The 60,948-nt window shown below is 38.5% G+C and overlaps 2 protein-coding genes across 3 annotated transcripts; both read left to right on the top strand.

The window, feature by feature from the left end:
- Positions 1-4,573: 4,573 nt before the first annotated feature.
- Positions 4,574-10,450, top strand: LOC135466997 (EH domain-binding protein 1-like). Its single transcript, XM_064744750.1, has 6 exons — positions 4,574-4,598; positions 5,475-5,533; positions 6,098-6,247; positions 6,990-7,171; positions 7,561-7,778; positions 10,258-10,450. The coding sequence occupies exons 1-6, from the start codon at positions 4,574-4,576 to the stop codon at positions 10,317-10,319; spliced, it is 696 nt and encodes a 231-aa protein (XP_064600820.1). The 3' UTR covers positions 10,320-10,450.
- A 1,936-nt stretch (positions 10,451-12,386) lies between these two features.
- Positions 12,387-46,259, top strand: LOC135466364 (EH domain-binding protein 1-like). Of its 2 annotated transcripts, XM_064743799.1 has the most exons (15): positions 12,387-12,551; positions 12,951-12,999; positions 13,309-13,898; positions 14,174-14,264; positions 15,038-15,088; positions 15,709-15,843; positions 18,200-18,317; positions 19,421-19,548; positions 20,484-20,610; positions 21,400-21,482; positions 22,340-22,457; positions 22,778-22,874; positions 30,053-30,126; positions 33,312-33,426; positions 42,080-46,259. In XM_064743799.1, the coding sequence occupies exons 1-15, from the start codon at positions 12,508-12,510 to the stop codon at positions 42,159-42,161; spliced, it is 1,902 nt and encodes a 633-aa protein (XP_064599869.1). In that variant the 5' UTR covers positions 12,387-12,507; the 3' UTR covers positions 42,162-46,259. The 2 variants fall into 2 exon arrangements, with proteins under 2 accessions (XP_064599869.1, XP_064599870.1); XM_064743800.1 differs by lacking the exon at positions 15,709-15,843.
- Positions 46,260-60,948: the final 14,689 nt, after the last annotated feature.

The following is a 60,948-nucleotide window of genomic DNA, read 5'->3' as shown; positions in this document are numbered from 1 at the left end:
AAGGGTATAAATTGTCGTATACCGGGATTCGTTTGTTATGATGCCATAAGTACACACATATATACTTATATCAGGAAATGATATGAGGACAACTTGTATTATCACAAGTTTACTTTCATGACTTAACCCAGGAATTTCTCATGAGGAGAGCTCTGTATGTGTACAGGTATTGTACAGTATGTATACCTGTGGTGTATACTATACCTGACAATAACCTGCACTTGTTACCTGCTGTGATATGTTGACCAGTATCTGAATCCACCTGTCCTGTGTGGTATTCTGATGTTGGTTGTTTCTCTTACAGAGTTAAGTGCTGTGATAGGTTGACCAGTATCTGAATCCACCTGTCCTGTGTGGTATTCTGATGTTGGTTGTTCCTCTTACAGAGTTACCTGTTGTGATATGTTGACCAGTATCTGAATCTACCTGTCCTGTGTGGTATTCTGATGTTGGTTGTTCCTCTTACAGAGTTACCTGTTGTGATATGTTGACCAGTATCTGAATCCACCTGTCCTGTGTGGTATTCTGATGTTGGTTGTTCTTCTTACAGAGTTACCTGTTGTGGTATGTTGACCATTATCTGAATCCACCTGTCCTGTGTGGTATTTTGATGTTGGTCGTTCCTCTTACAGAGTTACCTGCTGTGATATGTTGACCATTATCTGAATCTACCTGTCCTGTGTGGTATTTTGATGTTGGTTGTTCCTCTTACAGAGTTACCTGTTGTGATATGTTGACCAGTATCTGAATCCACCTGTCCTGTGTGGTATTCTGATGTTGGTTGTTCCTCTTACAGAGTTATCTGCTGTGATATGTTGACCAGTATCTGAATCCACCTGTCCTGTGTGGTATTCTGATGTTGGTTGTTTCTCTTACAGAGTTAAGTGCTGTGATATGTTGACCAGTATCTGAATCCACCTGTCCTGTGTGGTATTCTGATGTTGGTTGTTTCTCTTACAGAGTTAAGTGCTGTGATATGTTGACCAGTATCTGAATCCACCTGTCCTGTGTGGTATTCTGATGTTGGTTGTTCCTCTTACAGCGTTACCTGCTGTGATATGTTGACCAGTGTCTGAATCCACCTGTCCTGTGTGTTATTCTGATGTTGGTTGTTCCTCTTACAGAGTTACCTGTTGTGATATGTTGACCAGTATCTGAATCCACCTGTCCTGTGTGGTATTTTGATGTTGGTTGTTCCTCTTACAGAGTTACCTGTTGTGATATGTTGACCATTATCTGAATCCACCTGTCCTGTGTGGTATTCTGATGTTGGTTGTTCCTCTTAAAGAGTTACCTGTTGTGATATGTTGACCATTATCTGAAACCACCTATCCTGTGTGTTATTCTGATGTTGGTTGTTCCTCTTACAGAGTTACCTGTTGTGATATGTTGACCAGTATCTGAAACCACCTGTCCATGATAACAAAATGAGCGTGTGGAAGAGATTACAGAGAGTGGGGAAATCAGCCTCTAAATTCCAGTTTACAGCTTCCTATTCTGAGGCGGTTGTAGAATGTACCAAAAAGTGGTGAGTAATCAATTCTAGATGTTTTTTGTTTGATTTATATAATACATGTATATATATATATATATATATATATATATATATATATGTCTGGTTGTATGTATATATTCTTTTAAGTAGTACAGTTGGCTGTTACTTGTAGTTTAAGAGCCTATACTTCAATGAATTTCTTTTATTTGCTGTGTTTTCCAAAAAAATTGCCCTCAAAAGTACAATTTTTAAAGCAAATTCATGTACATGTATGCTACATGTAAATGTCGTGAAAGAGTTGGTGCTGACACTTACATTTTTCGGGTACAATATTGTCCTACCTTCCATGTAATTCTCAAAACGCTTCTCTTAGGTCAATGGAATTGCCAGAATCACACAAAATGAGTGACTTATTAATCGTGTGCAAAATTTTAGGAGAAATACAGTAGTCTTTGCTATAACCTTGACATATTAATGGACAATAGTAGAGCCCAGGGGTTGATTTTAAGAAAAAAACGTACATGCTAACTGTACACCTGAATTTTGATCCTACATATATGTGCACAGGTAATTTTTTTACATACACTGGTGTTTTGTCAATTAAAAGTGTTTAGAAAATAAGAATCTAATTTACACAATGACTTGACCTTCTTGAAAATGTCCAACCAAATTAAAGATATCATATTTGATATTTAACTTCTCCTAAAGAAAAAGCAAAAGAAAAGTCCCTTGAATTCACGTTTGGCATTATGGGCTCAGTTGTGGCGACCAGTTTGATGATTTGCAGAGTGTAGAACCACATGGTCATCGGTGATTAGACAATGACATGAAGTCCATGGGCACTGTGTATTTGTATACATACACATGTAAGTGTTCTCATTACACTACTGCCTATGTACATGTATGCCTACATGAGTCTGAAGATTGTCGATGGACGTTGCCATGGAGTTGCACATGTTGGTCTGCAGATTTCCGAGACATCGAATTGTACAGCAAGATACTGCAGTCTGTCCCACGATTTATAGCATGTTTGTTTAGAATTGACTAAACGTTTTTGAATAATGAAATATCAGAAAAAATGGATTGATTTGATCTTTTGTACCTGTACACGGTGCATGTATGCACCTTTTTCCAACCCTGGAGCCAAATGAATCATACTCACAGCTGCTTTGTCATGATGTTCACAAGGTGTTAGACTTTTGAAGTCATGGAAGTTTCAGTGTAATTTATTGTTTATTTTTATCATTTTAAAGTGACTAAGAACATTACTGGTGTCCTATCCTAAGTCATATTTTGTAACACTTGATTAGTAAAAGGTTACTAAAGAAAATGAAGATTAGCGAATTTTGTAGTACTTTTTTCTATGTCAACAGTCGTCTGCCATTTGTACATGTATCGATACTACAGTATTGTACATGTATCGATAGTTCAGTATTGGACACATAGGATGCTGGTTCAAAACTGACCTTGGCTTGTAAAGCCTTAGTGAGAACAATTGGTTGACTACGCTCGTGTGACTGTTTGTGTAGTGTGACGTTCATTGAACACCACGTCTTTCATGCTCACATCTGTACATCACATGTGGGAAAGTGTGTTGTTAACTTGCCAAAGGCTAGTGGTTTCATCCACTCATAAAGCTTACTACTGTCGTAGAATTGAAAAGGTCTGTGGTGTTTCAGTACAGTCAAACTTAAATAATTTTAGAGTGTAGAATGCTCTGTGTTACTTCTTGCATATGATTCTATCTGAACTTGTTGAATTATGCCATGTTCTTAAATAGGAAAATGGGATGAAGAATTTTATTATACAGGGTGCCCCAGAAGTCGCGCACCATCCAGGTTGAGGTTGAATGCTTGAGCTACAGAGAGGTGTGTTGCCCCATCTCTTTCAAACATAAAAACCAATTCAGCTCTTTCTTGTACTGTTAGTTTATTAGCCATAATTAACTCTGAAAGAGAGAAAAAAAAAATAAAATCAGTATTAAATCTGAAGCACAGAAAAAAAATGAAAATCAGGATGGTGCACGACTTCTGGGACACCCTGTACATATTATGCATATTGTCCTATGTATAGTAGGTGTGGGGATGTTTTTGTATTGCTTTCATGTTATAGAAAATTAAAGGTATTTTTAGCAATACTAGACCAGATATTACAGTTAACATCAATTCACATTTTTATGCCTCATTTCCCACCTTAATGTTTTTGTATTGCGGGTATTTGGGACCATCTCTTGGTATATATCATATTTGCATAATAATAGTCTCAGTAAGGATGTTATGCATGTCTGTTCAATTTATATGAAAGTAAATTTGCTGTTTATATCCAAACATATGCATTTAATCTGAATTATGATAATATTTATGAATTTATTTTTAAAAAATCCCGGTTGGGCACATTTGTTAGTGAAAAGATGAAATTCTAGTGTGAATATATTTATTACAGTAGAACCTCAATGCTTGGCCTTCCAATCTCCATATAGGTAGTTTATTGTCCCCTGAATCCATTGTGATGGTTTAAAACGTCGAAAAGTGAAGAAAAACAGTAGAATTTGGTGATCAAACATTAGAAACATTAGAGCCACCATTGACTTTGTGACATCACGGTAATACAGTTGCTGGCATGCATGTGAGGCTTCTCTTGTGTACAACACAGACCACAGGAGGTAATCGCTACACTTTTACACATATTTTCAAGATTATTCCATGCCCAAGTGTGGATTGCAATTGCAGTAAGACAACGCAGGATACTGGGAAGTTGTATACATGGCCTAAAAATGCCGCAGATTGAGAAAATTTATAATGGACCACTGTAAACACCCTTTGATTACGTGGGGCCCGATCGATCGTAGTTGAACATGTATATGACTTGCTACAACGTCCATGAGGCAGGGGGGGGGGGGGGGGGGGGGGGGGTGAGCAAAAATTGAACATCGTATCGCCCAGTCGCTATGCTATTCAAGGATCTAAAACAACTCCGGTATCTTTCAAAATATTTGTTGCAAAACTGTTTGACTTATATGATTTCCAGGGTGCTAAATAAGAGGTGTACATGTAGGGGTAATTATAGATTAGTCATACGATGGCTAATTCTGGAAAATCACAGAGTGGGTGGGCCGAATACATGGCTTTGTCAATGCTTACAGAGCTTTTCAATACATAAATAAAAAATAGCTAGAACTAGCTACATAATATTTATTTAAATGTAGTTTAATAAATATTGTGTTTTAGGGAATATTTAGTGTGAAAATAAAGTCATTTGGGATCTCCTTTAAATGTATGTTACATCCTCATTTTTAACATTATTACACTAATATGTACTAAAAGGTGATCCTTTACTGAATTACCTTCCTTGTCACACAACAACAGTTATGATATAACAAGAGATTAGTTCTTGACTTGCGAAACTAGGAAATAAGGTTCATTATATTTAAGCTCATTTCAACAGGTCTCCTGTTCTTCATTAGTAGCAAGTGGTAAAAATAGTTTTATAGCATAACCTATGTACATGCTGTATTCTGGGAAATAATACCTTTTTAAGTAGTTTGAGTGTCCTTTTGGTTTCACATGTAGAAATCAGCATGTATGTAAAGCATAGAATTTATTATTATCTATGTGAAGTAAAGACAAACATTAAATCCAGCAGTTCTTTCAGCATATTTACTGGGTACCTACAAATAAGCACATCTCTGTCTGGAAAGTTCTGTCTTCAGCTTAAGCAGCGTAATTTGAAAGTCACCATTTTCTGTTACATGTAGTAACCACCTGTAACCATATTGCGGTTTTGTAACCACAATCACAGCTTTTGTATGGGAAAGGGATCCCAAAGGTGGTAATTAAGTAGAACCCTGTTATCAGAATCTCTGAACTCTATAAAGCTGGGATTTAAAATCATCAAAAAAATTAATCTTTTTTAGTTAGTCATATGAATCTTGTATTTCTAGGAAAACTTCATTCATCTGACAATGGCATTTTTTTTCCAGGCAACCAAACAAGCTTTGTGTTGTATGGACCAGAAGGAACCGACGAAAATCTAACCACAGTAAGTCGAGACAGTTTTTTCTTCTTTTTTGTCTTCATTCTTATGGATACAAAGTAAAGCAGCGTGCACCTATGTGAATTCAGTCAGGCGAAAGTAAGACATGCACTATTTCATGCGATTGTAAATTTCGTCAGATCACAGTGTCTCAATGCAGCTGATGAAATACATGTACAGCTACTTTACACATTCATTCCACTGGCCGAATTTGATGAATGCGGCTTTATGAATTTCAAATTCAAGGGTATAACATGTTAATGTTTTGTGGTCTGATCAATGGTCAATTTCAGACCTAATGGTTATAGTCCTGAATGTGCCACAGTGATAATTACTTCTTTCACATCATGCAGAGTATGATGAAGATTCTTCTGTGACTTACAAGCCAGTGAAATGTTAACAATTTTAAATTTACACCACTTAACCATTGTCACTGCTTGACCATAAGAAATGTCAACAACAGTGGCTTTGAAGAATTATGATGGAAATCAAAAGTGAAAATATTGTAAGAAATAATACCTTGTGGCATCTTTACAGTATTACATGTTTTTGTTTTTTATCTCTAATCAGGCCCAGAGCTGGGTGCCAAGTATCAAAAACCCATACTTGGGCTCGGTAAACTGGACTGTCCCAGAGAATGTAGAGATTACAGTGACACTATTTAGGGATTCCAGACAAGAGGAGTACGAGGATAAAGAATGGACTTTTGTGATAGAGGATGTGAGTATTTTACGCAGGATAGAAGATGAATTCCAGTGAATTCAAAACAATAGTTCTTTTATTACATGTTGGAGAGTGAATCACCTTATAGGTTAGAGGTTTTGAAGAAGCTTATTGTGCTTGATTCTGATTGACTTATGCGCTTTGTAGGGCCATTTAAGAGCTTTTTTCTCAAGTGTGATAACTTTATTAATATCAGAACATCTTAAAGTGAGGTAGTTGGATAAGTTGGGAAAGATATTATTTTCCCCAAGTTGTTTTGAAACGTTTGTTTGGATCTGTTTGACTGGTCTTTTCAACCATGTCACAGTTTGGAGATCTGGCTATTAATATGTAACAAAGGCAGAACACGTTTGTTTATATCCTTCATGGCAGATTGTCGACGTGTCTTGACAACAGAATTTCCCGATTTCCTGAACTTCCAGGACAGGGCAGAGCCAAAAGACCGTCTTTCACGAGAACTATCTGCTGAGCTTAAAGTCCAACTTAAGTTTTAGATCTCATCGCTATATTGTGGGATGGTCTTTGCTTGTTGTCCGTTTACGATTTGTTTAAAGTTACTAGTAATTATAAGACAAAATTAACGTAAGGCATTCAACTTAACTCAAAGGAAAACGATTGCTGTCACCAGAAATCACGACCAAACTGGTGACACTCACAGGTCGTTGTTACTCATATTTGGGGGAGTGAGGTAGATTCAAGTCCTCTGTTATGGATTTTGTTCCTTTTTGTTTGTGCTCAGCAAACTGCAAATGGAAGAAGAAAGATCCTGGCCAGCAAGTCTATAAATATGAAGAATTATGCGAGTCACATTCCTTCACAAACTAACATAAAAGTGAAACTGAAACCAGCTACAAAGAAGGTTGTATCTGCAAGCATCACACTCACTCTCTCCTGTGTCTTCCTAAGGGAAGGCAAGGCTACGTAAGTCTGGTTTTTAATATAGTTACATCAAATTCTTCACTTCACTGCATTTTATGATTTTTTTGGAAGAAAAAAGTGACGTGTAAAGAAATTTGAACACTTAGTACTTGCCGTTTACATTTACTGGTTCAGCACAAAAATCTAATGTTTAACAATTTATCAGAGCTATCAAGGAATGAACTTCAGTTTCATGCTGAGTTGAAGCGCCTTATAACACAAGCATATGTTACAGTACCATGGTTTCATACTGAGTTGAAGTGCCTTAAAACACAAGCATATGTTACAGTACCATGGTTTCATGCTGAGTTGAAGTGCCTTATAACACAAGCATATGTTACAGTTCCATGGTTTCATGCTGATGTATACTTACCATTTTGCTGTTGTTGTAGTGATGAGGACATGCAGAGTGTTGCGAGTTTGATGAGTATTGGGAAAGCTGACATCGGCAATCTTGATGATTTAGACGAAGATGAGGAGGATGATGACAATTTGTCTGCCAAAATCAATGAGATGGCGTCTCAGTATGAGTCTCATCTTAGTGACACAAGTAACTATGATAATCCCTTTGATGTGCCTGAGTTTGAGGAGGAGGAGGACGGTTTGCATGGTTTGTTTGCTTCTTTCTACTTTCAGTTTCTCTTTCACCAGGATCTGAGTCTAATTTTGATTTTAGAGGCAGTTCTAGATGTATTACCATAATATTATTGTAGGGTTGGAAATATATCTTTGGAACTTCATCTAGAAATCTGCCTTTAGTGTTAGATTTACATATCATTTTAGGAATACTGTGCATTCATCAAAATCCAGTAATGTACAGAACAAAGATCATGTTGGGTCAGCAAATGCCTGCAAATTGGATAAATGCAAACTAAACTAACTGGGACACAAAAATCCCAGTACACACACACTAATGTGTATGCATATATATATATATATATATATATATATATATATATATATATATATATATATATATATATATATACATGAAATCAAAAGGAAAACCTCTCACTTTATGACCATGAACTTTTTTGAATATCATAATTTTAATACAATACTTTTTCATTGAAACGTTCTGTTCTCAGCTCTGCTAGAGCACATTGTGCAGGAAAAGTATTCTTAGGAAAAGTACCAATCAAATGAGTAAATAAATACATGTAAGTGGTAATTACCCATCCAGCCATCACGTGAATCTCAGATCCTGGTGTTCTTTTTTATTAAGTTGCATCTTTGTTGGCTTAGCCTTTACTTTATTTTAGGTTATTGTTCCTTTTACCTGCGTAGCTCCAGAGCACTGTACCTTCCTAGTCTTTACTGTTCTTTTCTGTTCCCTGATAGATCTAAAACGTTCAAATGGGCTAGTTTGCTTTGATATGTGAAACTGTGCAATGATGTTTATTGTAAAACCATTTGTTGTTGAAATATTTTAGGCTTATTTTCTTGGTAAGGGAGTGAGCCATTTTGATAGTTGCATGTCTCTGAAATAGATTTGAACATAAAGACATAAAAGCTATAACAAGTGTGTGAAAACTGCATGCAATTCCTTTATTGTGTTTTTTTTCTCTGTGACAAGCAGCTGTATGAGAAGCTTTGTCTGCTGGTTGGTCTGTCAAATTTTTGACATCCTGATATCATGGGCCACACACTTAGCTGGGGCCTGAGTACAAGACGCCATTGACTTTTTTGTAGAATGTCGCAGCTGTTGCGAATTCGGGTTTGATTTGGTCTGTGATGTCCTTTGATTTGCAGTTTGCTCTGTTGTTCTACTTTATTTTCATAGGTAAAAGGTGCACAGGCCTTTCAGTGTGTTCAGTTTGTCATATCTTTATTTTCATTCTGTATTTTTCTGTAATTTGGGAAAATTTGAAAAAGTTGGAAGCTCTGTGTACATTGAAAACATTGTGTTTATTAAAAAGATTTATCATAGGTTAACATGCACTGTAGCAACTCACGTGCTCCTTGTTCTTTCAGTCATTTTTGCTTTTTGAATGAATATTCACTGCTGTGACTACAGTTGGCAGTTTTACAGTTTATACATAAACAGTTTTTGTAAAGGGTCTTGTTCCTTAGTTCCCTTGATTTTTCTACCAGTGAATGTCTTATCTCTGAATTGATCCAACTTTTATAGTTAGTATAAATAATTTTATCAAGTAATCATACCCACATTTAAATTTTAGCACTGAAAACTTTTAACATGATAATGCTCCAAGGTTAATTTATTTAACAGTTAGCTAAATCTAACATCCACACTTAATATCCTTCCTATCCTTGACCTCACCAGCTTACACTTTTCCGAAAATGTACATTTCTGGCCCCCTTACAATGTCTTGGTGTACCTGAACATTTGAAGTAGCACCTTGCACCTGCCTTATTCTATTGACGTTTCCCCTCATTCTGGCAGCATATAGGCTTCAGCACTGCAATGCCCATCCCCTCTGCTCTTTTGGTTCAGCTTTGTAGCGAGAGGGTCTGTTGCATTTGGTTAGATTTTCATCGTTTTGTTCACATTTTGAAGTTGCATGGTTATTCATAGTTCTTTCTGAGAATCTCACTATTATTGCATGTAAGGTTTGTTTAGATGAGAATATTTCTAAAATTCTAAAATTTTAGTCTAAAAGTGTTAGACTGTCTGTCACTTTGAGAACTGTTTCAAGGCATTGAGAATGAGATTTCCTGGAAAAGCATGTAAGTGTGGGATTGATTTTATGTCAACAAGATCAGGATGCAAGACCTGCGTTAGTGAAGGTAACTCAGTCTACTGGGTTTTGAGGCCTTTATCCAAGCAGCCACTAATTGTATATTTTTACACTTAATAGTGTTAGTACATATGTACTCAAGCTGTCTAACATTTCATATGACCGGAAATCATTCACACTGTAATTATGTATTTGTTTCTTTTGTTTTTTCTTTGATTTATGTATATAGTGATGTCACATGTAAGAAAGTTGTCATGTGTATTGTACACTTATTTTGTAGTGTATTGATGACCACGGCATAAAACTATGTACCATTGTGGTATCATTTGTAGTGTAGTGACTGAGTGTTGTGTAGTTGTTGTGTTGATTGTGAATTCTGTTATCTTCCAGCTTCACCCCCTCTCTTTGAAAAGTGTAAACCCGAGAGAAATCCAAGACACCCCCTTTCATGAATCCGTTTAATGAAGAGGAAGAATACGATAGGGATAAAAACCCTTTTGCTGACCCAGACCCCTCACTTTTGAACCAGTTTGAAGAGCCACGCCCCTCAGATAGATCTGTGTCCTCAGCTCCGTTTGAAGAGACACGCCCCTCAGATACATCCGTGTCCTCAAATCCGTTTGAAGAGCCACACCCCTCAGATACATCCATGTCCTCTAATCCATTTGAAGAGAGCAGAGCACCACGCAGCACTAACCCATTTGAAGACTCCACAGAGCTTACTGCTTCACCATCTATCCAAAACAGAAACAGCATCACAAATCCCAAGCTAAGAGAAAAATCGTTAACTCCTGATGATGAAACAGAAAGTCATAATGATAAAAAAGTTACTGTTAACACTAGTGATAAGAAATCCTCCCCTCCAAAGGGCGTCCGCAGCTCTACTCCCAAGAGAAAAGCTCCCTCTCCTCAAAGACCCATTTACAAAGGTACCCCTCCCAATACTCCTCCAGAGCAGAAGAAGAAGGTGCGCCCCATCACCCCTCCCCGGGGTCAGGAAAGACAGAGAAGCCGACGCCCAAACCTCGTAGTGCTAACGGCAAAACCAGGTAAATCTTCTATAGGGACAGACTGCACATGCAGCATTTGGCACACATATAGGAAGGCTGTTACCTGTACCACTTATCATGTTTAATATTTAAATGCACTGATACCTTGCAGTTGAAATTAATTTACAGTTTAGAATAGCATTGCATGTAGTGTTGGCATTTTGTGCAAAGAAAAAATCAGGTCATATGGCACATATCACAATTTGCATTTAAACTTACCTTCCATACATTTTGGTGATAAATTATGACTGAAAGTGAAGTATATCATTTCCTTCGTTAGATGTTGCAGTGTCATTGATAAATTGGTCATCTATTTAAGTATGAATATATATATATAACTGTAGCCCATACGTAATACATTTACAAAGTCTTTTCTATACTATTCAACCGTATAGATTGAACAGTAGTTTGTTTTCTGAAGCCAGCAACTGTCACTTTAGGTGAAGAGGGGACTTCTTCAGTTCTGACAACATGTCAGTCTCTAGTGACATTCAGTTTCAAACTGTCTCTGTCTGGATTAGCTGAGGCCTAACGTCTGTTAATTTGTCAGGCACTTTCTCAGGTCTTTTGAAGACTTGACACTTAAAAAGCTCATCACAGTTATGGTTGGGTGAATGAAGCCTTGAGAAAACAAAATGTCCTTCAATAATTTATTGGTGAACTCTCAGACCTATTTATTTGTGGTATATTTGGCATTTGTGGAAGACACATGGTCTTCTGTGAACTTATGCAAGAGCACAAATTAGAACACCACATTACTATCAATGCTCCAAGAAGGTGAATCTTGTCTGAGAGTGGAATTGAACCGATGTCTGATGAAAGGGCATGCACTACCCCCCCAACACCTTCCGCCCTCCTTTCTCCTTCTAAAAATGAGCCCAATATAATAATCCTTCTCGTAATATTTTGTTATGACAGGCCAGCTCCAGATGTTCCTGATAGTAAACCTGACCGGAGCAGTTTGGAACCTCTTGACCTGAATAAGGTAATGATGTCTACTAGACTTCCCAATGTACGTACATATAGTCACTACTTATGCTGACTGCTATCCTTACTTACACTTAAAAGGCTGTGAAGTGCTGTTGTGCTGACCTTACTTGTAACTGATAAAGTTTGACCATCTCCTGTTTGGTTTCTCCCGTGTGAAGATCTCTCGTTTTTTGTCTTGACGGTCAAAGTTTCTGTGTGGCGGTCAAGTTTACTGTGTGCTGGTCAAATTTACAATGTGGTTGTCACATTTTCCATATTATTCAGCACAGGTCTTGCTGAAGATAACTAAAACTTGCCTCCGGTTTCACTCATTCATGCTGTGCTTCAACCAGAAATACACATGAAAGGAGAGAAGCAATCTTGTAGCTCAACTACTTAAATGCAACATTTGGGTTTACATGTTCTTAAGTTTTTATTCCCATTAATGGGATTCACGTACAGTGTAATATTACATTGTTACCTGTTGATTGTGTAGGGTGAGCAGCCTTCTCCAGGGGGACAGCCCAGTGCAGTACAGGACATCCTTGAGTGGTGTAAAGAGGTTACCAAAGGTTATCGTGGGGTCAAGGTTACCAACCTGACAACGTCGTTCAGAAATGGCATGGCGTTTTGTGCAATCATCCATCACTTCAGATCTGATCTCCTGTACGTCACTATACACTGGTGTCGAACTTCAGTATAATCATTAACATCTTAATCATTACATACAATTTACATAAGAGTAGTGTGGAACTTCAGTATTCATATCTGTTGGAAGCGTATTAGTAAAATTAGAGATATTTTTTTACAGTATGTATACATGCATTATATGTATGAATCTTTCATTCCATTTTATGTGAAAGAAATGAGTTTGAAGTACTTAGGGTATTTGATGCATTTGAAATGGTATCTGTGTCTATCTTTTTGATCTTTGTGAAATAACTTGTGTAAATTTATAAAACAGTAATGTTAAGCACTCAACAACATGTTGAAAAAAAACTCTGTAGTTTGTCATCTTGCAATTTTAATAATGTAATAATACTGGAATATTTTTGCTTTTTACAGAGATTTCTCTAGTCTTTCCCCACATGACATCAAAGGAAACTGTAAGCTTGTAAGTAATTCCTTTTCTCTTCCTGCTTACAGATTGTTCAGTACTAAAAGGAATGGTGCTTGTTATGTGATTTATTATTCAATATGCTGATCGGAGAGAATAGATATATGTCAACTGTTAATTGTTATTACATTTTGGTTCTTTGTATTAGACATTTTACTTTGTTGAGCTGAAAATCTACCGCTTCATGTCTGGAGTTTTTGTATAATGCTGTACACGCTTTCCTCCAGCTGTAGCTGTTCTGTAGGTCAGATAACTCTTTGTAACCTGTCTCATATTAGATAATCAAAAAACAAATGTAAATTGTAGGCATTTGACGCCGCGGCAAAGTGTGGAATTCCCCGTGTGATAGAACCGTCTGACATGGTGCTGTTAGCCGTCCCAGATAAGCTGTCTGTGATGACTTACCTGTATCAGCTGCGTTCTTACTTCACGGGACAGACCCTGGAGGTGCAGCAGATTGGGATGAGCGCCAGTGAGAGCACCTACACCGTGGGTGAGCATGACACTGAGGATGACGCCAGAATCTCAGAAGAGATGTACGGCAAAGGTATCAAACACTCCTCCAGCAGGGAGAGCTCACCATTCAAACAAAATTCTAGTAGAGGTAGTTCCTCTGAAAGAAATCCTCCAAAGTCTCCCAGCAAAGTGTCACCTGAGAAAACAAAGCGCAAGTCCCCTAGTAAAGAGCGATCACCTTCTGTGCCTACCACACCAAAGGGTCTCTCAAAAGATGTGGCCAGTGGAATGAAGGATTCCCCTGAGAAGGACAAATTGATGACTAGAAAACAGCTACGTAATCCATTTGACTCAGACGATGAAGAAGAAACAGGGGAGAAGTCACCAGTAACAGACACCCCTGCTGAGAGAGATTCATCGGACACTTCGCAACCACTCAGGTAATATTTGTTTGTCAACCACATAGTGCAGAGATTATACAGCAGTACATTTTTAAACAAGATGCTAACTTTTGAAGTCACAGTAAATACTGCTGGTCATGTGGGAAGGTCTGCCAACTTGCAGATGGTTGATGTCATGGAAATGAAATATTCTTTAAAAAAAATAAATTATGGGTGCACCACTTACATGGAAGTGTCATTTAGATATGCGAATGCGGTAGCTTTGACATGCACTATGGGAACATGCATTGACTAACTGCGTGATTGTATTGTAGTCGTAACAACAACTGTTCAGCTGGTGATGAGCCTGTGAAGAGGAAAATTCAGGAGAGGAGAGCCGTCAAAAGTCATGTGGAGACGTCACAGGTAATCGCTGGACAAACACATGTCACATATATATTTCAGTGTCACAAAGGATGGAATGTTATTTCTTTTGTCAGCAGGATAAGACTAGATGCCTGTGAAAATGTGTCTCTTAAATCCCTTACTTCAGCATCACTATTTAGAAGCAAAATAAAAGAATTTCTTCTAGAAAATAAATGAACCCTCGTGTTTCCCTCGTTCATGTGACTAATTATGTTATTTTTAAATAATGTATTTAAATCTTTTTACGCATACCTTTGTATGTATATGTGTGTGTACAGTCTAGTACATAAACATGCATAAATTTCATATACTCTATTTTCCCTAGGATAGAACAAGCTGACTGAGCTTTAATCTTGCCAGCATGTTATATTATCCAATTCATATTTAGTATATGTAAGTGAAACTGGTGAATCAACTAGTCAAGTTTGTCTGTTTAAATGACAATGTAAGGTAAGGTAGCACTTACTAGCACTAACATTACTGCTCCAGCAAGAAAAAAATCAAAAAAAGTAAAGTTGGTTTTGGATGTAGTTTTCTGCAGTGTTTTTACTGATGCTTGCTTATTTTTGAGGCATTCTTTCACTTAGGAATTTTCATGTGAAATATTTGCTACACAGCAAAAGCCCTGACCTCATGGTTCTGAATTAACCTGCAGATTAAACCACTCGTTGTTTCCAGTGTGTGACAGGCATCACGTCCTGTACTGCCCGGATTCCTTAACTGTTCAGAAAGCTGCAAACATTTATTGTTTATTTTACTACATTATGTTATAGACAACTCCACAGCCAGAAGCTGGCTCAGAGAGACGAAGACCAACCAGCTTGGTGAGTTCAGATTGTATTGCACTGTCAAATTTCAACATTGTAGGTGTAGTGCTTGTTTGGTGTGGTGTTTTTGGGGTGTTGTCAGTGGCATTTATTATGTGTAATTGTTTTGTAAATTGTTTTTACATTTGTTGTGTATAAAGTTTGTTCTATGGGTGATGATAAATAAGTACAGGAATAGATTTTTAAAAAAATTTCTTGATATTTATGCAGTTTTGTTGACTATAGTTTTAGAGGCATTTAAAGAAGTCTTTAGTTTATACTAGTACAGCCTGATAAATGTCATTGATTTGTTTTTATACATTTGTTCGTATGAAGTGAAAGCCTATGCATGTAATCTAAGTATTCATCATTTTTTTTTTCGAAAACATTTTGTATACTTTAGAATGTTAGTAATGAAAGAGCATGGTGTATTTGTACCTTTTTGTTTTCACTGTATGTTTATTATCATACATTTGGTAAGATGGTTTTTGCATATATTCTTTTTCCACACTTTTTTTTATGTTCCTCTTTGCTGGTATTCGTGACAGTATATAAGTGGATATGCTAACATATGTTCTGTTCTGTTTTGTTTTACACGTGTGGTTTTGGTTTGGATTTGACTTCATCGTTTTGATTAGTCTACATCCCAGTGCCGACGCGAAGAGCTGAAACAACGAGCGCAGATGCTTCTGGAGCAAATGCGCCAAGAGGCAGCACAGAACCGCGCTGATAATGCTCATGGCAAGACTCAGCCTGCCAGGTCCTCACAAGAGGTAGGAGCACCTCCGGCCTCTATGGGGTGCCACTCTCACCTCCTCTGTTCGTACATTAACTGTTCATTGTTTTCTCATGTCCTGTTCATCTTCACCTCTCAGATACATGTGCTTTTACTGTAGATCTCACATTTTACGTCTCTTCAGCTTCTGCTCTTTTAATTGAGGGTTAAAAAGGAGTTCTCGTCTTTGACTTGTTTGGACACATGATGTTCTGGTTCAAAACCGTCGTTGGACAGGGGATTTGTAGATTTTCCACTCTGACTATTCTTCAAACCTTGTTGACAGGAAGTGGTTGACTGCACAAGACGAGTATGGTGTTACACAGTCTAACGTTCATTGAAGATCCCTTATCTTCCACCCGTACGGTGTTCGTATGGTTAGGGCATGTTGACCACTGTGGTTGCACAGTCTAACGTTCATTGAAGATCGCTTATCTTCCGCCCATACGGTGTTCATGTGGTTAGGGCATGTTGACCACCGTGGTTGCACAGTCTAACATTCATTGAAGATCCCTTATTTTCCGCCCATACGGTGTTCGTATGGTTAGGGCATGTTGACAACTGTGGTTGCACAGTCTGACATTCATTGAAGATCCGTTATCTTCCACCCATGCGGTGTTCATGTGGTTAGGGCATGTTGACCACTGTGGTTGCACAGTCTGACATTCATTGAAGATCCCTTATCGTCTGCCAATACGGTGTTCATGTAGTTAGGGCATGTTGACCATTGTGGTTGCACAGTCTAACGTTCATTGAAGATCCGTTATTTTCCGCCCATACGTATTCATGTGGTTAGGGCATGTTGACCACCGTGGTTGCACAGTCTAACATTCATTGAAGAACCCTTATCTTCCGCCCATGCGGTGTTCATGTGGTTAGGGCATATTGACCACTGTGGTTGCACAGTCTGACATTCATTGAAGATCCCTTATCGTCTGCCAATACGGTGTTCATGTAGTTAGGGCATATTGACCACTGTGGTTGCACAGTCTAACGTTCATTGAAGATCCCTTATCTTCCACCCATACGGTGTTCATGTGGTTAGGACATGTGAACCACTATTCTTGCTTCTGAAAATTGTGGATTATCTGATAGACCGAAGGGAATAAGAAAGCTTTTTGTTGATAAAATTGAGCTTTAGGAAATGTAAAGTGGAGTTCTGGGACTATGTATGTCAATTTTCCTTCTTAATTGCCTTTTAAACCTTCTCACACCTGCTTGTTTCTTTTGTGGTTGATACTGGTAATACTTATACTGAGCTGCAATTTTTATTGAATTTTAATTTCTTTGAATTGCATTTTAAGTGCTGCTTTATCAGTTATTTTTTTGACAAATCTTATTCTGTGGCTATTATATGGGTAGTGATGCCATTTTTCAAACAGAATATGTATATAAAACTTAACACTTAAGTCTTGCTTTCTTCATCACCATTATGCAGTTTTCTACATTGGTAATCATATCATTTTTAATGTTTTTGTGCATTAATATAATTAAACCATTGTCATCAACATGACCTTAGTTTATCATGTATATGCCTTGCAGTGTACATTTGCATGGTTCAGCTTGATTAATTCTGAATGTATAATGTGTGTGTATGCTGCTGTTTTCAACATGTGGATGTTTTTAAGAACCATTGCACTGTGCTGTGTGTTTTAGCTGTGGTTTATTAAAGTAGTTGATCTGCGTCAGATAAGTGATCAATTGAAGTATAACATCACGATTGGTGCCAATGAGTCATTCAAGTAATGTGTATATAAGGGCAATAAACAATGATTGAGAACAATGCTGGTAAAGTACCTTAGGAAAGGTAAATATATTTATAGTATGTATTTAGTTTGGTTTTGTCTACAAATTTCAAAGTTGACACATTTTTCCATTTACCTGCAAATTTGTATTGGTGTGAGAAAGTTAAGAAGTGTCATTCTAAACATAAATTACCTAGGCCAGCACTTCTTGAAAAGTCATGAACCAAAACCAGCTATATACATGAGATATCCAAGGACTGGAAAAGTGAACAAAATAGTTTTGTCCACTTGTGTAGGGAAAGGGTACTTTGTATGCCAAGGGATTTGTTTAAACGGCCTTGTTACACTGGTGGGGTAAACCATGCTCTCTGTTAAATGTTTGTGTACTTAGTGTATAACACATTGGCATTTATGTGTTCACGTATCGGATGAGTGTTTTGAAGCTGTGGCTTAGATTGATGGTGGTGAAGTTGTCAGCTTTAGTGTAAATGACAGACTGAAGAAGAAAACCGTCCTTTGTATTTGCCCTTATTATACAGTGATACAAGTTACGTGTAAGTGGCACAGGCGTTGTACATGTAATCTGGTATGATGTTGGTGTGACTTCAGACTGACAATGAGCGACAGAGGCAGTTGCGAGAGCGAGCCCGTAAGTTGATTGCTGACACGCAGGCCAGCATGAAGAGCTCTGATAATCAACCTTCAAGCCCAACACAGGATGCACCAGGTAACACTTCTAAACTCCTCCTTTCAACCCCATGTGTTTTTCTCTTCTTTACAGCTTTGTTTGTGAAGGGTAAATTTGTATGATTTACACAACGTGGTAATAATCAGAAGAAAAAAAAGTTTAAAAAAATTGCTTTGAAGTTGAATATTCAATGGGGCATGTGGATAGGCATGTGGACCGCTCTTCTTACTTTTGAAAATTGTGGATCATAAAGCCATATCTGACAGGCCGAACTGAATAAGAAAGCTTATTGTAGACAAAATTTAGCATTAGAAAATGCAGGGTGAAGTGGAGTTTGAGGGTCCAGAATTCACTGATAAAGATAGAAAACAGCTAAGGATATCAAATATCAAGTCAGTCTGGCTTCTTGTAAAAGTACTATGTAAAATACATGAAAGTGTAAATCAGTATATTCTTCACCAAATCAGACCAGCCATGAGTGAGCTTACTCTGAAGTTAAAACTTGTAAATACCAGTATGGAGTGATTTCATTTAACTGACAATGAAAAACATGACCATGGCATGTCGTATATACAAGTATATTTCACTAGGATTTTAGAGTAATTCTGACTGCACAATCAGAGTGGAAACTGCACATGCCAGTAAGCATATATATATCAGTATTGGCATTTTTAGCCAGTCAGGAAACACAAACAATGTAAAACAATGAAAACATTATGGATATTGAGACTGACGGGTTAGTAAATATGGCATGCTTTTTCATCCCCCTGTATCTCAATACCCAGATATGTTTTCATTGTTTTACCGCGTTTATGATTCTGCCTTTGTCCCTGCATTTGCTGTATTTGTTAATACCAGGTTTGTTTACATGCAGTTGCCACTGTGACGATGCAGTTAGAATTACTTGAAAGCTTAGTGAATATATATACAGTATGTTTAAAATTTCCATAGTCTCATCATTCATTGTAAGTGAAAACAGGTTCTCCCTTAACAATAGCTGCCCGTAAATTTCTATTTATTGGAAGTCTTTGAAAACCATGAATTTGCATTTGATTAAGTTTTGTTTGATATTTAAATTTTGACACCTGTGCAGGATTGCCATATTTCTCTTTGTTCATCATCTGCTTCTCTGTTGTGCCTAGGCTCTCCAACCTCCCCAGGGCAGATGTCAGAACTAAAGATCAAGAAACTCACCCTCGTCAAGCCTAACCTGGGAGCAACCTTCAACCGGTCGCGCTCCAGAGACAGTGACTCCACAGACTCATCCCAGGTAGGTGTGGCTGTCAGATACCTGGTGAACACACTCAAGTGCTGATTAACCCTTAGCTACATGTAAATGCATTTTGTATCTCCATCTCTTTGTCATTTTCCTCTCCGGGTGTATGTGGGAAAATCTGCCAACAACCTGGGGATGGTCCTGGGTTTCCCCTGGGTTTCCCCCGGGCTCTGTCCGGATTCCTCCCACCATAATGCTGGCCACCATCATATAAGTGAAATACTCTTGAATACGGCATAAAACACCAGTCAAATAAATAAATAAATCTTTGTCATTTTACATGTGTTGATATGAGCTTATGAAGCTAAGTGGGCTTATAAAACTTGGGCCAGGTGCCAATTCTACAATGCCATTTCTGACATTTCAGTCAAATTTGAGTTTATTTGTGGTACCAATAAATTACCATTTAGACCACCTCGTAAATGTCATACTTATACAAGTTTAACAAAATTTCAGTATCCAAAAAAATTTTGATTTGTTGTGAGGCATTGGCCCTTGACTCTTAAACCTTGGTTAGGATTGAAGGTCAAAAGGTTTGAAAGATTGTACTTTTAGAACAGAGTATCCACAAGATCGGAGTCAAGTAAAAACAAGAAAGAAACTCAAATTCTAGAAGTGTATGTAGTGCTTTGCATGTTGGCTTATTCAGTGTTCAGGAGTAGGTACATACGTTAATTGACCTAAGTTTTGCATGATTAAGTTGTGTGGAAGGTAGGAGGATATCTTCCTGGAAAAATGTAAGCTTAATCGCCAAAGGTAATTTTTATTACCTTTATTTCTCCTTGAAAATTCTCTTCTTTGGTGAAATGTTAGGTACATATATATTTACAGGGGTTGTAACCAATGAACCGGTGTTATTTTGGGGTAGGGGAGGGGGGCAGTATTCTTTCCCCACTGTATCATTCATTAATCCTTTCCATTTTCTTCAGAGTAAAGATAATTTATCTAATGGTATAGAAAGCAAAAGCCCCAAGTCTACAAAGCAGCGCAAACGTTTGGGATCGCCCAACTACAGTCTACAGTGTATACAGGATTTCCCTGACTCAGCGGTAAAGGGTAGGCTCAAAACTTTTCATTTAACAGTGAACAAAATCGACATGGATTGGCTAACAGTGCAATAGAGATAGGGTTTCTTGGGTTAAACACTAGGCTATGGGTATGCCTAAATAAATCTGGTATACCTAACATTCAGCTCAGGCTCTTGCCTATTGCACACCAGCAAATCAGAAATGATTGTAATTTATTTCTTTTGATAATCAGTGACTTAACTTCAATGGACTTAAAAGTAGTGCTTCCATAATATTACTGAAAGGGGGCCTGGCTGGCTAAGATAGTGGCAGTGCCGGCTCACTGGCGTATCAGGCCCTTGACCCATGAGGGCATGAGTTCAAATCTAGCTTCTGCTGCTTTGCAGCTAGGGATATTTTAAGTCAGGGTTGTCAGATACCTTGCAAAGAACGGAGGTTTACTCCACCCACAAACCTCACAGCTGTCTTGTAAGTTGAGTGAATAATTTTGGGGTACAGTGTTAAAACGCCAACCAGTCAATCAATCCATATTATTGAAAAGATGTTTCACCTGGCAGATTCCAGTTCTGAACCACTGACAGCAACGGCTAACTGAAACAAACAATGAGACTCTCTCAGTGCATATCAAATTTGCAACTTGCATTCTGCAACATTAATGTTGTGATTTTAGAGCCAAGTCATATCACAGTTTTGCTAAAGTTAATTATATAAAATACAAAGATTGAAAATATATGGTTATATAAGAGTGTTTCTGTTGCTTAATGAGGGTTAGTAAAAAAACCATACCATTATTTGGGATGTGTTGTTTTTGTTGCAGCTGATTCAGTTCCAGAAACAGAGAGAGGCAGTGATGGTGAATCGGACAGATCAGATATTGATGATTTGTTCTACAATGAAGATGTAAGTATACCTTATTGTTACGTGTCAGGCCATTGATAGGATATCATATATATATATATATATATATATATATATATATATATGTATATATATCAAACTGAAATGCAAATTGTTTTCAAGAATAAAAGAAAACAGGTGGAAATACATATTTATGTTGACAAATTGTCCTTTCTTCACACCATTCAATTTTTTTTTTTTTTTTTTTTTTTTTTTAAAAGAAGGTTTACGTTTTCTGTAGCCATGATGTAAATGAGAAGCAGGAAGAATCACAGAAAATTTAATTCCTCAATAATTTGTTTTAGTCTACAGATACTGTAATCTTCAAACATGGGCAAATTTACAATAGCTGCTACACCCCACAAATAGTCAGTGTTGTCATGGAATAATGCCGTTTATTCTATGACTGGCCCATGTTAGAAAATGGCATGTCAAAAATTGAGACACAGGCTATAGAGCTGCTTGTTAAAGCTAATCCTGAAGTGTTCCCAGTACAAACCACCAGGATAAATTAGGAAATGCACGCTGATTTGCAACAGTTTGAGACAATCAGATAAAAACTGAAGGCATGAATCCAAAATACTGACAATGGTTTTGATTCTGGTGTGCGCAAATCAGGCTCAGTCCTCTTTCTCTATCTTGTGTTTGGTAAAACCTGTTTTGGGTGGAATTGCAGAATTCATTTCCCAAATGAAGCTGAGTTGATTATGTTTGCTACTAAATATACATGTCGCACATACATGTACTTAAGAAAGACTTTCAAAGTGAAAAGATTAGCCTTCTAACTGTTATGACCTCGAGATTTTGTATTTGTTGTCGATAAACCATCCTGTTATTGTCTGTGTGTCTAATGTTGACAGTTCTGTGACACAAACCAGTATGTCAAATCTGAGATGGATGCCCTGGAAAGAGAGCAGAGTCAGGTGGATGAGAGTGCAGCTATCCTGGAGAAACAACTCAGATTAGTCATGGACAAAGGTACTGCTTTCTGCTCATAGTCATAAACTTGTACCCTTTCCGGGCTGGTGTTCACAACCTGTTTTCAAATCGGAGAATCTCTGTTGGTGAGGCCATTGAGGGGGCATAACTGGATAGAAAATGTCGATACCTAAAATTGTTCATAGATCGGAAAAGTTATCTCCCCTTAATTGTTCTTTTCAATATTTTTGAAGATAGTATTTAGAAGGTATCAAGGTCCATTATGGACCATTTATTTCATGAATTTTGTTGTGATAAATATTTGATGTAAAGCACATACAATCTAAATAAATAATCATTGCCATTTTAAACTCGTACAGGTAAAAAATCAGAAGAGGAGCAGTTGATGCAGGAATGGTTTTTGTTAGTCAACAAGAAGAATGCTCTGATCCGCAGGCAGATGCAGCTAAATATTCTGTAAGTAATTACAATTACTTGAACTGATTTTTACTTTTTACTTCCTCCATCACTTTATGCTAGTTTAAGTCATTGAGGTGTTGCCTTTTATTGGTTATGTCACCTGAGACATGAGCTTTATCCCATTCTCGAAAGGGGCATATTCAAGATTCACTGGCTTCTATTGATCTTAATTTTATTTATTTACCTGATTGATGTAATACACCATACTCAAGAATATTTCACTTACACCACATCAGTCAACATTATGGTGGGAGGAAACCGGGCAAAGGCCAGGGAAACCCATAAACATTCACTTGATCATATGGCCAGAGTTAAAACCAGCATGAACTGAACTGAACCATGCCTCAGGCTAAGATCTCAAATCTTGGAGACCATATCTGCTCTCAGGAGACTTGGTGGCGATGACTACTGAATACGGATCTAAGGGTAGTTCATGTTGCCTTACATGAAGTTTGTTGATTACTTGCCATCAGTCATTATGGTATATACTGTAAATTTTTCGACCTTTTCAACCAATAAAGCACTTTCTTTCAGTGAAATTTATTCATACAGTTATTATCAAAGTGATGCTAAAAGGATTTGTTTGTGTCTCTACACATGCAAGCTTCATAAAACTGTGCAAATTAGTTCTCTACACCCTAGAGCTCTCTCAAAATGTTTCAGAGTATTTGTTGCAGAGCCGGCTGAAATGTCGGAAGAATTAATGTAGTATAATATATCATAACTTAAATCATAGTCTATTGAAAAATGCTTCTACAGTGTATAAATACACCTAAGCAGCTATATGTAAAAGCACTATACACATGACTACATCTATAGTTTAGTCAGAGTGGCGTCTCATTTTCTTAAAATCCCCTAGTCGGGTGAAACATGAAAGATTTGGAAGATAGATTAAAAAATTGGAAATGAGACACCTCAATTTCAAACTGTGGCTAAATCTCTGACTAAAAGTCTTTTTGCAATTTAAATAAGTTTGGGCAATTTTTGCTTTTAACCTCCTGAAGATAGTCATTGAGTCACTTTTGAAGGTATCTTGTTATTTATTTATTGTGAAGTTGTGGTCCTTCCCAACTTAAATAATATTACCTAAATGTCTCATGGATCCTTATCACAATATCTAGGTTTCTTTCTTCTTTTTTTTTTTTTTGATGAAAAAAGGATCAGTTTTAGTGCTAAATAGAAATGCAGTATGTATTTTCTATATGAATTAATAACATTGAAATAAGTAGAGTGATTTGCTAACTACTGATGTTCCATGGGCATTAGATGAGAAAGTACAGAGCCCTTTTTGTAGTACAAATTACATAGTACATGTATGTGATAAGAGTTATATCATTGCTCTCCCTTGCGTAGGACGAAGATAAACAGCGGCAGTATATTTTGTGATAAAGTAACTTTTTCTGTAGTAAGAATAAATGATTGTACCTTCACGCCAATCTTCCAACCATATCATCGCGAGCTGTAGTAAGAGTACTAATCTACGTATTAGTCAAACTACCCACCAAAGTAATAATGGGTTGAAGCCACAAAAGTAGCTGTATTACAATGTTCGCTGTTTACTGCTGATCATGTCAAACACTGATGATTCACTTATTTGTATCTTTGTAATATTTATCTTGTAACATTTAAATCCAGGCTTTTAAGTGAACCACTAATGAACGATATCTGGTGTTGTATGAAAGTATCGAATTCCATTTCAAAGTGAAACATTATTCAGTGCGGCATTAATCAACAATAAGAAAGGAAAAAAGAAAACCTACAGGTAGAGCTGTATGTCGTTGTGTAAGTGTACAATTTGCTGTAGCCTGCCACCCATGAGCTGTTTAACATGTCATCTTTTGTGGAGAAGTCTGACAGCGTTGTGTGCTGATTGTAGTAGTGTTAACAATAATCTAATCTACAGGTAGTACAGGAAGTTTGAATTTTAATTTACTTAAGGGTGAAAAATGAACGACTTAAACATTTAATTCAGAGAACTTTTTTCCTTTCATGATTTTCTCCTGCTTGAAGAATGTTCGTGTCACGATATGACTTCAATATTGTTAAGCCATAAATAATATTTCATCACTTTTTATAGCAGAACTTTAAAACATTATGTGTATGATTTAATATTTTAAGTCATTAAGAAATATCCATTATATAATATTTTGTCAGAATTTGTTGCTTTCTTTATTTTTTTTGCAAACAATTTCTGGTTTATTCAAATGTGTTGTTCTAGAAATAGTGTTCAGTTCATTTTCTGATCAAGTGATTTTAGCTGTCTGTTTTACACCAAGAAAATATGAACTCCGAAATATGATACTTCCTTCTTATTCAGAAAAACCTCTTGTGCCTGTCACAGGTCTAAACTCTTGTCCCCTTGTATCGCTGCATTATTAACGCTTACGAGAAGGCCGGTGTCTTCTGAACACAGGGACTGTCACTTCAGAATGCAAGGGGTGCTGTTGTGTTTGGGGGGGAGTGGGGGTTGGGGGGGGGGGGGGGGAGGGTAAGCCGTTCATTTTACAAGCTGTATGAATCATGTCGTGGTTGTTAACAAATTAAATGGTGTTAATTCCTATTAGTTTAACAGACCTCCATCTTGTCTAATTATGTGCTGGATGGTAAATGGCACATTAGCTTTGGGCAGAAAATGACTTTCTTTTCAAAGAGCAGTAGATCTTTTGTTACATATGAAGTGTAATTTTCATTAAAAAAAAAATTAGAGAGAAGGGAAGATTTATGGTCTCTTGTTACATAATGTGAGAAACATACATGTGATTTATCCTCTCTAATCATACGTGTGAAGGTCTTCCAGCAACATATTGATGGTTGTGGGTTTAGCTCAGTTTTCTTCCCTTCCTTAACCTTATATTCCTGCCGTCATATAAGGAACATGCTATGTATGGAAATCTTCACAGTAACCAACTCAAACTGGAATGTATATATACACTGTACGTGTAGTATGCTTTTAACTTCCTTTGTTAAATCTAGACTATTTATTTATTTATTTATTTATTTGATTGATGTTTTACTCCATACTCAAGAATAGATTGTTTTTAAACTAAAAGAAAAAAAAATTGATAATGGGACTATAAAAATATAGTAAGTGTTCAGCATCTGAATGAAATGGTAAAGAAATCTAAAGGCCATTTGATTACGGCCGATTGTCAATATGAAAAAACCTGTGGAGGATGTGTGCTACAGTAAATAATCCGGCAGGAGTGCTGGGGTAGAGGATGATACTAATTCTGTGGTGATTTCAAAGCCTGGTTTTATACCCAAAACACATGGTTTGACCATTCTGGCTGTAGAGTTAGGTTTGATGGGAGAAGTTGGGGCTGTTACAGCAGATTACCATGCCAATGTTTAGTGAGGAGAAGGTATTAGATCATTGATTCCAGAGTGGGGGTCTGTGGGCTGCAGGAGGGAAGTGATGGGGTGTAGTGAGGTGCTGTGTTGACTGTAAAGATATACATTCAGTAATCTGTGGAGAAAACAGAAGTGAAACAGTGTCCAGTGAAGGGGAGGTGGGCTGAGGAGTGTTTGTCTGGGCCAGGGTTATAATCCCAGCCTAAGCTCATCTCCAAACAGTGAAGCTGTCATATTGAGGGGCCTGTCGCCTCTCACTCTCTCACCAAACACAAACACAACCATTGCTTTTTTTTCTCGCTCCTCTGTCTGCGTCTTCTCATTTTTGTGGCCTGTTGGTGAAAGGCCTGATACAATTCTCAAACAGTTCTATTGTCTGTCTGCTAATTATGAAATGACACCGAGACAGGCGTTGTATCCCTGCACTGGCTGACGAGCCCCAAACTTTTCCCACATACATCCCCTTTGACTGGGGACTCTGGGGTAAGATGGTGTAACAGAGCCATTGTCCTGGCCTGGTTACCCAATGGTTAACAAGAGAAACATGATTTTAGCAAGTAGAAGACAATGGCAAAGACAACTCTGTGAGGGAAGGCTGTGAGAGTTAATGATGCTTTCCATCTCTCCTGACCAGATGCCTGCCCCACGATCTGACCTCAACCAGCTCCAGTGGGGTCAAGGAGTTTGGGGCAACCCTGACTTCCTCTTTGATTCCATTTGAAATGGTGCGAACTCAACCACAAAACCATGCCAGCTATTGGCATGGTACACCAGACTGCTGAAGGACTGTTGTAGCAAGGTGTTGGGGACTCAAGGCTGCGCTATCAAGAAGACATTAGGGGCTGACAACGATTTCCATCCTCACATATGGACATCTTCCCAGGCTTTGTGAGAGCTTCTGGTTTGGGGCAGGCCACAAACTTCCCTTCTGTTATTCTTCACCCTGGTCTGGGCTAACCAGAGATGTGGTCATAGTTACACCCAACAATATCTCCCCTCTAAACTGAACAACTGCCATTCATGTAATCCATTTCATTCTCACAAGGCTTGATATGACCAGAAATCAGATATTGCTGTATTGGTGACCTTGTCTATTTAATAACCAAATCATATTTCAAAGGTTTCTTAGAGGAGACCATTAAGGAAATAGAATTTGGAGCAAGTCATATTCAATTAATGTTCAAACATAAAATAATATATTACTTTTAATATTGAGTAGGATGTAAAAGACAAATTCATCAAAGAAAGAAATTAGGAAGTTTTTAAATGATTCAGTATCTTTGCATTTAATCTTTTTAAAAACTTACCCTAGCAGGAAATTGAAATGTTTGTTAAGGAGAAATCATTGTTTAAAATTGTGCATAGATAAAAGAATTGCTTTGAAAATGTGTTTATTTCATTGTGGTTTAACATAAATTTCAGTGGAAACCAAGAAAGGAAAGCTATTTAAGAAAAAGCCTGTCCTATTGTTTTAACAAAGGCTTACTATTATCCTACATTCAATAGTTTCATCATACATCTTAGTCATAGAGCTGTTAAATATACATGGTGGGAAAGAAGTCTGAACCATTTTGTTGTTGCCACGAATAAGCGTCTTTAAGAAGAATGAATTAAACTTCCTGGTGTCTCATTTCCTTTTTCAACGAGGACAGATGAGAATTACATTTAGCTCTAAAGTAAGTTTGAACATGATTATCAGAGGAAGAAATGAAGGGGAATAAAAATTATGAAAAAGATGCATGTGATGGAGATGTCACAAAAAGTGTTCACAAGTGCTTTAGTGAGGAGCACATGTAAATAGGAAACTATTCATTCCAATCTGCAGTGTTTCTCTACAGTAATCTGTTACAATAATAACTAAATATCGATAGATGAGCCACACTTGTGTGATTAGCTTTATGCCATAAGGCAATGTTATCTGGCCTTACCACAGTATGAGTGCATATCTCAGACCATAGATGATATGCTTGCTGTGTTTTGCTGAGTTTGAGATTGTTTGTACTTCAGTGCAGCTTCAGATCTAAGCCACCTGTAGGTCACCTGATCACACCTGTCATCCCATTGTCCTACATTTGTCTTACACAACATACAACAATCTGGACCATGTCCAATTTTCTGAACACAAGTTGCTTTTGGCTTAGTGACTTAGGTTTTCCTGAAGTGCTGTTCCAGGAGGTGTCCTGGTGGCGTCGGTCCATGTTGGGTAGTCGGGGTTTAAGCAGTGGGTGGACTGGGGACATGTGTGCCCCTCCACAGGTGGATGCTGCCCTAATTGACGGGCGCGGATTACCTCCCTCCCCAGGGTCGTATGAAAACAGAGTGGAGTGGCTGAGATTGAAATGTTACTAGATGTGGTGGAGGTTTATGACTGGGGCCAGCGACAAGTTCTGGCCACGCCATTATCTGATGAGACAAAGTTAAAATGGCTTTGGGGTTGAGAGTGAGTAGAGATAGGCTAATCCCTTCTTAGCGGAACCGGCAGTTGCTGCGCAGAGCGAGGCTGCCAGGTTATGGTCCTGACACTTCTGCTGACAATCCTTGTCACATGGCACTTTACGCGGCCAGCATCTACCCAGGGGCAAATTAACACGGATCTCCACTCAAAATGGTACTTAGGAGACACAACTGGCTTAGCACAAACCAACTTAACAGCCAGCCTTCCCCTTCTCTTACCAAAGGTCTCCCAGTAAATTCATTTTCACTTTTCCCCTTTTTGCGTGCTTTTGATCAATTATGTGTTGAAGTTTTTCAGTTTTAATGCTTTTATGTTTGCTGTCCAGAGTTGATGGAAGCTTTTGTTTTACTTCCGCAATGATAATCTGTGATTTCTCTTAACCTCCGGCCAAATAAGCTTTTATGTATGTCTGCAGGAGACGCTGACATTTGAACAATATACATGAAACTCTAACAGATGATCTGGAGTTGACTTCTCACCTGATACATGGACCACTGGCTTTGATATCCGAGTGGTTTTGCGGTTCATCTGTTCCCTCATTTTGACCAAGCATTACTTCATCATTTGTCAGTGTTGCATTTTGGTCTGTGATTGTAGCCTGAAGATCGCCTTCTGTTCCAGAAAAAGATTTCAAAGGCACCAGGATTCACTCATCTTGTCTTTTCACTGATGATAAGTGTTTGTTTATAGCTAATAGACTTTCAGTCACCTCAACTTACCTCTGTTTGTTATGTTTTTTAATTTCCATTATATATGTTCAAAACTAGAAGATTCTTGATGTAACAAGTAACAATAATAATAATAAAAAAATGGATAGGGTGTTAAAATGGTGTGTCATTGAATGATCATTGCTCTTAACTGATTACTTCTAACCCCAACATGACTTGTCCTTTCTTGTAGTGAGGGAGTAGTAGTATTCACTGATCAGTTCGGCTAGAGAACCAGTCTGTAAGGACTAATACCCCCGTCTCAAGCTGACAATCCCACCTAAGAAGTTCCATTTCTTTGTAGTTCCGTAATTACGTGATTTGTTGGCCGTAGACAAGCGCTAGGGCTCAGGGAGCTGGAGGCCGTGGCTAGTTTAGAAACTAGATCAGCCAGTATAGAAACACTGCTCTCCCTAGTCCTCTGATCCCCTCCTCAATTGCCCTGCCCAATCCGATTGCTGGGGCTGTATTTAACTCAGATATTCCACGGAAAAAGAGCTATCAAAATTGAACCCCTATATAGCCACTTTGCTGTAAAACCTACTGACCTTAATTCTTAGACAATCTTATTTTATCACAACTTTAGCCTAAACTTATTAGAGGTGGAAATCTGTGTGTAAACTGACTTGTATAAAAGGGCTTGTTGTGTTTGTGTGTTACAGAGAGAAGGAGGAGGATTTGGAGCGGAGGTTTGAGCTTCTCAACAGAGAGCTGCGAATCATCATAACCATGGAAGGTAAGTCCTGACAATCGTCTATGTCTGAGTAGCAGTGTATACTGGACAATGTGGAGGTTCCGCAAGGGCTCCAATGGGGTTCCATGAAAACATTTTTGTACTGATTTAGTTTCTCTTTAACTTTCCATGGAAATGATTTATTGAGTTACTTATTTTTACTATGTAATAATTCTTGTATACCCATACACTATACACTTGATAGGTTTCTTCCTACCATAATGCCGGTCGCCATCGAGTAAGTAAAATATTCTTGAGCAACACGTAAACCGCCAATCAAATAAATAAGTAAATGAAAATTCCTTAAAGCCTGAGGTGCCCAGTTTTAGCACTTCATAAAATTATAAAATGTTTCACCGTGTTTAGCAAAATTTGTTCAGAATATATCAAATATTACAGTTTTAAGATATGGAATGATTTAAAACAAGGTAATCTGAGGTTGACGGACTAAAGGTCTTTTCCTCCATGGAGTTTCAGGATTTGTCATTAGAAAAATCTTTTTAAATCGTAACAAATGAATTGTGTTTATTTGAAGAAATTCCCTGATATTGGTAGGCTCTTTGCCAATGTTCATTCACTAGTTTCCTTGCCATAGTGCTTAAATATGGGGGAAAATCTGAAAAAATTAATCAGGCTATGTGGAATCCCTTGTGTCATAACAACTTCCTGGACACCCTGTTAGACACCAATATGACCTTCAATGACAGTATTAGGACACCCATCCTATACTGACTCTCGGTATTGTTTTTATTTTGGCCTCTGCTTAATGCCAGTTTGATTGTGCCTGGATGTGAGGAATATTGTGTTTATCTTTGGAAGCCATTCTTCACTAGGCACATGTTTTACAGCATTTTCCCAGATGTGTGAAAATTATTAGCATGTGAATGCCAGTTCTGAGTTTTCAAAGTCTCAGTTTACACGATACTCATCACTTTCTTTTGTGATGCAAAAACATTGATTTTTAGTTTGGTGGATATCATAGAAAATTACGATTTTCCTCAGGTTAGGTTGTGCTCATTGACAGCTGTTTCAATTTCTGCCTTAATGATGGCGATGACTGTGTACACAGGGTGAGAGTCTGTGTGAAGACTAGCCCCTTCCTGGCCACGTCTTGGGGTAGGGTGAGACTCTGCTGTTTCTGAAGGGGCAGGACGCCTGTTTACTCGCAGAGAGACGGACAGGAAGTAGCCCTTTAGTAAGTGTAACCCACACCGGCCATTGATCGAACCCTAATGTGTGGAATGGTGATACAGCTGTCTGTGCGAGACTAGATACCCAGCCCCTAGCCCAGGAAACATGGCCAAGTGTGCCGGTAAATGGATTCCACCCTGGCTCCACAGCCCTACCAAACTCGCCCACTATTAATGGCTATTGAATCAGTGGGCAAATATTTTGAAATTCTCACTGGATACTTTGTCACATTGATTAGCCAGGAACAGTTTAGCTAATGATGGAGAAAATGGCTTTCCCGTCCTGGCTGGGGACATGTTGTGTACAGATGCCGTCTGTCAGTGTGTACGCGTGGTCGACAGTGATTTGATAGTGCACTGACTTCCTCAAACATTGCCAGCATTTAAACGCCTCTGCCACAGAAAGGAAATAGGAATAGGTGACCAGTTGGACTTCACTTGAAACCTTCAGCTAAAGGATGTTGCAGGGCGAACTGTTGGTGTAGTGAGAGAGGGTCTGTCTGGGAGCTGTCACCCACCCGCTTTCTGATGGATTGTGTTTCTCTGAACATATTGACCATGCTCTTTTTGCAGCTCTCTGTAATTGCCCATTGTGGACAGGTAGAAAGGGCATGGAAAGTCAGACCCTAGCTCAGACTTGTTCAACTCCACACATCAAAGAGCTCCCATGACTGTGTACCCAATGCAGTGACAGACCAGAGTGAATAAAGATCGGTAGCAATAGACCTTGTCCTGTGGGGTGATTGATCATGGCCCACTGGGACTGAGGGGTGGTGTTGTACTTGCCACTTCCACACCCAGCCGGTTGTTAGTAACACCAAATAACATGGTATTATTGGGGCAGTGGCCTAACCTCTCACCTCTCATTCATCAACACATTTTACCTAGATCAGAAATACCTGGATCATGCGAGGGTATTGTTCAAGGGTCACTTTCACAAATGTATGCAGATATTTCTCTCCACAGTACTGTAAATGTTTTCAAACACTTTTTTCCGTGGAATCTATGCATACAAATATTTATGCCAGTAAAAAATGCAAGCTTCATAAAACTGTGCCAGTTATTTCTTTACATCACATAGTTTTCTCAGAATGTTCCATTTCATTGGATGCAGAGGAGGTTGAGAAGGTTGAAGAAGTAGGGTTACTGTATAAAGCTACAACACAGAGTATATAGAGAGGTTTTTTTCTTCTTCCATTTAGTACTTGTAGGCCTGTCTTTTGTCTATTTTTAATCCAAAATTACTAGTGCCAGATAAAGGTAGCCCAATTATTTTATTTGTTCATCTTTTTCAATCTTTCAAAATTTTCAGTAGAGGTCATATCATGGGTGAAGGAAACTGGTGTGCCTAGAATAAACAGACGACCTTTCGCAAGCCACTGACCAGCTAGAATACTTGAAGAATAATGATTAAATGCATGAAGTTTATATTGCTGGATTGAAACAAAGGAACAACAGCTGAGAAGAACAGTGAAGCGAGTTTTTAGGAAATTTAATTACTTGTATCAACAAGCTGGACAAGTGTAAACAAATACATTCATATGAAATTTGAAAGGAAATATTTGTTGGTAGCATGTGTCCATATAAGTGTGTTTGATTTACTTGATATCTGGGAAAGTTTGTTGAATTTTTTTTGCATGATATAACAAAATTTCCCAACTTATGTTGTGAAAATATTTAAAGAATTGCATAATAAATGAGGTTTTTAACAATTTTGTTTTCAAATGGAAAGTTTTTTCGGGACTGAGATTGGCTCCAAAACCAAGTATTGTTATCTTAGACAGTGCAAGTCACATTTTCTTGGCATATCTGCTCAGATTTGTATGGTGTTGGTGAAGCTGGTTAACTGTGTGAAGCCTCATAAAAAGGGGCCCTGTGACTTTTGCTGTTGAGTATTTGCCAGTTTTAGCATACTATTTAAATTTCTCAGGGCATCATCAGAGAAAGGGAAATAATTTGTATTGTCATTGATTAATCAGTGATATTCAATTTCTTCAGATTGGCAGAAGACTGAGGCGCAGAAACACAGAGAAAAACTGCTGTTGGAAGAGCTTGTGAATGTTGTTAACAAACGTGATGAGTTGGTTCAGCACCTGGATTCTCAGGAAAGAGCGTAAGTCAGATACACGCACATTTGGCTTCAGAGCTCTGATTTATCATCTGAATTGCGACTTACACTCAGATTTTATTCGCATGACAATCTCTTAAACCAGGCTCCATTAATATGATGTTGAGTTCTGAGCAAAGCATCAGACAACAGTTTGCCACACTCTTCACATCACCTTTGGTGTATTATTCTCAAATAACTTATTGGGGATTTTCACAAGGAAAATATTAAATGGGAGAAGGTTGATTGATATGTCATCAGTTGTGTTAATGGATATAAGCGGTGACGGGAACTGTTAATGTGTAATGACAAGTGAGCCTAGTGTAGGCTTGTGTGACAATGTCCAGCATAGCTGCCATTGTGTGCCCCATACACAGCCCCACTGCCCCCACTCTCTGACAGGTTTCCTTTGTTTGTTTTCCTATCAACCTGGGGTAAATTGCATTAAGTTGATTTGTACAGAGGGAATTAGACAGAGAGTGTGTATACTGCATTCTAATGGCTGTCTAAAGGCTATGAATACAGACCTGTAGAAGAGCAGTGATAAACCATTTAACTCTCCGCTCTCTCAACTACCTGCCCATTATCCACTCTCCCATATTCAACACTCTATTTGTATAAATTGTTTTTTGTGGGAGGATGTTTTTATCGGGTATTTCCTTGTGTGTGGCTGTTGCATTGTGAGTAATGATTTTTGTGTCAATACATTTTGTCTGATGCATCATTTGGAGGGAAGCAGGGAGTGAGGTAGTGTCTTCTGACAGCTGATTGCGTTCTCCTCTCAGCTGATCGCCATACTTTCTCTCTACTCTCTCTCAGCTCTGAGACGGATTCAGCACTGTCTCCCCTGGTGTAAATGCGAGGGACATTGTTGTGGCTGTAGGGATCATTAACTGGCCCCTGGGGTCTATTGATGCTGTACTGGGACAGCCTTTGTCCAACCGCCATCTCGGTGCTGTCTCCTAATTTCTCCCACATTGATCATGCCTAACAGAGGTGCACAAAAACCACACAACTTCAGCCTTTCAAAACTGTTTTTCTCTTATTGTGCTCAGATACTGTCCAAATGTGACAAAGGTATTCTGCTTCTCATGTACCTCACTGGCCTCCTCGATCGGACTGTCCATCAGTTAGGGTGTTCACAAACATTCCGTTACAGTCAGTTCTCCTTGGTGGGAAATATTTATGCCACTTGACAATAGTCAACTCCGTAGATCTTGTGCTAATTGCTGATATTAATGGAATAGTTCAACTTCTGTTTCTAACTTCCACCGTGTGTTCTGAGTGTGTTTCTGAGAAAGAGAAAAAAAGTGCAGATACTCTTTATATATAAATACCATATCTCTAATTCTAGTGGATAAAAAATTTGAAATTCATGTTTTAGATGTACATGCACATTCATCTTAATAAGGATCTCACCAATAATTACCTAAAGTTGGTTTAGTGCTGAAAAATGTATGGTTGTCCAAAACCAAAAATGGCCAAAGTGAAACTTGTAAAAAAATCATAATGTGATGTGAAATAGTATAATCACCCTTCAAGAAAGGCTTTCTGAGAGTCCAAGTCCTTCGCGGCCGGACTGGATGAATCCAACAAGTCTGTGCCTTCTTGTGACAATCGTACTTATCATTCTGTTATTGGCGAAAGCTATCGTGATGCCATGGACATCATAAAACAGTTAAACAAGTCTGACTAATGTGTGCGACATTTGGTTGACCTGTATTAGTATCACTTATGTATTGGTCAAATGTGTTGTCTTCAGCGACAGTGAAGAAAGGTCTGTAATATAGTGATGTGTTTATTTTGGTTCATGAAATGAAAAAGCAATGAAAGTACATGTACCAGTTAATGTGGTAATTAGTTAAATATATTGAAAATATATTGTCAGTTCAATATATTGAAACATTAAGACAAGTCAACTGAAATTAAATATTTCACACTGATCACAGAAAATTAAGCAAAAGTGCTTTTTCTTTTTTGGTTGCATAGCAAGCTTGATTGGCTGTTTTGCCTGGTGTTGAAGATGACTGTATTCAGATTTAATGTTGAAATTTTATAACTCTTCACTGTATAAGGGTGGGGTCCATCACCACGATATGCACACACAACCAGATGTCCTTATGAAATACACCTGACCAATTTCCCCTGACATGCCAACCTGCCTGTCTTACATGTCATGCACAAGTGCAGAGAAAGTCGGGGTTGAATTTACCTAGCTCTTCAGGGCAGTGGGTGTATAGGGAGCAGGGTAGACACCCAGTGTTAGGGCTGTCATTGGGGGAAGGGATAACAAGGATGGTGTCTACCTCAGCTACCACTAAGCACTCATCTCTGTTTACATGTCAATATTTGTACCAGCAATCTGTGCAGACATTTGTCAGGGCTATTGTCTACCTGATTAAATTTCATCAGTATTTTTTATTTTATGTTCATTTTGATGCAGTAACTTTGATATAGTTTAGAAAACTTCAGATTCAATTCATGAAAACAGGCGGGATTTTGTTTAACATACCTAGTGTATGCTGCTGTTTTAGGGGGGGAATTCTCTGGGCTAACAATTGACTGGCAGACTATTGTCTGAAAAGTAAACCCCTGGTGTTGTGAGCTTACAACTCCAGAGATGAAAAAAGTTTCCTCTTACTGTATAACCTTATGCTTTGCATGTTGAGTTTTTCAACTCCGTAAGCCTAGAAAATTTAATTATTCTCACATAACGTGTAGAAGTAGTTTTGAATGCTTGTGCATAGTCCGGCAAGTGATGTCGCCCTCCATTGCAGCCATAAAAGAGTTTCCTGATATTCAACCATCTTTTAACTATTTGAGGCTGTTATTTGTGAGACTGTCAACAAATTTGGTTTGTGGAATCCCATGCAAAAATAGCAGACATTTTTGAATACAGAAATTGTTGGTGGCGGGTATTCTTCATAACAGAAAATTTACATATGAAGTAATATTACACATGTAAGATGCATGGCTCTGTCACTGGTAAATCCATTTGTACATGTATTTTCTGTATCCTTGTTTCCTAGTCAGGGAAGGTGTTCGTCCTGTAAGGCAGGTACAAGATCAAAGTATTGCAAAGTAAATTCATCTTCATAATTTCCAGTGATTCTGCCAACTCCTTTCCCCAACCTTTTTATGTATAGTTTGAAAATACCCAGTAACACTAGTGATTCTGTCAACCAGGTAGTATAGGTCAAGAACACTCCATTCCTGAACATTTTCAGGTATATAAGTTCAACTTTTACTGTGTTATGCACTCTTTTAACATCATTTAGGAGACAGATCTGCATTGGTTGGGTTGGTCAGTTTCAGGGCTTCACAAAAAGTATAGTTTTATTAGTCTACACAGGATAATGTCTTCAGAATACACTTGAATAATCATGTTGCCCAAAGGGAGAAGGTATAAGAATTACAGCAGCTGAAAATGTCAGATAACAGAACTCCATTATCATTATTACACCTTAGATGTTCTACAAAAAAAAAAAACAATCACTGAAATATTTGTTTTGAATAGAATATCCGCAAGTGGTTCATTGTATCTTTTAAATAAAAATTGTAAATTGTGTTTATACTTAAAATTAAAAGTTAAAGTAAAGCATCTTCAGTTTAAAACTGTAAATTCATCAAATACATATTTGTATTAAGATGTGATCAAATTTGGCGCATCCCTCGGACATTGACATTGTTAAACGTTTACATTAATTTGATTTTCAAAAGAATAATGGTATTCAATAAAATCCCATCATTTAAGCATGAGAAGTGATATTCATAGGTTCGAGTGTGGGCTACTTCAGTAGTGGTATTTCCTGATAAGGCTTTGATTGAAGTTAGGTGATTAGGCGTTCAGATCATTGACAGTGGCTAGAGATGCTAAAGACGTTTGTTGTATGTGTGAAGTGAACTTCAAGAACTATTCTGATGCTAAGGGCCTTGTGATTAACCTTCCACCCTCAGCAGCAAATCCCATCCTTTGTTTTTGAAACGAGGAGAAATTAATCAAAATTGCATGTGTGTGTTGGCTGCCAATGGCAGGGCTCTGGCCTTGGGCAGGCTTACTGGGGCCAGGGAATTCCCTTGCCACTGATTTGGACACATTATTTGTTGTGAGGTTTAAGCTGTAGAATGGAACAAATCCCCTAACCGGAGCCAGCCTAATGAAATGGTTGTAATTATCTGTAATCTGATTAACAGCTCTCTACTCAATTATTGGCGGTGCTTTACCTGACGGCTTGTCATCAGCCAGGTAGAACTAAGGTATGTCTAAAGGACAGAGATAAACCTTTTGGAAGCGCGTTGAACCAGTAGGACGAGGCTTGATACACTCTTCACAGGGATTGGGTCAGATGACAATAGGGGACATATCTCTTCACAAAACTGCGTTGTCTGTCTGTTTAATTTTCCTGCCTAGAGCTGACTTATTGGTATAAGTTATAGTTGAGTGGTTGATTTAATTACTATGCATGTAGATCAATGACTTGTGCAGGCTGACTGATTCAGACTGGCCCTCCCTGGACCGCTGGAGGCCAGATCTCCCTGGTGTCCTTCTGTACATGTAATCTGGTCTCAGCCTCTGTTACATCACTATAACCCAGCCAGCTTTACGTAGTCCTCAGAACTCACCTTCTGTAATACACATCTACTGCTTCATCAACATCAAACAAAATACAAACACTTCACCCAGGGCTCCTTGTCGCCATACCCCTTTGAAAAATCCCATTTCTAAGTCTGGTTTTGTGAAGATGAATATAATTTTTTTATGCCTTTGCTCTGTCCAATGCTCTAGATCAGCCAGTATTTGACTCCCAAATTTGTCCAGTTGTGTTGTATCTTTCAGAACTTAATTTTTTTTTTCATATTGAAGGTGTAGAGAGAAAACATGACAATTGCTTTTGGATGAATTCCTTTTTTTATTTTATTTTTTATTTTATTTCATTTTATATTAATTAATTTATTTTTTTTGATTTTAATTTATTTATTATTAATTTATTTATTTACCAGATTTTAAATCATAATAATGTTTGTATAGACTTTATGTGAGTCTTTTATGTTCTTGCATTATAGCCTGTCGGTAAGTTATCAGGCAACAATGTAAACTTCTATTAGATGAAACCAAAGATAAAAACTTGTTGATAAATAACCTCAATTTCAGAAAGGGAAACTGATCTAGATGGTTTTGCAAGCAAAGATTATAAATGGATGTAATCTGATTAATTTGTTAATTTTTTTTTGTTTGGACATACTGTGTATAGGATATAGTTACTTAATCTGAAATTATAAGAGGTAAAGACATAATGCTGAAGTCGACATTTGCCCATAGGTCTGCTGTTTGTTTGGCTGTGATGTAGTAACATGGTTGTCCTCCATCACAGAGAAAGCAGACCAGGCAATGTTGTGTAAGCTAAGGTGGAGATATTCCCAGACCAACCCTTGAGTGGATCATAAAAAAGAAAACCCAGAAAGAAAACAAAATTAATGTTTTCATTAAAGACTTTATGGTGCAGAAGGGAAGGGAAAAAGGGTATTTGAATAGAGGAATATGGGAAGAGGATTAGTGCCTTTCTGATCCATTGCTCATCGCTCTTTTTTCTGTGTTACACTTGAAAGTTTTCTCTTGTGTCCCCCGAGAGATAATTAACAGGGGATTAGGGGCAGTCATTGGCTGGCCATGTGTGGCATAACTAGGCCCCATGGATCAATAGTCAATTCTGGAGCGCATGGATGACGGGGCAGTGATAGGAGGCAGCTTATGCTCAGCCCCGCTCCCCCAATTACCCCCAACATAGCTACACTGATGGCCTCTACAACTGTTATCTACTCATGAAATTACCGCTTCAAATTAACCCCAGCCACACAGCAGCTCTCTTCAAAGCCATGCTTTTCATTTCAAGAGCCATTTTGCTCTACTTAGAATAATTAGATTGGAGAAATTAGTTTTGTACACAACCTTGTGGTGCTTCCCTGCCTCAGACATTGTTACACTGAAGAGCTCTAAAGGGGGAACTACCCTGCTTTCTTCTTGTAAAACTTTCACACTACTGGCCAGTCTGTTTGTCTTTCTCAAACTAATCAATAGACAATTATGATCTTTTATTGTTATCACATTTCCTATCAACACCTCTGACCAACAGTTTGATGTTTTCTCAGAAATCTTTTTTATGGATTCACGATCATGTTTTTATAAGACTGACCAGTTGTGAACAGGAAGGACACACCAGACATTTGCTTGACCACTACCAGCTGGCTTTTTCCTGGCTGAAGACAAACACTCCACGTTGGCTTTAAGCTGTCCTCATAAATGTGGATCAAGATTGTCATATTAAAGGCTAAGCACACCCTTTCCACACTTGTCACACAACATTACTGATCCTTTTAGAAAAGGAAAATAAATGATAGTATCAGTTTACTTTGGTAGTCTTATCTTGTAATCTTAGATAATATTAAGTGCTTTGTTGAATAGCTTGTTGAATGACTAGCCTGACTTGCTGTGATTGCTGTGTTGTTGGTGTGGGGTTAATCTAAATCCCAGCAATCCCCTGGTCCAGGTGGTTGGCCTTAATCAGACAGGTTCTCAATAATCTTGTCGCTGTCCCTATGATACCTGAGGCACATGCACTACGCAACCTCCGATTACAATGGAAATCGACATGCTGTGTGTATCCTGTATGGTTTGTCAGCAAATTACCTGCCAAGGTGTATCAGGGTTTGGCTGGAGATTTAACCTAGAAACCTGCTGTCCAATTTTTTTCCCTTGAAAATCTGATACATTTATTTTCATGCATATCATATTTTTCACGCATATCATATTTTTTACTTGCAGTCAGAATTAATCTTAATTACATTTACAAATTTGTGGATAATCCACGGTGTAACTATTTACCATTAGTCTGCCAATGGTGATACTTTATCACTTCAGTCACCAGGGAATGTGTCTCTACTTTGGCATATTCTTTGATTTAAAGTAACACAACATTAAGTAAACCTCAGCAGAGACAACTGAAACCATATTCAAAACTGTGTGAATCTGTCCTTTTTTGGGGTACAAATTTTCATTCAGTTATTAAAAGAAATCAGCATGGTGCATGCTTAAGCAACGTGCAGATGGTCGTGGGTTTCCCCCGGGCTGTGCCAGGTTTCCTCCCACCATAATGCTGGCCGCTGTCGTATAAGTGAAATATTCTTGAGTACGGCGTAAATCACCAATCAAATAAATAAACAAATAATTAAAACAATTTTAATTGCAAAAATATGAAATGTGTTAGATTTTCAAGGTTAAGATGCTAGCTATTGATGAACAGCTTCTTCTATTTTATTGATAATAGAAAAGTTCAGATGGAATTCCCAGATACATGGCAGTGCAGTGTCTAATTAAAATAGCAGGGCTTAGTCTTTTTCGAATTCATTCATTTTACAGTGTAGTAAATCTAAGAATGAAACCATCCTTCTTATCTGTCATTGACCTGATTGCCCTTTCTAGATCTTCCTCCCTTATTTTCAGTCATCTATACCTTCTTAAAATTTGGTAGCATTGTCTCATTGTGTAATGTTTGCCCTTCATATGACAAACAGTTGCAGTTGGTGAAAAGAACCCCTCTGGCACAGATTTCCCCAGAGAATAGCCTAGAAGAGATACACTGTTGTCACAGCTTGTAGCCAGGTTATCTCTTATTCAAGGCATTCTCGCTTGTTTTCTGTGCACAGGTAACAGATTTCTGATGTGTCTCAACCATTGTCTAGCTCCTTTTGTTCAGGCATGTCACCAAGGTCAAGTATGAGCGAAGTAAATCACAAGTCAACAGCTGCTCATCTTTAACCCCTCATTTCTTTCATAGTGTAACTCACCTTTCTGTGGGCATTGACAGCATTTTAGATGTGATTCACTTTACATAAAGGAACCAACTGCTTCCAGCTCAGAGCATATATGTACTATTGAAAAGCAAAAAAATCAACTTCTATTAACTTTAACACAGTTAATAGTTTAAACAACCAAAACATCCAGTTACAGCATTTGGGGGAATTGAATGTTTTGTGATTGGAACTGTTGTGGTATCACACCATTCAGTTACAAGATTATCATTGTTATGAAAATTGTGGACAATTGTCATCAAATAGGTTTGTGTCTGAAAGGACTACAACATTAGCGGATGCGATGGCATTGAGGTTTTTGAAACCTGTGAATACGAAGGAGGGCTTAGAGCAGACTCTGGTTTGTCTACCGTGCACAATGCTATCTCATCCAAACTTCTGTGTACTTGTGTAGTGAGTTTTTCTGGGTTAATCCTAATCCACAACAGCCACTTAAACATGGGGTAGTTGTCCTAAGGCCTGCCCTTGTCTTTGTTTCTGGTAGCATTTTTGTAGTCATTTGTATTTGGGGGAATAGAGTCATGTGTAAGAGTATGGCCTCTGAGGGATTAAAACCTGGGCGTGGTGCTCTCAGCCGCCGTCTCAAACAGTCAGATTAAGCTAGACATCAATCATACACTCTCCTGCCTTGGTCAATTTGCTCTATCAATTTGCTGATGAAAGCTTGCCATGTTCTAATGTTATCAGGCAATAGATAAGGATTCCCTAATCTGTTCACTAATTCCCAGATCGATCTCAGCAAGTTTTATTGAATTTTCTATTATGAAGTTTTTCTTGTGTTTTTCCTCGGCAGGATTGAAGAAGAAGAAAGACTGACCCAGCGGATCAGTGAAGGCAAACTGCTGAAGGAGGAGAAGTCCTGTACGATACAGTGACAGAGTCGGCCACTTGACAGGGATTACCACACTACCCTGACATTCACTCTCTAGTCAACTGATCAAAGTCGGTCTTATCGCTGGATTATGTCCCTTGCCTGAGTGCTGTGTGACCCTCCCGAGCCTGCTAACTCCCCACCAGCCTCCTGTCACTTCCAACGCAGCTCCAATCAACCTCTGGTCAGATTGGGTGCTAGTTGTGATAACCTCAAACCATTTGCGGCTTCCCTGTCACTCGTCTATGGAAGCGTCTTGGTCTCCAGAGAGAGGCGACCTGCCAGTGTCGAGCCCACCCCTCGTCATCCTCCTCTCCACTCATACATCACCGTCTACCTCCAGATCGCCCCCCTGCACCCGTCACCCTCTCCCACCAGCAGCAGCAGTACCGCTATCTGACAGCACACTCAGTGAAATTCATTACGGTGCCCCCTTGTCAGGTGTTGGTGTTTTTCCCGTTAAGTGCTCACTTGTGAAGTGCCATTAGCAGCGTGAAGACTTGTCGCCCAGTCTCTGGCGACTCCCCATTTCCAATGACGGATCATTCATTTGGGAGTCGGGGAACTGCTACAGGTTGTTAATCCGGTTCAGAGTTAGAGAGACTAGTGAGTGGTTATCATCAGTAATTCCTTCATGCTCTGACCCTCTTGGCCTGTCCCGCAGTTTTCCTGTTACCTCCATCGCTATTAATCCCCTCTGTTGTCTCTCTCACACACACACTGCGATAGAACCGTCTCCAAAGTGGGAATTATAACCCCATCAATTTACAACTGGCTCCAAACTTCCCGGTAACTACTGGGAGCTCACTGAATATGAAATGATAGAGCTCATTTGGCTTACTCAAACCAATAGCTTAATCTCTCTCTGATTTTTTTCCCTGAACACCAACTTTTCTTGAGGAGAAAAGCTCTAAGACTGAAGGCAATGTCTTCTGTGCCAAGGGCCGATGTTTCCACCCCATGCAATATTTCATCAGCCTTTTAATGGTTTTGGCCTTTTACACATTCCCACATCCTCTGAGATCGACCGGATTTCTTGTCTAATGGCTTCCAATCACTCAGCAAAACGCTATTTTACAGGTGTGTGACGTGAGTGCCATGAGAGCCAAACTGGCACTAAACAACTGGAAAACTGTGTAGTTACAGGTATGGTGCCCTCTATGCCCATTCTGCTGGTGACACCAGTGAAGGCATTTGACTTTTCTGATCCATCCTGACCAGTTTTACCCTTTTATGTAATTTCCTTTCCATTCTATCCGTGGCTTAATCAGAACAGTGATGTCTGCAGTCAGCAGGTAAATGCATTTACATCAACACATTGTCAGAATGTCTATTGCAGTGCTCAGTGCTCAAAGTAAGCGAGGAAAATAGAGGTAGAAATTCCGCTCATGCTGATTTGATTGTTATATGAATTCATAAATATGAACCATGCTGATAGATTGTCACACAGCTTTTGTTCAAGATTAGTATGACTGTGCAGCGTAAAGGTTGAGGGTAGGTGTGAGAAAGAATCATTGTAAGATGGAGGATTGTCCAGTCTAGTCATATATAATTGAAATCTTTCTGGATGGTAAAAGCAAATAGCGATAGTCTAGTATCAATGCGTATGATATGTCCAGTATGTGTATTTGATGCTTTGAGTGCTGACAATATGTCTTGCCATTGTTACTTTAAAGAAGAAAACTTACGCGTGATGTGTTGGTTATCAGCTTTACTTAAACGGTGTACAGAGTACGGTGCATGATGAGCATGAAAGTACCCCAAAAAATGTTTACGTAGATGTGAAATATCTTGAAACAGAGAAGAGATCTGTATTGTCTTCATATACATTGATTTTGACACTTATAGAATAGGTGGAAAGTTTTCACGAAATGAAATCGGTAAATACATGTGATTTTGCTTTCAGTTACAGCTGAGCACTGTTTAAGAAATTATGACCATGTAAAGCCATATGGCGTTTCTATGTTTAACCAAATTCTTGGATGCTAAGAGTTTCTCTTCGGGTGCTGGAGAACATGTATATATGAGTATAGTGTTATCTAGTGTTATTGCTGCATTTTGATGATGTTCCATGGTATATTTGTTGTACAGCTTAAACATGTGGAGCATTGCTGTGTTTGATCATATTAGTGTCTATAGCCTTCTGGCAAAACATGGAACTCACAGCGCGTGAACTTCCAGGATTATCCATTGCTGCCATGATTCAGATATATGTAGGCATTGTTGCTTGTGAAAAGATAAAAAAATGACGGGGACTGCTATATTAATACATCAGAATTTTTGCTGGATGTCACATCTTTGTTCACTACACCAGAGTTTTGCTGGATATCAGCTCTTTCGTCACATGACGAAAATTTTGTTCGATGTCAAAGCTGAGGTGCACGTGGCCCCCCTGTGGTTTTGGTGAACAGCAACATGGACGTGATCTGATGTCCATCACCATGGCTTAAAACTTGTCAACACGTGTGATAAATATATATATGTATATATATGGTATAACGTTGACAGGTATATAATGGCTTCACTTTGCCATGATCCCCTATGTGATTACCTTTATACTTATGCGTGTCTTTATAGGTGGGTGGGGTGGGATGGAAAACGGTTGTATGTCAACGTCTGTCCATACTTTACCCTATGTTCATGAGTATACATTCTTGATGTTGTACACTTATTCGATTTTCTGGCACATTTATTAGAAAAGAATAGAACTGATTCTGTTTATCAACTGAAATAAAATTCACTATACACCGCTGACAGACAATACGTGCAGGGTAACTTCAACAAAGGGGTAACCCAATCAGGTAGACATAATTTTTATTGGATCCATTTGTAGATTTAATATGCTGATGAAAAATAGCGCACTGTGCTTCATTTTTGTCATGTGTTTAAAAGGAAAGACTTCGAATTTATTTTATTCAGACAGTTGGCATGATCTTTATATGGTTTGATTAATATGATTGCTGCTCGTATGAAGCATAATGACGTCAAGTATGGTAGTATGGTATATAATTTATTGCATGTATAAACATATAAGAAACGGTTAGGTAGGCCGATAATACTCTTGGTTACCTCCAGACTGTCCTTTACAGTAAGGAATTATGGAAACTTCTTTCGTCAATAAGCAAAAGCTCAGCCTGGCAATTTGCTCGTAAATTAAAATCGCTCAGGATTGACGTTCAACAGTTTTTGTACACTTTTACGTACACGTTTACACTGGAGCTGCACAGTCGCCTTGTGTACATGTATTCCACAATGCTGGTTGTGGTCAGAATACTTCGTGTGCCAAGTTTACTGTTTTACCTGTTGCTCGATAAATACTCTGTAGAGATTTCAGCTCACAGTACATATAACGGCAAATCGGGTCTAATCTGGCACGATGGCAACCACATTATTTTGTCTAGTAGTCATTAACATAAAGCCTTCTCAGCACTGCTAATTGTGGCAATTGTGGCGATTAATTGTTTACTTGCCATATTTTTTTTCATAACGTCGCACTTGTTCATTTTTTCTTTTTGTCATCCAAAATATTTTACCCAAATTTTTAATCATTATGCCATTGTATGTCACTGGAAGTTTAAATTGTTTCAATGTATGTAGATGATAGATATGTTATATAGCTTATACGGTTCGATGTTGATGATATGGTCCCGGGTCGTTATTGATCTACTCACAAATTATTGAATCTCCATATAGCACGAGTGTCCACTGATTTTACGGTGTAGTGTTGTCGGGCTCAGATCATCTTCAGTGACATGAATATAGTAAAATCACTGTATAGATGAAACCAGTACGATTCCGAATAGGGCATTCCAGTCGCCAGTATACATAGTAACAAAGTATATACAGTATGTCATTGCACAGTGAACGTGTAGGCGTTTTCGCCGCCTGTGCGACTTTGTCCCTCAGTTTCAATTTAGTTTGTGAATATTTCTTATTAATTTATTGCTAAGTAGTCGGTGCTTCTTTTTCCCAGTGTAGCGTGTCACTGTATAAACTTGGCTCCCGAGAGATTTTGTTCTTTGTTTTGTCGGGAGAATGGGCTACCATTACTGCTACAAAGTGATGTCATTCTGTTGTAAACATGCATTTAATAAAATGTTCTCGTTAACTTCTGCTCTTGTTGGTTTACTTTATGAAAGCTGTGAATACATTTAACCTATTACTGAGACCTGTGTATTGGTTACAGAAGATCTCGTAGAGATGCATTTAGCGTGTTACTGAGACACGTGAATTGGTTACAGAGGATCCGGTAGAGATGCATTTAGCATATCACTGAGATATGTGAATTGGTTACGGAGGATTTCGAAGAGATACATTTAACGTATTACCGGGACACGTGAATTGGTTACGGAGAATCTCGTAGAGATGCATCACATATATTCTTTCTGAAGAATATATAGGCTTATTAAACGCATATATGCTTGTATATACACCTTGTAATTGATTCGTGTTTTAGACGCTCGAGAAATTTACGTACATGCGGGAGATAAAAATGAACAGTTCAAGGTTGACGTATAAGAGGGAAGGCAAATGTGCAATATCTACAATTATATTCTTTGAAACTAGAAACCATATGTATATAAAAAAAAATTAACTTAATAAGAATGAACAACATCCAATTCGCTAGCTACCGCCGTTGTTTAACAAAAATTACTGAGTATGGCGTAAAGCAACAGGCAAAATAAATGGAAATATGCCGATGTAGAAAACGATGTGTCACTTTGAAAGGAACATGCCAAAGTGACTGCAACTAGATTTTATGTAGATCCATCAGACTGGATGTTCATCAATTTAATCGAAGCTTATCGAGAGTTCAAAACTGTAATTGCTCAATTTGTCTGTATAGGAACGTCTCTATATAACGCTATGCCTCTGATGCAATGTATATGATATTGATTTAACATCGTGCATTTGACACAAGACACCCGCTATAAAGCTACTGGCTGTCATGTGGAAATATACGTGTAATAAAATACTTGAATCTATAAACCGACGTTGGGCCAAATTGCAAGGCTAAGTATGATCACGTCGCTATGTCAAAAGGCTGCTCGACGGCTTACAACTGTCACTTGGTTCCTTTGACGGGATAAATGTATACCTGTGTCAGTATACGGGCATGGAATTGTAACTATAGCTTTCATTTAACTGTCGATTTTCAATGGGATGGACGGTCGGTATTTATTCACTCAAAAGTAATAATAATTAAATTCCAGTTAATTTGCATAATTTCGTGCATTACACTGGCTGTTGTGATTGAATACTGTGTGAACCGGGTAGGGAGAAACTGTCGTCGTACACGTGTTACTTCCGTGCGTTGTATAATGCTCGTGTTTGCTCTTCAGATTGAGTTCGGCTAACCCACGACCTTCACTTCCGCCAGCACATGCATGCACGATAGAAGCTGACAACGGAACAATGTACAGAAAAGTAAATCCCTCTCGCAAATGAGACTGGTCTCTTTCTTCGAAGCGTTTGACAAAAAAATGTAATGCTTCTGTTACAATTAACAGATGTACACTGGAGTTGGAGTTGAGAATTCGTCATGCAACTAACCGAAGCATTTCCTCAACAGTATGTTCACCGTTTATGGAAAAATTCTTGGTATACCGTTTTTATTTCGTCTGAGTATCTCTAAAGAGGGACTGTATATAACTTCTGAATTATATGTGATCGTTTTCACCTTGGGTAAAACCCATTATTACGATGGACAAATGACAGCAAAGTTTACAAAATTGATGCTATAATCTGAAAAGTTGAAAAATGTCATTCACTTATTTGTGGTGGCTATCACATCACTGATCAAAAAGATCACTAAGCATGTAATAACGTATTTTTTTGCATATCGTAGCATTTTCCCCACAGTCATATCATTTTTAAAAGTGTGAATCAAAGATCAAAGTACTCAATAATAAATTAAGAGTAAAAAACAAATGTGAATATTACTTTATCAGTGGAGGGTATTGTTATGGTTCTTGTTTATAAATGAATGATAAGCAAGTGGGTTTCCACCGGGCTCTGCTCGGTTTCCTTCCACCACAATACTGGTCGCCATCGTGTAAGTGAAATATTCTTGAGTGCGGCGTAAAACACTAATCAGATAAATAAGTAAGTGTACACCGGTATGAAATCCATGTGGTCAATAACTGGGGAAGGTTGCGGAGGATATACATGGTAAATATGATTGATTGATTGACTGACTGTTGTTTGACGGCATACTAAAATTTTCGCTTTTGAGGCAAGATCCCGTAACATGCACTTCCGTGTTCATAGATTATTTGTATGCGTGAAGGAAACCGTATAGTACCCGTGGAAAACCATCAACCTTTGACAAGTTGCTGACGAACCTTCTCAGATGTGGCTTAAAGATATGCGCACCGAGCATACTGGTGGAAGACAAATGGTCTTCATTGAACATTAGACAGCGCAAACTGTCAATATCTCATTCACTAAGGCCCCATAAGCGGTGAGAGTGAGGAAATCTACAAATTCCCTGTCGAAGGTCAGCTTTGAACTTGCACCTTAAGTGTATCCTTGGGACTGAAATGGTAAATGTGTGGTAAACCAGCGGGTGAAGTGTTCACAGTATAGACTCTCGACAGATTCAAATGTCTGGGGTGATCGAAGATGATCCGTGGGAAGATCAACAGCCATCAGCTGGTGAAGAATCGTCAGACGGAAGTGACTAATGTGTACGAAGAGATAATTTATTCACTTATCTGAGGTGGGGTTAACGCCGTATAGTCAAGAATACTTCACTTAAACGACGACGATCGATCGTATATGGGTGGAGAAATTTCATGAAGAGTGAATGACACCGGAAACATTAATGTCTTTACACGGACGACAATAAACACAGCGAGCATATACTTTTGGGCGTGGCAAACTGATCTGGCAATTTGTAATGTTCTCAAAAGTTTCTCATTAGGAATGGCTATCCAGCCATAACATTAACGAATAAAAATGTCGCATAGCGAAAATCAGTCAAATCGGCCGGTAGTGGAGTGGGGTGGGGTGTTGTAGTGTGGGGTGGGGTAGGTGGAAATGGGGTATAAGCAATATAAGTAAATAAATATAGATGGTATATAGCATAGTGAGGGGAAGTTATCGGTGATTAGAAAGGGATATGTGATATAAGGAAATAGCTTACATGGGATTTTGTAAAAGATTACAGCGTGGCAAACCTTTCATTACAGGAAGTGTCCATTACCTATTATCTATAAACACGGAAGTGATACAGAATTTTTTTTAACTTGTATATATATAGTTTCTAACATCAGTGCCTCTCAGAACTACAAATGGACATGAGATATGTTGGAATTTTTGTCATAATTTTATCCTCCGAACAATATATATATGGCCAGAAATAGTTATAGTTTCCGATGCTTGATATCCTTCGTTTTAATTTCTTTCACAAATACTTCTGTTCTTTCGTGAAAGGAATGGTTTATAAGTGATAAAGATAATTTTTTTTCTTTACCACCCATTTCTTATGTCATTGAGGGTTTATAATTTGTAATAGAAACAACAAAACTTTGTTTAATCCATAAATCATTTTGGAATGCTTAAATAAGTATATGTTACGAACAGAGGGATACAAAAAGATGAAGACCTCGTATCAGAAACAAGATTTTACAGACTGGCAACTTACCCACTACTTTTGGCAATCACAAATAATGCATGGAGGAGGCTTTCAAACTTACAGTAATTATGCGTATGGCCTATAATTTGCTTTTACTTTATTTTTATTTTATGTGCTTGGTGTTTTACGCCGTATTTAAGAACACACTTATACGAAAGTGGTCAGCATTGTGATGGGAGGATACGGGACAGAGCCTTTGGTAAACCCTCGACCACCTGCAAACTGCTGAGAGACCTTCCCAATACACGCACGGCCGGAGAAGATGACAACATGAGCTGGACTTGCACTCGCAGCGACCACATTGGTGAAAGACTCATGCGTCTTTGCGCCGCGCTGGCACGCTAAACATCTCAGCCCCCTCTTATTATTTGTCAGCTGTGTAGTCTATTGCTATTGCTTTGCAAGCAAACTGATCAGGTATTTCTTATGCATTGCAAGAAAACAGTAGTCAGTTCAACTTGGACCAATGGGTCAACTTTGCTAAACAAAATAGTACTCTATTTGTCTTCATAGGAAAAACACAGGAAATTCTAGGAACATTATTATATAATAAATCCGCTATATATTTAGATCAGGTATATATACGAAAATTTCTGTTGATACGCTAAGTATTTTATGAAAGTTGAGTCCGTCGTGGGAGAATCTAGCAGGGTTCTCCGTGTCTCAGAAATTGCCCAGTGCCACATAGGCCTGCATCCTAATGACAGGATTAATCAGACTTTAATACCTTTGACTCGGATCGAAGGGGAGGAGGTTTACGTGATCGTCCGATTGTATCGGGTCTCTCACTGACACAGGGGGATGGAATCGGTCAGCCTCTGGGTAGGGGAACGAAGTGAGAACAGGTGACCAGGGACCTGAACACCCATTCTTGGTTAGGATTAGGGTCCCCGGTAATCAGTTTCACACGCTAGCCCGTCCACCTCTACCCCACTGTCAGACTGATCCATGCCTCTCCCTTGTGCCGTACTCTCAGCATTGTTACACCCTGCCTTTGTACCCCAGCCCCACAGGAATGAGGTAACAACTCTCCATCAAATCTCCATCATCGTGACAAACTCTCATCATTTAACCCTCAAAATGCTCGTCTTCGCCAGCACCGTTTCTGCTAATTGCGAATACATTGAGTTCAAATCGCGGTTTGAGTTGGTTAATGTGTAGTGGGTATCAGGACTGACATATGGGAGGCGGTATGTTGTGTGCCCTGAGGGATGGGACAGGAGTGTGGTGGGAGAGGGGCTTTCACAATGACAACCATGTCAGGTCTATAAGGATGGTAATTACAATTTGACCACATACCTCCCCTCGGACCAACCCTCCCATACACCCGTAACTCTTCACTCCCTCAACTCATAAGGCACATCATACAGATCTGTCTTAACACATGCTGGCTTTTTCTTTGACGATGCCCTACTTGTCATCTCTGAAACAAAGCTTTTCTAAAGTTTGTCATCTCTTTTTCTTTTTTTAAGCTTTATGATTCTGTTCAAATGTTTATTTCAAGCTTCACTCTGCTGTATTTCTGATACGTTTGTTTCATGGTAGGCCCTATCGTATGATTACATAAACATTTCAGCTCACATGCTGCAGCCACATGCCTCAACATGTCACGTTTTTTTACTCTTCTGTTTTATTTCTATGCGTAAAAATGTACTTTGTTATATTAGCTGACATATACATTTGATCGATTGAATGATTACATGTGCTTTTAGATATACCATTTTATAATTTCCATTATTGGAATAGTTTAATGAGGCGTGTTGTCCTGCATGCTATATAGTCATCGCACCAACCAGCTATTATATCCAAGGCTTAATCCACAATGTCATAAATCTTTGACAAATCAGAAAAAACGTAAACATATTAAGTGGCTACAACAGAGTGGAGTCCAATGAGACAATATTATTCCACAATGAAAACATTTTTTGTGCAGAAGAAGCTCATTCTTCAAATCGTTAAATGCAAAAAAAAAAAAAAAAAAATCGAACTTTAGCCCTATTGGCGTGGCTTTGAATTGGTACTGCTTGGTAGAAGTGTTCCCTCACTAGCTGGTTAATCAGGTGTTTCGAAAGCGAAGTGAAATTGGACATACAAGAGGAACTAATCGATGATTAGGTTTGAAAGCTTGCTCCCTTGGCTTTATATTAATTATTTCATGTAATACGTATATCCTGACTTAGCTGCTTATATACAGTTACGTATGTTACACGGTACCTGTACATGCTTTACGCCGTGGGTTACGCCAAGTCTGTCGACGATCCATATATAGCTCAGTCAGTCAACGTACTCTTCATTAAGCGGTGGGACACCTAATTTACCCCAAGGTAGAAGATGTTGATGCATAAATAAAACTGTTTTCATATTTGACTGAAAGAAATATATCAAGATGTTTGGTATATCCAGCCGGATGGAATTTAACACGAAATAAAAACTTACAGCATAGAGAGTAAAAATAGAGCAGCGATGACAGTCTGATGGTCAGACGGTCATTTGACCTCAGTTAGGATTTCATTTTGTTCGCGTTCGTAGCAAATTATTGTTGTTGTCTTGTTGCATAGTGAGAAAGGTTCATACTCCCTGTCTGTTTTCCTGCTATCCAGTGTCAGAATTTATCAGATGTCAAAGTTAATCATCTCGATGCCTTATTTAATCAGACGCTATTAACACCTCTGTGGTCCAGCCTTCTTCATATCTGTAATAGAATCCGATGTTCTAAGTGTCCGACAGGTATATTTGGCTCATCACAGTATAACAGGGACGCACGCTCTCTAAGTGTTTAATCGTTTTGGAATTAAGCATTTGCCACCATCATTTAGTGTCAGATTTTAATTGTTGTCTGTCGCAGTGATTTCAGCGCGTCCAAGCTGCAAGGGACAGGAGATCTTCATGGCACTGTTACAGTGTATTACCCCATTTCTCACCTCTTCTGCATGTTTCCATCTGCAGCCACATCGCCCAACGAGATAATAATGGGACAACACAATACAATAGCTCACAAGCGAAGTTTAATTTGACAATCTCTCTCTGTCCACCTGAAGGTGACTTTTAGCTCTTTGGCACACGTTTTGTTCAGCCCTGAAATTGGCTGAGTTGATTAGACTACAATGAGATGATTGCGAGCTGCCTCGCAAAGCACCGAGAGTCACCTTGAATACAAAGGCCGTGACATGTATTGTGGAGTCTTGGTCGCCCTAATATGCATCCGTTATACAGGTGCATTCGTACTTTACATTGTTTTACTTCCACGGAATATATTTGTTTATTTATTTGCTTGGTGTTTTACGCCGTTCTCAAGACTATTTCACTTATATGACCGCCGTTAGCACGACACCTGGCGGAGCCCGCGGGAAACCCACGACCATCCGCAGATTGCTGACAGACCTTCCCACGTACGACCTGAGAGGAAGCCAGCATAAGGCACAGAGTATAAATTATAAAAATATAAGATTGCCTCTGAATTTAACACTGGATAAACATAAGTAGAAAATAATGTGATGCTACACTCATTCAGATTATAATATCAAAATTTCGCTCTAAGAGTGGATGAAAATGCTTGTCAGATGTGAGAAAGTTATTCAGTTTGGCCTAATTACCCAAAGATCGTTGTATCATTTCCTCCGGACTGCACGGTTTCCCCCAAGCGCCCATCTGACCACCGTATTGTAAGTGATAAAGGGACCATCTCTGCCATAACGCTGGGCTCTTCTCTTTCCTCCGGCCATAAATCCAGTCACAGTCTTATGAGTGAAAAGGTTTTGGATGCGGCGTCAAATAAATAAATAAATGCATATAAGTGGTAAATGTTTGAGTATACGGTGTTAAACACCAAAAAAGTAAGTATAAACTAATAAAACATAATAATTTTGGGTTTTCTCCGTTAAAAAGAATTTCATTTGTAAGTCTTTCTTAGATGCCCAATGTCTATCTAAATTTTTTAACAAGACATGTCGGACATTGAAATATGATGATGGGCTTTAAATTCGTCAAGTCCTGAAAATAATAAGTTTCAGGGAAGAAGACATTTTCAGTTTATTGGAGTTCATGAAGTGACGAAATGTCTTACATATGTTACTACGAAATGAAACATCCAAGAATATAGTGTATCCTATGAACAGGTGTATCCTGTGAATAGGTGTATCCTGTGAATAGGTGTATCCTATTTTCTTATCAAGCATATCACCCAATAATGTGGTTATTTTCTATACACATTTTTGTATGAAATGTTTTAGTATGAAAATCCGCAAAAGCATTCATAAAACTTTCGTTCCAGTGCTGGCGATACTTTGAGTATTGATTTTTAAAAACTCAATTTCCAATAAAATATTATAATATTTAGTGTACGGGTCCCCTTCGTTACATAGTTAGGCTTACATAATAAAAGTTTCATGACGAATAAATATGTTGTTTACGATCTAAAACTGTCAACACTTCCTTTCTGGCACATAAATACGAGACATAATTATTTACCGCTGTCAATATCGTCTTTTCTCTGAGTATATCTCTGTCGAGGCCTATAGATATACTTGCCCTTACCTGTGGACGACCGGGTCAGACTGCGTGCTCTACCATCATTAAATGAGTGATTACCAGCTTCTCTAATCCGCCGTTAAGCCGTGCACGGTTTAATCTGACCGAGCTGGGGCGGACAGGCAAGCCAGTCGCGCGCGGTGGAAGGATCGGCTGATGCCCCACAAGCCCTTATCCCGCACAACTCACGCCCCCTTGTAAATAAATTTCCTATTGACCTTTTCTCATTAAACAAATTACAGCGGATACGAGTCATTTAATACAGGTCCAATATTCCCATTCCTCACACGCTATATACTACACAACGATGTACAGAGAGGTAATGTGCTTTCATCAGCACTGTCAAAGGGCAACACAGCAGTCAACTAATTCCAGATGCTTAATCGCTGCAGAGAAAAGACTTGTCTTGTCTGCGACATGTGCAATTAAATGCATGTATCTGAACACACGCCTTCAGTTTTGTTTTTTAATATTTTCTAAACCACCGTGCTCTTCGCCTGACAAACTTCGGGAATAATAGCCCTAGTTGCAACAGCGATTTTAAGACCCGTAATGGTATTCATACAAAGAGCCAATGAGACAACGACAGCCACCCACACATCACTACTAGATTTTTAAATTTATTTATATTTTTTAAAAATTTATTTATATTTTTTTTAACTTATTTTATTTTTCTATATGTTTTTTTTCTTTTTTGCAGCTCACAAATTCTGCCCATTTGGAGCTGGGCGTTGCTCCCATGTGCACGACTCTTAGCACGACTCTTAACAAGGAGGCACACGGGGTTTGGAGTTCATTCCCGGCCTTGGACCAATAATATCGAGATTACCTGTTGATTAACACCTACCGTGTAATGACATAGACATTTCCGACTAATGTAATATAACCAAGTAGAAAGAAATCAAATTTTACTTCAATGACATTTAGAAACTGAGTTGGATAACATAACAAAATATGTAGATCACAACTTCTATTTATTCGCTGAGCGACGTTTCAGTATAAATACTACCGAAACTTCTCTTACTGGGTAAATAGGACTTGTGATCCATGTATTTGTTATTTACTAAAATTTACCCTTTGACGATATAGAATAGATCCCAGGGTTTTGTAATAAAAATCCCCGTGTAATGTAACTATTGGTATTCTCACGGATCGTCTAGAGAACAAAATATACGTGTTCTTAGGTATAGGTATTATTATATGCTTGACCAAGAATGCTTGAGAGGATTCTAGATGTTAGAAAGTTATTTCGAACAGGAAACGGGACAGTGTCTGAAGGTAACCCTACACTTACGGTAAGTTGCTTTCTGACAATGACACGCAAAGCTGTGCACGGATAATTAGTCGCTTTTGACATCATTTTAGTCATATTTAGTCTCTTGGTTACAAGTCGATCACAAGGCTGATATGATTTCCTCCTTCGTTTATTTGTCTGTCTGTATGTCTGTATGTCTTTCTGTCTCTGCGTAACGGGAAAATCTTACATCACACGGACATTTTTCTAACGTTACACAGTTTGTGTTACATTACTCGTATATTATTACATAGGACTAACACGGTTTAACACCGCGACTGTTCGTCCGATCTTGTACACAATAAGCTCCTTGGACCGTTGTTTGCGAAGCCTAAATTCCTTTCACTGGAAGAGACCACTTGTCTCTTACCAATATTACAACCAAGTCACACATGAGAAAGTTTATCGGTAACTCTCCAAAGATCGGTGGTTTACTTCAGGCACTCCAATGATTCTGTCTTTCTCAGCTGTTGTATAACTAGATCTGTTATATGATACGGTGAATTTGGATGTCCTATGTATAAAAATTAAAACCAGCAATGAGACAGTAAGTATCAAAATTATTTTATTGTTTACGAGAGTAACTTCAAAAGCGACTAAAAACAGAAATACATTAACCGACGTTTCCGAGGATTGTAAAGAATATAGCGAAAAAAAATGTATTTAATTCCCCGGGGGTTGTTGTATGGACTAGCATTCCTGGTCAGAGTAATTTCCCGGAATGTATAATATGTCTGAAACAGTCATCTAAGTCAGCGGTGCCTAACTAAGCTGTAAAATAGCATTCCGTCCACGCCTCGCGGACACGTATAGATAATACCTGTAGGTGTATTGATGTACAAGATCATCGATACTATTACTGAGCGGCTGGTCAGGGCTGAACTGTGACCTGGTTGTGGTTGTTTGTCCAGTTCGTGAAGAACTGAGGCCGTAATCAGTAGGACTGACCAGCCGGTAATTAGTGCAGGTATTTCACTCCGAACTAGCAATGGTAATCTGAACGCAATAGCTTATGGTAACGACTAACCTAATGCAATCTGTGACGTTAGCCGAGATCTTGCCTGGGAATTTCCCCATTCCCGGGTAACGTTACGCCCTAAAGTTAACCGTGTCCTGAAAATATATGCCCAGGATGAGGATATGTATATAATTAGCCAATGATAAATAACATGAAGACAAGAGCAACATGGGTAAATATCTTACTAATATCTTGGGCCTTGTACTGATTTGGCTGGCTAACAGATACAAAGTGTTGTCGCTAGAGACCAAGTGCTGTATCGATCAGTAAGCTTGAATGTTGAGAAAACTGTCTGGTATTTACCACTGTGATATTCTACATTCTGTCTGGTATTCAACATTCTGTCTGGTGTTCTCCAATCTGTCTGGTCTTCAACATTCTGTCTGGTATTCACCAATCTGTCTGGCATTCACCAATCTGGCTGGCATTAACCAATCTGTCTGGTATTCACCAGTTTATCTCTTATTTACCAATCTGTCTGGTGTTTAACATTCTGTTTGGTATTCACCAATCTGTCTGGTATCTACAATTTTGTTTGATATTTACCACAAACTGTCTGGTGTTCAACATTCTGTCTGGTATTCACCAATCTGTTTGGCATTCACCAATCTGTTTGGTATTCACCAATCTCTCTGGCATCTACAATTTTGTTTGATATTTACCACAATCTGTCTGGTATTAACAAATCTGTCTGATACTCACCAATTTGTCTGGAATTCACCAATCTGTCTAGTATACACCTATCTGTCTAGTATTAATCGACCTGTCAGACATTCACTTTTCTGTCTGGTATTCAACAATCTCTGTGGTGTCCACCATTGTGTCTGGTATTCACCAACCTTTCAGGCATTCACCCTTCTGTCTTAACTGCACGGCAATTTCGAAAGATCTCGCAGTAGATATTTTACCATTACACTGGATTTGGAATTCATTAATTTCAGCCAACATATAATGTAAAATATTCCCAGGGTATACGGTTTGTCAGCTTATCAGACTCTTAAATATTAATTGATGACATATTATTTTGAGCTCTGAATCCTTGCGGAATATACAAGTGATTTGTTCGTTTTAATATCGCTGTCCATTGACAGAAAAAGGTAGTATTATGTGCGGAATTGATCCTATAATAAATTATTATCGACAACGGTAAATAAATAATCCACTGCATGGAATAAATGAATGATCTTACTTTTGATATTACTTAACACCACGATGATGTATTAATTATTTAATAATATCGACGTTTGTCGTGCTAAATGATATCGGTAAATGACGCAGCGTAGTCGGACATCAATGTCTCGGTTCATGTCATGCATGCACTTGTTGAATGATTCCCACCAACCTTAAATATAAACCGATAAAGCGGATGATACCAGTGATATCCAAATATTTCTAACAATATAGATAAATTCGTACGGTTGAGAACCAGTGTCTGAGTGCTGTGTTAGAGCCCCCGGTAGTGGGTCAATCCCCGAGGCGGGCGCTTTGTCAAAACATCCTGTTGGAAATTAGCCATTTTTTGCACTTCCGTCGACGTCTCTAAGACATCATTCATCAGTGCATGGCGGCAGTTTTCTAATCTCGGCGCTGTCCCCATAATAAACTCGTCCTGTAATTAATTATCAAAGGCATAGATTGGATCACTGTATGATACGGATGTTGTTTCTCGATCTCGTCACCCTTGTCTCATCGACTTCCAAATTAGTTCTCTCACCTCAAATCGAGATGACCAGAGCTTGCTGAGCGGAGTTCCGAGCGTTTGTCAGAGCCGGGTTTTGTCCCGCTCTGCTGGGGTCCAGTGTGTTCTCCGCAGCCATTCCTCGCCAAAGTCAATTAATTAGAGAAACAATGCCCCATAATCTCGTGCCTCTCGCAATGTTTCAACCCCGTGTCCTCCTGTCTCCCTGGATGTCCGGATTGGAAGCACATGGTTGCTCTATCTCCATGCCGGTCGCCGCGGCTCTCATATACGTTTCAACACCTGTCCCCGCCTCGCGTTACATCATGACGTGCTTACGAGGTCAAAGGTGAGCAGCAACGGATTGTCGTATTACAACAAATAGCAACAAGAGTACTTGGTGTGTATCTAAGCATCGAAACAGACATTCGTATACCAATACTGAACGTTCCATGTAATTAATCGCACGACCAATTTCCAAAAGCTGATGTGTAACCGGACATCGAAACAGACATTTGCATACAAATCACCAACCACAATGGACGTTCTGTGTCAATAATCACAAGACCAATTTCCAAAACAAGTATACATATCTATCAGCGTCGACAGAAACATTCATATCACAACCGTCAAATATAAAGGCTCCAGGTCAATAATTGCAAGACCAATATCCAAAAAATGGTATATATCTACAGGCGTCGAAACAGACATTCATATACCAAATGTCTACCATAATGGGACATAGGCGTCGAAATAGACTTCCATACATCGGTCGTCAACAGTACAAGTTCCAGGTCCTCAAATGCAAGACCAATTTCCAAATCATGTACACATATCTACAGGGGTCGACACAGAAATTCAGACGACAATCATGAAACATATAGGTTCCAGGTCAACAATTGCAAGACCAATTTTCAAGCAAGCACATATCTACAGGCATCTAAACAGACTTTCATACACCAATTTGTGAGTATGTAATGTATCTATTGGCGTCGAAATAGACTTTCATACACCGGTCATCAACAGTACAATTTCCAAGTCAACAATTGCGAGACTAATTTCCAAACAAGTATACACATCTACAGGCGTTGATGCAGATATTCATTTGACAATCGTGAAACATGAAGGCTCCAGGTCAATAATTGCAAGACCAATATCCAGAAATAGTATATATCTAGACGTCTAAACAGACATTCATATACAATCGTCAACCATAGTGGACATCCAGGTCAATACTCGCAAGACCAATTTCCAAAAGACGGTATACCAATAGGTTTCGAAACAGACATTCACATACCAATCGTCAACAGAACAAGTTCCAAATCAAGACCAATTTCCAAAACAAGTAGATACATCTATATGCGTCGAAACCATAACGGTTCCAGGTCAATAACTGCAGGACCAATATTCAAAAAATATCTAAGTGTGATCTGAAAATCATAAGGTGTCTCTGTGTTGCGCTTTGACTTCAACTGCTCATATATTCAGCTTGGCGATGTTTTCAGCACGATATATACATACTGAAATTTCTGTATACTGGCCGAATGAATCATTTTTTGAGTCTGCTGATTGAAAAGGGAATATTTGTAGCCAATGGATGCTTTCTTACACTTTACCCATGATTAATCAGTCATAGTTTATATCTATTAACACCTCATATTAATAGGACACTTGACAAACTTAAGAAGCGACATCAGGACTGGATACACCAATATATATAAGATAAGAAGAAATGTTAAACGTTGTAAGGTCACTAGAAAAAAATATTAATAATTTTGGAGTCGTTCCACAACAAAACAAAACGCCCCCACCCCTACCCCCATACTCCAAGGCTCAGGATTTCTCACGCGCCGCCGGATAGTTATGTTGTAAAAGAAACACCCAAATGAAACTTCTTTTGAGTCTTAAAAAATAACTCATGAACTATAAAGCTACGTCGCGATCAGACTTACCATCGCGCAGTGGTGAAGGGACTTTCCTCCAAATGGCAGCCTAAGAATGATCCATACGATCGAGCTTTGGATTGATGGAGCTATCACGGACCCCGACTAATAATCAGCCAATCAGAAGTTGTGTTAGATACATCTTTGCAATCCATGCATTTTTTAGCAAAACATTATACTGGACCGCGACAAAAAATCAGACTTTTTTCGGACCATCCAAGGAATTGTGCTGTAAGTCAGGCCTCGCAGCTATAAGCACGTGGTGCGAAATATGTCCTTAGTATACTTTTTAAGAAAAGCGCGTCTGCAAATAACCATAAATTTTGTTTTCGTTATAAGATTGAAATGAAGAAAAATTCTTATACCATATATCTTATGCAACGAAGCATGTATCCATCTCATTGAACATTTATTTATTTAGTTATTTATTTGATTGTTACTTAACTCCCTTATCAGAATTCTGCAATAATACCATGGCGGTGTATTGCCCTCTTAGCAATTGATTTTTTTTTTTTTTGATTGGTGTTTTACGCCGTACTCAAGAATATTTCACTTATACGACGGCGGCCAGCATTATGGTGGGTGGAAACTCTTAGCAATTGAAGAAAAGAGCCTACGTAACCAATGGATTACAACTCGATCCATTCCCTGTTAAACACCCTCTTCCGTACCACAACTGGGTGAATTCTGAA

This window comes from Liolophura sinensis, chromosome 6, assembly GCF_032854445.1.
Source record: "Liolophura sinensis isolate JHLJ2023 chromosome 6, CUHK_Ljap_v2, whole genome shotgun sequence".
NCBI classification, from domain to species: domain Eukaryota; kingdom Metazoa; phylum Mollusca; class Polyplacophora; order Chitonida; family Chitonidae; genus Liolophura; species Liolophura sinensis.
This window is presented reverse-complemented; position numbering and strand designations above follow the sequence as displayed.

Bases quoted from the DNA above. Each gene is read 5' to 3' on its own strand.
- LOC135466997 (XM_064744750.1), top strand. From the start codon at position 4,574: ATGGCTAATTCTGGAAAATCACAGA. The intron at 7,172-7,560 runs GTAAGTCTGGTT...CTGTTGTTGTAG, and splicing joins CTAAGGGAAGGCAAGGCTAC to TGATGAGGACATGCAGAGTG. The intron at 7,779-10,257 runs GTTTGTTTGCTT...GTTATCTTCCAG, and splicing joins GGAGGAGGACGGTTTGCATG to CTTCACCCCCTCTCTTTGAA.
- LOC135466364 (XM_064743799.1), top strand. From the start codon at position 12,508: ATGGCGTTTTGTGCAATCATCCATCACTTCAGATCTGATCTCCT. The intron at 13,899-14,173 runs GTAATATTTGTT...ATTGTATTGTAG, and splicing joins GACACTTCGCAACCACTCAG to TCGTAACAACAACTGTTCAG. The intron at 21,483-22,339 runs GTAAGTATACCT...TAATGTTGACAG, and splicing joins ATTTGTTCTACAATGAAGAT to TTCTGTGACACAAACCAGTA.